Here is a 72089-nt window from a genome sequence, read left to right on the forward strand (position 1 = left end):
AAGAGAAGTGTTGAGAGGTGCCTGGGTGGCTCAGTTGGTTGAGCATTCAACTCTTGGTTTCAGCTCAGGTCATGAACCCAGGGTTGTGGGATCAAGCCCCACATTGGGCTCTGTACTGACCATGGAGCCTGCTTAAGATTCTTTCTCATGCCCTCTGCCCCTCTCCCCTACTTTCTCTCTCTGTCTCTCCCTCTCTCTCTCTCAAATAATAGTAATAATAATAATAATAATAATAGTAATAAAAGAGATCTTGGGGATGGGAACAGCTACTCCACATTAGTAAGGGAAGCAAGAAATGGGAGAATACAGGTACACGTATGTTAGAAATTGCTGAAAAAAATACCATTTGAACCTGTATCTGTCTCTCTTGCTTTCTTTCAATCCCATATGATACAACGTGTCACACACTCCAAATAACTCCCAGTCATGACCAATATTAAAGGTGGTGACCTGGGAACCTACAGTCCCCAGGATATGATGATATTAGGAGGTCTACACTGGGATCTCTTGAGAACAGTGATAAATGGAGTCACCTTGAAGTGTGTCCCAAATGGCTTTATGGGGGCTGCCGGTGTGTCTGGGAAGTCCTTTAAAACATTGCCTCCTTTTAATGTGGGCTGTCTTTGATGCTGGATATGTTGCTAGAGTTATTCTACCAAACACAGACTTTTCGATCGATTTTTCTTTTTAGGTATAGCTGATTAAGAAACTGCTTTTAGGTCTATATGGGTAACCTGAATGTTGCAGATGCCCCTGACAAGGAGGCTCCTGAATTATCACATAATTATCTGGAAAACCCTCTTTTGGCCTTGCTGGTGCTTCCTTCTTGTAATCACCCCGGAAAAGCCTAACACTTCAGATTTCGGGCTCTGGCTTTACAGAGTCTTGGGCTCAAATCCCAACACCCCACTTACTTGCTCCTGTAAAAGTTAATTTTAATCTTTCTAAAACTCAATTTGCTTACCCAGAAAATGAATTGTTGTGAGAATTTAATGAGATGATGCCTTTAAAGATCTTGGAAAATAGGAAACACTCAAGAGATGTTAACTGTTGTCAATAATAGCAGAATCAACAACTTGAGTTTAACCTAGCATCTTTTCTAACCCTAGCTGTCATTATATCTGAGATCTACTGAATCCAAAATCTGAGAATTGCTCATGCCTCACATGTCCCTCCCAAGACCAGTTTAGACACATGGGTGTCAGGAAAAGGATACTCTGTCTTTCTGAGCCTCTGTCAGTCTGCACACTCTGATCTCTCGCTTGACCCTGCCTCAGCATTTTGCTAGTGAGTTATTCCAGTGTCTTCTCTTACTATGTCACTTTATATTAGCTTTGCCTAAACATATTCTTGGTTGCCTCATTTTTCATCTGTCCAGTATCCCACTGTCATATATTCTTACTGGTTTCTATTGAGGCTCCTGGAAGGCAGAGGAGAATGAGATCCAATAAGTGATGCTGTTCCCCATTTCAAATGAGACTACTGTTCTTAGTATGTCCAGCCAGTCCTCCTAGGGGGCCTCTTTGCCATTTTCTCAAAAACTCATTTTCCTCCATGGTCCTGCTCAAGGGCTTGTGCATGAGATCCTGTCACCCCACATCACCAAAGGTATGATTGGAATTTAAAAGCAGATTGAGCTTTCTCTTGTCCCACCCCTCCAACCTTACCTGAACCTTGAATCCTCTTCTGCCTGCCCATCTCATCAATAGCCCCTCCCTGTGTCCTAAACCCACTACAACTTTCTATGGCTTGTTAAGCATTTCCCAGCCCTGGTTCCTTTGTGCTAAAGGAGTTGGGATCCATGGCATTAGCAGAAAGAGTTGCTGAGTCCTGTGAGCCTGACCCACTGCCAAATACAGCTGTCTGACCCTTTATGCATCTTCTGTTTCTCTGAGACCCTTTCCATACTGGTGTTTCAGATGTCTTCCTTTCTGCTCCACCTCAGTCCCTCCTTGCAAGGTGGCAGATTTCCTAACTCTTTTAAGCAAACTCAAGGATTATCTGATTGCATGTGAGCTCACAGTTCCTGCTTCTCTGTATCTCAGAACATCATACCCTCTCATCTTGATTCAGACTCAGAGATAGGTGTCATCCCTCTTCTCTGCCTTACTTTGGATCCCCTCCCCCATCCCTTCAGGGAGATCCATCTCAGTCATGCCACCTCTCCTTCATCTTCAGTCTTCCTGTCCCCCTTGTCTGATTCTTCTCTACATTCAGATCTTCACAGCACTCCTTCCAAAAAATTGGAAAACCAGAAATACCTACCCTCACCAAAAAACCCCAAAGTCCTTGGAGGACCTTTCTGCCTATATAGACTTCCTTTGGAAATCATCTCCCTCCCCACCCCCCCGAAATATGCTCTGGCTCTTTATTTTAACCTAATTTTACCTCGGTGGAAAAAAAAAAAGCAAGGGTGCACAGTACTCTCCTTGGGCCTGCAACCTTAGCTGCCACAGTCAATCTCTAAGTCCAATTGATTCTTTCTCTTCCTAGCCCTTATATCTGTCTTTGCTATTTCTGTTCCTTCCCCGCCCCCCGCCCAGTTCAAGTCTCTATCATCTCAAACCTGGGATATTGCCTGAGCTTTCTAATCAGTTTCTTCAATCCGAGGCCACACTACAACTAGATGGCAGGTAAATCTTTGTAAAACAGCACTTTGTCCATGCCATATCTCTGCCAACAAAATGATAGCTCGCTACCACCCACAGGACAAAGTCCAAACTCTGGGCCTTCCACAGGGAGAACCACCAACAAACCCTTTTTTCCAACTTCTTTTCTTTTAAAGACCCACATCTACTCCAACTAATGGTCACTGACACCCGACACGTACATCCTAGTGTTCCTGCAATTAGTCTTGTTTCCTTTTTGAAATGAATTTTCCTTCTTGTTTACTTACTGAAAGTGCACGTCCTTCTAGACCTGTCTCTGGCAATACTTTTTCAAGCTCTTTACTGACCTGACCATCTAGCCCTAACCTTTCTCTCCTATCATTATATTTTGTGTCTCTAGAGCTATCCTCCTCCTCTAAGGAAGAAGGGAAGTTTTATTCACTTTATCAGGGAATTTTAGGTAAAATATATTTGGGCTAAAAATTCACTAGTTTACTAGGCGCATCTAGATTCAGAGCATTTTCTCTCCATCTATTACCTTAAATATTTTTTTGAGTACAAAAATACTATTCATTAGAAGAGATCCTAGAAATACAGGTTGGTAAACACAAAAAATCTTGCAATACAGAGATGACAATTGTTAATATTTTGGTGTATAACTTTCCAGTCTTTTTTCCTGACACACATTCTTACTCATTTATCGAATATTACTAACCATCCATATGCTGATCACTAGTGATAAAATGACAGATCAGACAGACATGAAATCTGCCAGGGTGCGCTGATATTCTAGCGTATATAGTATATAAAATATGTATAAAATTTATAAATGTAAAATACACACATATACGCATATGTATACAAATACATAAGATTACATATACATGCATATATACATATATATGGTCCCCAAAGTGGGACCAAAATGCATTTTCTATTTTATAACTTTAATTTTGCAATAATTTATCATTAACATCTCAGTAAGTATATATATGTATCACCCTTTTTTCTCACTGTCTTAACCATTTAAGTGTGCAGTACAGTAGTAGTAATTATATGCACTTTGTTGTGCAACAGATTTCTAGAACTTTTTCATCTTGCAGAACTGAAACCCTGTACTCATTGAAAAGCATATCACCCTTTTCCCCTCCCTAAGCCCCTGACAACCACCATTCTACTTTCTTTTTCTAAGAGTTTGGCTGTTTTAGACACCTCATTTAAGGGAGATGATGAAATCATTGTTTTTTCATGACTGGTTTATTTCACTTAGCATAATATTTTCAAGATTCATCCAAGTTGTAGCCTCTTTTATACAGGCTGAATAATATTCCATTGTATGTATATCCCACATTTTCTTTATTTAACTGTCTATGGAAATTTAGATTACTTCCACTTCTTGGGTATTGTGATTAGTGCTTCAATGAACATGGATACACAGATATCTCTTTAAGATCCTGGTTTAAGTTCTTTTGGATATATACAAGCTTTGGGATTGCTGGATCATATGGTAATTCTATTTTTAATTTTTTGAGTAAACTCCATAGTGTTTTCCATAGTGGCTGCACCATTTTACATTCCCATCAACAGTGCACAAGGGTTCTAGTTTCTCTGCTTTCTTGGCAACACTTGTTATTTTCTGGGTTTTGTTTTGTTTTGTTCTGTTTTGTTTGATAGTGGCCATACCCTAGTGGGTATGAAGTGATATCTCACCATGGTTTTGATCTGCATTTTCCTGATGATTAGAGATGTTGAGCATCTTTTCATATGCTTGTTGGCCACTTGTATATCTTCTTGGAGAAATGCTATTTAAATATGATTTGTGTTTTGTTGTTGAATTGTAGGAGTTCTTGATATAGTCTCAATATTAACCTTTTATCAGATACATAGTTTGGAAATATTTCCTCCCATTCCCTAGATTTTCTTTACCTTCTCTTGATTGTTTCCCCTCTGCACAGATGTTTGTAAGTTTGATGTAGTTTCATTTGTCTATTCTTGCTTTTATTGCCTTTGCTTTTGGCAAGTTTTGTGGTTTTTGAAATATAAATCTTTTGCCTCTTTGGTTAAGTTTATTTGTAAGTTTTTTATTCCTTTTAGTACTACTGTAAATAGGACTCTTTTCTTCATTTCTGTTTCAGATTGTTCATTTTTAGTATGCAGAAATACAAATGATTTTTTTGTGTATTGATGTTGAAAGCTGCAACTTTGCTGGATTCATTTTTTTAGTTCTAATATTTATTTTTGTGGAATCTTTAGGGTTTTCTGCATATAAGATCATGTCATTTGTGAACATTGATAATTTTACTTATTCTTTCCAATTTGGATGCCTTTTATTTCTTTTTATTGCTTAATTGCTCTAAGACTTCCAATTTTATGGTGAATGGAAGTGGCAATATTGGGTATCCTTTCTTTCTTAGAGGGAAAACTTTCTGTTTTTCACCATTGAGTATGATATTAGCTGTGGGATTTTTATATATGGCCTTTATTATGGTGAGGTAATTTTCTTATATTCCTAGTTTGTTGGGATTTTTATAATCACAAATGCTTTTTCTGCATCAAATGAGATGATCATGTGGATTTTTTCCTTCATTCTGTTAATGTACTGTTTTACATTTATTGATTTGTACATGTTAAACTATTCTTGCATCCCAGGGATAAATTCCTTTTAGTATGCCATTAAAGTCAGTTTTGCTAATATTTTGTTGAGGTTTTTTGCATATATGTACATCAGGGTTCTTGGCATGCAATTTTATTTTCTTTTGTTGTCCTTACCCAGTTTTGGTATTAGGGTAATGCTGGTCTTGTAAAATGAGTTCAGGAGTATTCTATGCTCCTCAATTTTTTAGGAAGAGTTTGAGAGGATTGGTATTAATTCTTTAAATGTTTGTAGAATTCATAAGTGAAGCCATTAAGTCCTGAGCTTTTATATACTGGAGGATTTTTAATTATTGACTCAATCTCCTTACTAGTTACTGTTCAGTTCAGATTTTCTATTTCTTCATAATTCAGTCTTAAAAGTTTGTATGTTTCTAAGAACTTACCCATTTCTTTTAGCTTGTCCACAGTAGTCTCATAATTCTTTTTTTCTGCGGCATCATTTAAAATTCCTCCTCTTTCATTTCTGCCTTTTGTTATTTGAGTGTCCCTCCTTTTTATTCTTAGGTAGTTTCAATTTTGTTTAGCTTTTTAAAAAAAACAACTCTTAGGTTTGTTGAGTTTTTCCTATTGTTTTTCTAGTTTCTATTTCACTTGTTTCTGCTCTAATTTTTATTATTTCCTTCCATCTGCTAACTTTGGGTTTAGTTTTTCTTCTTTTGATAGTTCCTTTAGGTATAAATACACCATCTTTTTATTTTTCTTTTTTCTTTTTTTTAAATGAAGCAGAAAAATTTTCAGAAAACTAGGAACCAAAGGAAACATTAAAAATGTTTACTAATATTGCACACTCAGATCTTGGTGCAAACAGAATCATGAGAAAGGTAACATATTTTTATTGTTTGGTTTTCTTTTTTTCTTATTTTCTTTTTCTTTTTTTTTTTTTAGTATGAAATTTATTGTCAAATTGGTTTCCATACAACACCCAGTGCTCATCCCAACAGGTGCCCTCCTCAATACCCATCACCCTCCCTCCTCTCACTCCCACCCCCCATCAACCCTCAGTTTGTTCTCAGTTTTTAAGAGTCTCTTATGGTTTGTCTTCCTCCCTCTCTAACTTTTTTTTTTCCTTCCCCTACCCCATGGGTTTCTGTTAAGTTTCTCAGGATCCACATAAGAGTGAAAACATATGGTATCTGTCTTTCTCTGTATGACTTATTTCATTTAGCATAACACTCTCCAGTTCCATCCACGTTGCTCAAAAGGCCATATTTCATTCTTTCTCATTGCCACGTAGTATTCCATTGTGTATATGAACCACAATTTCTTTATCCATTCATCAGTTGATGGACGTTTAGGCTCTTTCCATAATTTGGCTATTGTTGAAAGTGCTGCTATAAACATTGGGGTACAAGTGCCCTTATGCATCAGTACTTCTGTATCCCTTGGGTAAATTCCTAGCAGTGCTATTGCTGGGTCATAGGGTAGATTTATTTTTAATTTTTTGAGGAATCTCTACACTGTTTTCCAGAGCAGCTGCACCAGTTTGCATTGCCACCAACAGTGCAAGAGGGTTCCCGTTTCTCCACATCCTCTCCAGCATCTATAATCTCCTGATTTGTTCATTTTAGCCACTCTGACTGGCATGAGGTGGTATCTGAGTGTGGTTTTAATTTGTATTTCCCTGATGAGGAGTGACGTTGAGCATCTTTTCATGTGCCTGTTGGCCATCTGGATGTCTTCTGTAGAGAAGTGTCTATTTATGTTTTCTGCCCATTTCTTCACTGGATTATTTGTTTTTCGGGTGTGGAGTTTGGTGAGCTCTTTACACATTTTGGATACTAGCCCTTTGTCCGATATGTCATTTGCAAATATCTGTTCCCATTCCGTTGGTTGCCTTTTAGTTTTGTTGGTTGTTTCCTTTGCTGTGCAGAAGCTTTTTATCTTGAGGAGGTCCCGATAGTTCATTTTTGTTTTTAATTCCTTTGCCTTTGGAGATGTGTCAGGTAAGAAATTGCTGCGGCTGAGGTCAGAGAGGTTTTTTCCTGCTTTCTCCTCTAGGGTTTGGATGGTTTCCTGTCTCACATTCAGGTCCTTTATCCATTTTGAGTTTATTTTTGTGAATGGTGTAAGAAAGTGGTCTAATTTCAACCTTCTGGATGTTGCTGTCCAGTTCTCCCAGCACCATTTGTTAAAGAGACTGTCTTTTTTCCATTGGATATTCTTTCCTGGTTTGTCAAAGATTAGTTGACCATACTTTTGTGGATCCAATTCTGGAGTCTCTATTCTATTCCATTGGTCTATGTGTCTGTTTTTGTACCAGTACCATGCTGTCTTGATGATTACAGCTTTGTAGTAGAGGCTAAAGTCTGGGATTGTGATGCTTCCCGCTTTGGTCTTCTTCAAAATTACTTTGGCTATTCGGGGTCTTTTGTGGTTCCATACAAATTTTAAGATTGCTTGTTCTAGCTTCGAGAAGAATGCTGGTGCAATTTTGATTGGGGTTGCATTGAATGTGTAGATAGCTTTGGGTAGTATTGACATTTTAACAATATTTATTCTTCCAATCCATGAGTATGGAATGTTTTTCCATTTCTTTATATCTTCTTCAATTTCCTTCATAACCTTTCTATAGTTTTCAGCATACAGATCTTTTACATCTTTGGTTAGTTCTGGTGTCAGCAATCAGACAACAAAAGGAAATCAAAGGCATCACCATTAGCAAAGATGAAGTCAAGCTTTCACTTTTTGCAGATGACATGATATTATACATGGAAAACCTGATAGACTCCACCAAAAGTCTGCTAGAACTGATACATGAATTTAGCAAAGTCGCAGGATACAAAATCAATGTACAGAAATCAGTTGCATTCTTATACACTAATAATGAAGCAACAGAAAGACAAATAAAGAAACTGACCCCTTTACAATTGCACCAAGAATCATAAAATACCTAGGAATAATACACCATCTTTTCAAATGAGAGAATATTCGATTATGGGGATATACTATAATTTATCAAATTTTCTATTGATTTGGAACATTTATTTAAATGCAAAAATATGGACAAGAGGCCTTCAGATATGACTTTCTTCAACAACTAAAATAAATTTTATTTTCCTAACTGAACATGTTGAGACCTGTGCTCCAGAGGAAGGCCTGGTTCTGATTGGGGTCTTGAGGTTGCCTTTTAGATACCTAGATATCTGTGATAGAGTAAAACAGAAGCCCAGTCACTCAAAATGCTTCCTGTATGCCCCCTAAAAGGCAACACTGAATTACACGGCAGGAAGGACCTGCTATTTTAAGTGGAAAAAGTAGTTATAACTAACATGGAATTTACAGGGTTTTCTTTTCTTTTTTTCTTTTTTGGAGTAGTGAGCAATAGCTGTTACTCCCCTCACTTCTTCACAAACAAGGATCTGCCCTCAAGCAAGTGAGGTATCAATGTGGCTTCATGCCTATGAAGACTGGCCCACTTTAGTCATCATATATTGAGCACCCACTACATGTCAGGCATGATACTGGATACTGCAAAGGACACACAGGTAAACGAGACATGAGCCTAACTCTCCAAGAGCTTGTGACCTAGTAAGGAAGTTGATTTGGATAAAAAGATACAAAATGTTGAATAGACCACCAGTACCATACTGGAAGGTACAACAAAACCATGGAAATCAGAAGGGGAGAATTGCCTTCCTACAGAATGGATCAGGGACAACATAATGGAGGAGGTCAGAATTAAGCTGGTTTTGATGGATTTGTATTGATATGTACACGGAGGAAAATATACTCTACATAAATGGAATAGTAAAATCAAAGACACACGAGTGGGAAAGTTGCAGGTGGTGGATATGGTATATTTGGAATGTGAAGAAGAATCTAAGGTGTCAGGTCAGTAGATAACATTTTTGAGTGTGTGGCAGAGACAGCTAGCTATGCATCTAAACTTTTCTGGTCACCTGCTCCCTTTTTACAATATGAAACTGCTTCTGTGAAGTAGCTGGGAAATCTAAGACTACAAATCCTAATCCCCCTGCCACTCCCCTACCCATCTAGGTGGGCCATATGAATAGTTCTCAAGTATAGAGTCTGAGTAAAAGTAATGCATGTATCACTTTCAGGTTGAGATATTTAAGAATTGAGAATGTGTCTTACCCATTCTGTTTCTTTCTGTGTGCTAACTGGATGTCAGTGCCATTCAGCTTGGAAACTACATTATGAAAACAGCAGAGCCACTGGCCACTTGGATCTCTGAAAGATTGCATAGAGCACAGCACCCACCCATTACGTCCTCTTCCTACCTGGACCCTCATTGGATGATTACATGATCAAGAAATAAGTTTCTGCAGAATCAATGCACTGAAACTTTGGAATTTATATGTCCCAAATGTTGATCTGCCTTACATAATACAGGACATATAAAGAAGTAATGGGAGTGGGAGCATGGGTGAGGTATATAGTTTGGAGCTAGTTTGGTGCTTTCCATCAGATTGTCTTCATTACTGTAAGAACTACAGAGACGAGGAGAAAGGGTTTCTATCCTTTGGTTAATACTAAGCATGTACAATGATAAACAGATATCTTGATGACTCTCTCTAAACTGATTTTACAGCCAGAGCTAGAAGGTAAAGTTGGAGCTGTTTTTGATTAATTTCTCCTCTTCATGGAAGTAAGTGTTAATGTTAGGACTTTTCATTTCACATAACATTTTCCTATGCATGACTTTCTTTCATCTTCTGTACAGTCCTGTGAGGTGACGATATTTGCATCTTATTGATTTGGGGCTCAGAGAGATTTAGTGAATTGCCCAAGGCCACATAGCTCCAAGATTCAAACACAGGTTTTTGGGATCCTAGGCTTGTGGCATCTGGTGTATATCTGTAAACTTTCTCTTTCCATAAGGAAAAAGCAAACTAAAGAACCCTATCCCAGCCAGTGTCTCCTTTGCGAAGATGAAAGAAAGGCTGAAGGCATTCTTGGCTCAGGCCAAACTGATCAATGGAAGCCTTTAGAGTAGGTCAGAGCCTCAATTCATACTTTTAGGAATAAAAGAAAATGTCTACTTCTTAATTTTCCTGAACTCAAATGAAATCAGACTCAGAACTTCCATCTTGATAGGCTGCTGGGAAATTCAGCATTAATCATTTTTGGATCTCTCTACTCTGTAAGTAACCTAGGAGGCTATGTGGTATGTGGGTCTTTTATGTCAGTTCATCCTCATTGCCACTAAAACCCTCAGTGGGAAAGCCATAATGTCAGATGGCTCTCTGCTTTGCTGCCACATTTGGGGTATCCATCTTTGTGGTTTTACCTCATTAAATGTACCTTCAAGACCACTGAGGTATTGCTACCTTCCTTGGATGCTCTTCCACAGGGTGTGGGCCTCTGTTCTCCCCTCCTAGCAGTTTTTCTCAGGAGAAATCTCCCTCTCTCTTCTTTGTTTACCCTGAAAGTCTCAGTGCATTATCACTCTAATGAGTTGAGGATTTTTCCCATAAAAGGAAAGAGCCATTGTCTTCCTGCATTTTGGCATTTTGCAAAAGTCCCTGAGGCAAGGATTGCTAAAAAGCAGGCAGATTCTGTGGAACAGGGGAACCTGAATATATAGGTTAAGCATAGTTAAATTGGTTTAATACAAAATTTGACTCTGTCCAAGGGATCTATCATTGCATTGGATCCAATCATTCAATAAATACTGAACATCTTCCCTTTGTCAGTCTCTGATCCAGGCAGTGGAGAGATTATGGTGGCATGGAACTGGTAGTCTAGTAGGATAACCTCTGATAATGATTAGTGCTATAAAGGATAGAAAACAAAATAATAAAGGGGAAGTGGAGGGTTGTGGAACAGAGAGATGTCTCTGAAGGGATGATGTTTGAGCTGAGACCTGAATTATGAAACCTTCATGATGATCATGAGACCAGGCCACACAAATGTCTGTGGGTAATGTATTCGAGGCTGTGGCCACAAGGGTACTAAGACCTTCAGGCTATGGAAAGAAATCTGGATTTTATTCCTGTTCTTTGAGAAGCATTGGGAGGTAAAAGGGAAATGGACTAAAGGCTATGCTTAGAGCATCACCTTCCTGTATCAGTCTCTACCTTTCAATATTTAGGATTTAGCCAGAGAGGCAAAACCTATACACAGTAATAATACAGTTAGGTTTGCCTTAGAGTTTTTGATGAGCTTTCTTTCCTATCATATTTGAATCTCAAAACAACCTTGTGAACTGAGCAGGACAGATAAGGAAACTATAAATTATTTATACAAGTCAGTCCTTGATTCTTGTCTTCTTCTTCCTACATGACTGCCTTGGGTACTCCTATTGATCCATGAGGAAGCTGATCCTGTCTGGCCCCTGCTCCAGGTTGTGATATTCCCCAGTCCTACCTCAGGATGCCTCTCTGCCTTGCATATACTTTTATTACTGCATGCATTTTGCATCTGTTTGATGATGTGAGTTCTTATAATAGTGAACACATTGTGGTCACAGACTATGCTTTTGTCTTTTCCTATGCCCTAGGTGAATAAAATGAGCTTTGAAATCTTTGTGTGTTAAATGAGTGAATGTCAGCTGTAGGGTGCTGGCTTGTGGAAGGAAGGCATGATGAGCATTGGCTAGCAAGGTGTAGGAGAGCCTCATGGACAAAGGGACTGGGGTTTCTGCCTGGAGATGGGAGGAGAGCACTACAAGATGGAGGCCCAGATAAAGAGAGGTGCTTCTGGGCTCCTGCACCCACTGAGCATAGTGTATGTGAGCAGGGCAGATGAAAGGCAGTGGGGAAGAGTGTGCCGCAGGGGACAGTTCATGCCCAGAAACTGGGGTACTTTGGCTAGAGAGGGAGCTGAGCCCACATGGTGGAGGGCTATGAATGCCAGGCTCTATAGTGAGAATTTTTTATTGGGTAGATAGGGGAGCCAATCAGGGTTTCTGGGTTGGGGCTATCACATGATGAAGCTGGTGTTTTAGGGAGCTTAAGCTGACCCTGGAGGGCCTCAAGAACAAAAGAAAGAAGTCAGCATGCATGATAGAAGCCAGGAGGGATTTTTCACAATTTGGGCTTCAGGTAGTACATTCTTGGGAGAAGGTGGTGGAAATGGGAAATGGGGGCACAGAGAAGTGATAGAGCATTGGGTGGGCTCCCATGCCAAAGGATGACTTTACTACCCCTGAGGAAGTTGGTTTGATTTTCCTGTGGATTCAGATCCTGGTTCTGTCACTTATTGGGCTGTTTTGAGGGTTGAGAGAAAGAACTTATTTAAAGTGTCTGAATGAAGTGTGTCAAGCAAGTGGCATCTATTGACTATCACCAGGAGTAGAAGTCTGAGCACTTCTGGCCTTTGCATCTTGGTATCAGAGTTGCCAAGGAAAACACAATGCATTCGAGCACTGGATGGAACAACACTTTACTCAGGGAAGAGACAGCAAGTTTGGCTTCAGTGTGTGTGTTGGTGTCTGATGGTGAGCAGGTCCCTTCTGGTAGCCAGCACAGGGCCAATGGCCTGCATGAACTTCCAGTGTGGTTGCAGCAGAAGGACTCTATCCCCTTCCTGCAGGAGGCAGATATAGTAGTAGTGGGGTGGCCAGGTGTTATTATGCTTAAGCAGAATAAATAACATACATTGAGTTTAAACAGGGAAAGGTGTTTCCACACTGGTGATAAGTCCAGCACAGGCTGTGAGGTTTCCTTATCTCTTGGTAAGAAATGTTCCAGGCCCGGGAAAGACTGCATGCATAACACTGCCTTTCCCAACAAAGTGAACCATCAATACACATCTAGAGATAGGTTGGAGTGGTGGTTAAGAGCATGGTCTTTGAAGTCAGACCTGGGATTGACTCTCATTTGTTAAGCTTCACAAGAATAAAAGCTGTGTCTCCTAGTTCATTATTACTCTCCAAGAAGTTCTGCCCCAGTGCCTGGTTGGTGATGCATAATTAACCCTAGCTACATTACTTATTAACTTCATGCCTTTGGGGCAAATTACTTAATCTCAGTCCTCATCTTTAAAATGGGGAGAATAAAGCAGCTAAGATAGGTTTTGGTGAGGATTACATGAGTTAATAAATGTAAAGCATTTAGCAAAGTGCCTTGTACACAGTAAGCCTTAATCAATGTTAGCACCTGTGTTACTATTAATGTTATTTTATTAATCTGGAACAAGCTTTGGGGTTTATGGGAAAGAGCAAAGAAGGTAGCTAAATCAGTTTTGCTAAGGAAGGTTCAGGCTCCACTGAAATAGAATGTTCTGAACACTGTAATGACCAGTGACTCACTGAGTCCTGCTTGTCTTCAACTTTTTGGGATTCACATGTACACTCAGTTTCACTTGCAAATAATGGATCATTTGTGGATGATCTAGTCAGAGTTATAAAGGGTCATTCTGGTTTTTCACACTGTTGGTAACTTGCTAGCTGCAAATAATAGATTTTTGTGACAGATCTTTTGGCAATGACTTGACATGTTTTTGTTAGCTAATTCAAGTAGTCATCACACTTCCCTGGGCATGTTGAAAGCTTTCAACTTCATAATTACCTCCTCATTTCAACCACTAGTGCTTCAACAATCAACCATGATGGTAACTACTTCCAGGGAATGTTAAAAAGAGGGAGCACAGTATCTCAGTTCCTCTAGGTGTTTTGTGAAAAACAAAAAAATGGCTAATGATAGTCATTTTGGGGAAATGTATAAAATATAGCAATTCAATATTACAAAATTATCTTTGCAGATTCTGAGGAAATGAGGCTTTATGGATAACATATATTATACTCTTGGTTTTGACATACTACCTGATTCTGAAGTACACACAGAATGTACTTATAATGTATTTATAATGTGCTAATAATCTTTTGATCTTTCACTGTGCAATTTTCCTTAACAAGGGGACCTGTTGGGAATTTATTGATGAACTTTATCTACATAAATATCCTAGAATTAAATATGCTTAATAAATGTGTTATAACTATAGACTTAATATATTAAAAGTGACTTTCATGGCAATTTGAATATGACAGAACAGTTTGTGAACTAATGTAGTGTAGTTTTCTGGTTATTCCAACTACTACTGATAGTGAATCTGGTCAGCTCCATCCCATCTAGGTGGTGGAACCATCACTTGAATGAACTAATGAAGTAGGTATCAGAATCAGACAGAAATGGGTTTATACCCTGGCTCTACCACTTAGCTTTGTGGTCTTGTGCAATTATCTCATCTTCTTAAGACTTGTTTTCTGTTCTTTAATACAGGGATGATACCATCTATATTATAGGTTTGTTATAGATAAATGAGATCAAGTTTGTAAAAAATGCTAAGCACAGAGAGCATGGAATATAGTAAATGCTCGGGAAAGAGAAGCGAGTATTATATGATTTTTTTTTCATGAAATTTATTGTCAAATTGGTTTCCATACAACACCCAGTGCTCACCCCAAAAGGTGCCCTCCTCAATACCCATCACCCACCCTCCCCTCCCTCCCACCCCCCATCAACCCTCAGTTTGTTCTCAGTTTTTAAGAGTCTCTTATGCTTTGGCTCTCTCCCACTCTAACCTCTTTTTTTTTTTTTCCTTCCCCTCCCCCATGGGTGTCTGTTACGTTTCTCAGGATCCACATAAGAGTGAAAACATATGGTATCTGTCTTTCTCTGTATGGCTTATTTCACTTAGCATAACACTCTCCAGTTCCATCCACGTTGCTACAAAAGGCCATATTTCATTTTTTCTCATTGCCACGTAGTATTCCATTGTGTATATAAACCACAATTTCTTTATCCATTCATCAGTTGATGGACATTTAGGCTCTTTCCATAATTTGGCTGTTGTTGAGAGTGCTGCTATAAACATTGGGGTTCAAGTGCCCCTATGCATCAGTACTCCTGTATCCCTTGGATAAATTCCTAGCAGTGCTATTGCTGGGTCATAGGGTAGGTCTATTTTTAATTTTCTGAGGAACCTCCACACTGCTTTCCAGAGCGACTGCACCAGTTTGCATCCCCACCAACAGTGCAAGAGGGTTCCCGTTTCTCCACATCCTCTCCAGCATCTATAGTCTCCTTATTTGTTCATTTTGGCCACTCTGACTGGCGTGAGGTGATATCTGAGTGTGGTTTTGATTTGTATTTCCCTGATAAGGAGCGACGTTGAACATCTTTTCATGTGCCTGTTGGCCATCCGGATGTCTTCTTTAGAGAAGTGTCTATTCATGTTTTCTGCCCATTTCTTCACTGGATTATTTGTTTTTCGGGTGTGGAGTTTGGTGAGCTCTTTATAGATTTTGGATACTAGCCCTTTGTCCGATATGTCATTTGCAAATATCTTTTCCCATTCCGTTGGTTGCCTATTATATGATTTTTCAATACCAGAGACAAAGAAGTACATCGTTCCTGTTACAAAAGTGTGAGTAGATCAAAGAATAGCAGGGAGTTTGTAAAGTGAAGGTAATTCTACCACTTGCCTAAATAGAAACTCAGTGTATAAAACTGACCATGGGCTCTTGTGGTAGAGTCCTAGGGAAATGGACTGTCCAAATCTTTTTATTATGCCAGAATGATTGCCATTATACAGTCTATGTCATCTTAACAACAGAGCAACTTACTAATAGTGTAAAAAGTTGGCTAATCAAAAAGCTTTTGAATGGATGCTTTGACTGCCAAAATATATGATGCCAAACCATTGGTTTGGCAACATTTTTTACTTCATTGACTGATTTTTGTGGGTTAAATTGGCTGCTATTACATAGATGTAGCCATCAGCCTGGATATATATGTATTGTGTATTTAAACTTATGGTAGAGAGACAAATAAGGAATTGTAGCAAAACAGTAGTTATTAAATTCATGCCAAAGTCTTATCAAATAATAGGGCATTGATATTGGGGAGAAAAAAGAAAAGGAAATGCATTAATAAGTAAGATAGGTTTCTACCATTCCAACTATCAGTCTATTGGATTTATATAGATTTTTGATTCCCATAAATCTATTTATTCACCAATTGCTTTTGCTATAAACAATTGAAAATATTAATCGATTGGTAAGACAATTTATGTTCAAAGTTTTCCTGGACAAAAAAAGCAAACATGTACTGGATAATTTCTGCTTTTTATTCAAGGTCTCATGTTTCTTTATTACCTTTATTCAGTATAGAAAAAAATGTGACATAATTTTTAGAAATACAGCAGGCTCGGGTCTACGTACAAAAATAAATTACTGCTTAAGGGGCCAAAAGACGAGGTGATATTATGTGTTTAATTTGCTCAGTTATGAAAGAAACTCCAGGGTATTGGGTTATGAAAAACAATGGTTATTTTGAGAGAAAATGGAGCCAAATTGGGTGGATTTTAAACACTTTCAAGTGTGTTTAGTATTGGATGTGATTTCCGGGTTAGGGTGGGGGTGGGAGGCTCTGTTTCATTGTTTGCTTTATCCACTTTGGGGAAATGCTCTTTCATCTGACTCTGTTCTGAACATGGGCATTTCTCTAGATTGCTTTCTTGGAAATGGCAACAGAAAATGGTAGCAATAATAGGTTTTAAGGTGCTTGGCGGTGAATCATGCCATTTTATAAATTCATCTCCTTACACTTTATTTCCTTGCTGTGAGATAATTTAGACAAATGTCAGTGAGGGAAAAAGAAAGTGATTGGTGATTCCACCTCCCCCAATAAAGCAAATTCCTAATTTTCTGTCTTTTATCTTTTGCCATTCTTTTGTGCTCCTCTTTGGCCTTGTCAAAACATATCGTTCAGTTAGAGACTAAAAATATTTTCCCATCGATTGGGGTTATTGATTTTTTTTAATCTGTACTTTGGCTTGAAGAGCGCGGGTGAAGGGTGAAAGTTCACCAGCTTAGTCTGCCGTTTTATCTGGACAGCAGAAGAATGTATTGGCAGCAGATTTGATTTACCTTGTTGGGCAGTTGTAGACACTTCAGCCACTGAAGACAACCCCCTAGCATGTCCTGCTGTTGCTGTCATCTTTTTTTTTTTTTTTTGTACCCAGGAACTCTTGAAAGATCCACTTTCCTATTCATTTTTATCTGTTTCCAAGGTGGAATTTTTTAATTTTTTTATTTTTAGGATTCCAGACTAGGCCTTTTGGAGGTGTCATAATGCTTTCTGGACTCACAGTAAATAAAACAGTATTGCATGCATCTACAGGAGTTTGGCCACTCTACCCAGTTGGCTTACAGTCTTGGATCATGTCCATCTGTGATTTCACAGCAGAATCTGATGTGACTAGATCAAATTTGCTGAAATCTCTATGTTTCTCTATCACAGCTGGTCAGACACATGTGCTCAGGGCAGTGTATGACTCCTATTTTCAGTCCCAAGGTGGCACTTTAAACTTCCTGATGAACACCAGGAACATGGAGGTTGGCACCATAGGTTGGCCATTCTCTAAAGAACAGTGTAGTGACTGAGTATGGCTTCTTTATAGATTAGAATCTGAGCTTTAGCACTTTCTAGCTGTGTGACTCTGGACAAGTTGCCTAAAATGTTGGTACTTTAGCTCTTTGTTCTGTAAAATGGGGATAGAAATTATATCTATTTCATCAAGTGGTTGTAGGTTCATGTGAATAAATACGTATAAAAGTCCTAGAACAGGACCTGGTACACTGGAAGTTCTCAGTAAATGTTAGCTATTGCTGTGATTATGGACAAGGAAGCTGAGACTGGTGATGGGGTCTGGGAGTGTTAAGTAACAAGAGAAGTTCACACAGAGGAAGAAAGAAAAAACTCAGTCTCAGGATCAGGATTTGGGGTTCAGTACCACAGCTAGCCTCCTAACTGCTAACACACTTCAGGCCACAGGTCCTCAACCCCTTTGTTGGTTCTTTGTTGTATTAGGTGTGGAGGCTCTAGAGTGAAACCTAAGGTTGCTGACAGATGGGGCTGCTGGACTCACTGTGCTCTGTGGAGAATCAGTTGGGATTTTCTGGCCCTGCTTTCATGGAGCTTTTCACCACCACTGTGGGTTCAGCCCCAACTAGAACCTACAGTCATCATTCAATCTGAGGCACATGTATTTAATGCCCAGAGGACAGGCTTCTCTTAGAGAGGAAGCACTATGGTAGGTACAGTGGTTCTAGAATTTGAGTGTATATAGAATCTCCTACAGAGAACCTCATTCAGGAGTGTTGGGCCTTTATTTTTATTTTTATTTATTTACTTTTTCAATATATGAAGTTTATTGTCAAATTGGTTTCCATACAACACACAGTGCTCATCCCAAAAGGTGCCCTCCTCAATACCCATCACCCATCCTCTCCTCCCTCCCACCCCCCATCAATCCTCAGTTTGTTCTCAGTTCGGGCCTTTATTTTTAACAAGCATCTCAGGTGACTTGGATGAAGGTGGTTTCAACTCCCACTTCGAGTAACATTGATAAAGTAGAAGGAGAAGCTTGGGCTCTTGACATGGATAGACTTGGATTTGAATTTGCTTATCAGTTATGTTTATGTGGGCCATTTAATCTCTCTGAGCCTCAAGTATAAAATAGACCTGTGAAATAATAATATATTGAAAGTGTTTAGCATGGTGCCTGACACCTAGCATGTGCTTCATAAATGCTGAAGTTCTCATTCCCTGATTCTATTTGGTATCTTGGACTCCAGAGAATTTTACACTCTCTTGGAATTAATTTGTCTGAACTTCTTTTTTCTCACTCATGCTTTTTGTTGATCTCCTGTCTGAATGCACCTGCTTTTACTATTCCCTTGGAAATATTTTCTTGTTTAGATAAGGTTGACCATATTCCTATAAGTCTTTGCTCTTTCCTTTAGTTATCTGCCCTCAATGACATGGTGGTGGTGGCATTCCCACAGCCGGATGAGGTCTGTGTGCAGTGTTGTGGACTAGAGTTCCTCTTACCTTTTCTTGGCCATTGGGACTCTGGGTGTAGAAATGCTAGAAGCCATGTCTTGCCTCTGTCTGCAGTACAGCTGAGGCATCTCTCTCCTCAGTCCGTTTAGTTCCCAGTGTTGGCATTTCTTGTCTGTTCTATCCACTGCTCAGTAACACAGCCAGGTACTCCTATGATTTGACTGATAGAGGACAAATCAGCTAACCAACCTGAGTTAGCAGATGTATTGGCGTGTCAGGAGCCAATGGCATTTTTTTTTACCCTTAATATTCAAACCTGGTTAGGGTCAAGGCTGTGTTTTATGTGGAGCTGAAGTCACTTAATGTCAAAAAGTTCAGTTTGGTCTCTTCACTCAAACACACAGTCATTTGTACATGTAGGGGGATGGCCTGTCATCTCTTTGGTTAATTTAGTCCAAATGGTAGTTTTCTATAAACATGGTCTTTAGCTTTAATAGACCTAAAGACCTATTTGGCAAAGAAAAGTAAGAGGAATGGTGGTCATTTAAGCAGATTCCCATGTGAAAGTGCCAGGGAGGAGAACGAAAGACATAAAGAAAAGTTTTGTAAGAATAATGTCAATATTGCTAAAACAGGAATGAACTGTCAACTTGCAAAAATCTAATGAGGAACTAAAAAAATATCCTGGTAATATGTTTATTATAAGGCATGGATAGAGGGATATGCTCTTACTTTGTATTAGCAAGGGAGAGAATAATCTTAATAGATCATTGGATTTAGGGACTATCCTAAATGTAAGATGATTTCATCTCATGATCTTTAATTATATTTTCAAAAATCCTGTTTTCCAATAAGGTCACATTCTGATGTTCTGAGTGGATATGAATTTTGTGGGGACACCATTCAACCCATTACATCACACAGGGCCAGTAGGCATGATACAGCTCCATATGATGAAAATCCAGAATCTGGGTAGTATGAAGCTATCTCTTCCTGGCCTCTCTTGCATTCTTTTGTGAGAGTCTTAGGAATAGGAGTTTGTATAAAGAGGCTTGCATGGCAGAAGCTCAGTAAGTATTTTCTAAAAGAGTAAACTAGGAGTGGCAAGTCAGGACCAACGAAAAGAGCCTGAAGATGAACCTATCTCATAAATAGCCATTTCTACCTTTTCCACAGCCATTTTAATGTGCTATAAATACTCAAAAGTGTGGCCAAGTGGACTATTTGAATCACAAATATTTAATCTACTACGAAAATAATTTCTCTGATGGAGGTGGATAAAAACAGAATTGCATTCATTGCGATGGCTTTCTGGGAAGAGGGAACATCCAAATGTACCTTAGTGAAAACATGCACTGATATAGTATTGATATATTAAAAAGGATGAGTTGTATTACTGAACAGGGAGAAAACCAGTATGATTTGTCAAATTTATAACAAATTTGGTTGACTGGTGGTAGTTAGAAAGATGGCTCAAAATGAATAAATTCATTTACTGGTTTTTAACCCTTTAAAAACAAGATAGATTCACCCATCTTGAGTGGTTTAAGACTATAGTCACAAAGTGACAAACAGGTGCATAAAGACAGAGCATTCAGTCCATTTGGGTATGGACCCTCTTACTAGTTCCAGAAAATTGACCTATTTTATTGCATCCTTTTTACAACCAATTCCAGCTGGCTGAATTGAGTATATTTTTCATTCTGACTTGTTGACTTCTGGCCCATTAAGGCAGCCAATCCAATTAGGCAGGCTTTCTGTTGCTTTGCCTCCTGACAGAGCATCTGATTGGCTCACAGTTCTTGCTAAGTGACAGTCCTTCTGCAACTGTGGGTTATTGTTCTTAAAGGGATCTTATCTCCGGGTCTCTTTAAAAATGCCTGTATTTTTCTGGTCATGCTTAGGCTTGGGTGTTAGGGTATTTCTCATTCAAGTACTTGAGTTTGAGTCTTTGAAGTTAGGACCTAGGCTGAGTGATGAGTCAACTGGGTTGCTAGGGTTCACATTTTGACACACTTCTTGGATTACCAACTGTGGCAGGCTAAATAATGCTCCCCCAAAAGATATCCGTATCTTAATCTCTGAAACCTATGAGTGTTATCTTATATGACAAAGAAAGAATTTTGAACATGTGATTAACCAAAGGATTTTGAGATGGGGAGTATCCTGAATTGTCCAGGTGGGCCATAAGTGCAATCACATGTTTCCTTATAAAAGGGAGATTTGACACAGACACACAAAAGAGGGAAGCCATATAGAGAAACCACAGGGAAGAGAAAGAAGAGAAAGAAGATGTTAATGTTACTGGCTTTGAAAATAGAGGAAGGTGTCATGAACCAAGGAATGCAGTTCTAGAAGCTAGAAAAGGCAAAGAAGCGGATTCTTCCTGAGAGCCTCTAGAGGGAGCATGGCTCTGGCAACACCATGGTTTGGACCCAGTGAAAATGATTTGGACTTCTGGCCTCCAAAACTGTGAGAGAATAAATTCTGTTGTATCAAATTTGAGGTAATTTATTAAAGCAGAAACAGGAAACTTATATACCAAACAGGACCATCTCTGCCAGGACTAAAACCCTACTTCTGAGAAACATATTTTGCAGGGGGATTGACGACAGCTATGCTATTCTTTATGTATTTGTCTATGCTTGCTTTTCAAAGATAATTTTTAATGTTGTTTTGACCTTCAACCCTCATCTGAGATATTGTCTTAAAATACTTGGTGAGATTTGCTGGATTAAAATGAGAGGTACTTCATAAACCTCCCATGTAGCAATCCAGTTTCTTTGGTCTCTTAAAACTTTATATATCAAGGTTACCCCACCCTGAGCTTACTTATGAACTTCTTTTTCATTTAACTATATGAACTCTGAGCACATCACTTACCTGTTCCTTTTTGAAATTCTCTTTTTCCTTGGAATTTTGTCCTTTGTATTAATTAGTCAAGGCTCTCCAGAAAAACAGAATTTATAAGATATCTATCTATCTCTCTAGCTAGCTAGCTATTTATATAATTTAGTCATATAAATATGATAAGATATACATTTATTGTAAGAAATTGACTCACATGATTATGAAGGCTGACAAATCCCAAGATCTGCAGCTCGCCAACTGCAGACACAGGAAAGCAGGCGGTAATAGTTCAATTCTGAATGTTTTGGCTCACGACCCAGAAAGAACTTATATTTCAGTTCTCATCTAAAGGCAGGAAAAAACAGATGTCCCAGCTCAAGGAAGTCAGGCAGGAGGAGTTCCCTCTTTGTAAATTTTTATTTATTTATTTATTTATTTATTTATGTATAAATTTTTTTATGTTTTATTTTTTATATGTAAGAGAGAGAGAGAGAGAGAGAGAGAGAGAGCAGGGGAGGGGCAGAGAGACAGAGACAGAATTTGAAGCAGGCTTCTGGCTCTGAGCTGTCAGCCTGATGTGGGGCTCAGAGTCGTGCACTGCTAGATTGTCACATGAGCCGAAGTGGGCCCTTAACCAACTGAGCCACCCAGGTGCCCCAGGAGGAGTTCCTTCTTGCTTGCTTAGTATCAGTCTTTCTTTTTCTCTGCAAGCCTTCAATTAACTGGATGATGGCCATTGGCATTAGGAAGGGCAATCTGCTTTACTTATTCTACTGATTCAGATATTAGTCTCATCCAGAAACATCCCCATAGACCCATGTAGAATATGATTGACCAAATATCTGGGTACCTTGTGGCCTACTCAAGCTGACACATAAAATTACCCTTCACATTTGGTCTTATCTACTTTTCTCTATTTTCCCCTACAACTTTACTTTTATTTTTATTTGTAAATGTGGATTTCCTTCAGAGCCAAGGCCACCCACCTCCATTGCTCCTCTCTAAATATTCCTTGACACTCTCTTTTCCTAAGACATCCTCAGCTCCATCCCCATCCCTAACTTCACATGGAGCAAGTAAAACCTGACGCTATGAAAATCAAATATTTCAAAGTTGAATCAGTTTTTTTTTTTTTTTTTGCTTTAGATGTCCATTATTCTTGTAATGGTGTCACTATTATTCTAGGTACCTGGGCTAAAAACCATGGAGGCATCATTGAATCTATCCATCTTCTTTTCTTTTCATAGAAAAAAAACTCAACTCTTATTGATTCTTCTTTAAAAGTTTTTCTTACATCCCTCCTTTCCTCCCCATTCTTCTGGTTGCATGATAATACAGTCCACAGCACATGGCTTTTGCTGCTGTTCTTGATCAGATTTCTTTTAATAAGCACTTCCTCTGTGCTAGGTGCTGTATTAAGCACTTTAGACATATTATCTCATTTATTTGTCCTCCCAAATCCTTTAAAGCAGGTATTACTATCCCATACTTTGCAGTTGAGCCATTGAGGGTAAGTGATCTGTACAAGCTTTCCTAGCTGGTAAGTAGCAGAGTGAGAATTAAAACTCAGGCCTGAGTCCACAGCATGCATTCTCAACACCCCTTTTATAATGCCCTTTTCTTCCAACTCACATTTCTAAACCATTCCCAGTTCTAATCTTGTCTGTAACTACTGACAGTAAAATCTGGAAACATGACATTTGTCAGTATCTTTTCCTGTTCAGACACCTTCAGTGGCTCCCCACTGCACAGGGGACTTAATTCCAGTTACAGCTGCCTTGCAGACATTTCTCCTCATCCATTCTGCTTCACTGCCCACTCCTGCTGGACTTGCTCAGTTGTCTGGATGTACTTTTATTCCTTGGTGCATATTCTGCCTTCCTTCTGTTGTAGTTGTCCTTTCTATCCCAGCTGATACATCTCAGTGCATCCTTCCATGTCCAGTACATATGTCTTCAACCTGGAAAAGCAGTCCAGAAGCTCCATACTTTTATTTTCCCACCAGAACTAAACCTTCATCCCATAATTTTGATGAGCATGTGACTCATTGTATTATTTAGTTAACAGCCTGTCTTCCCAATGTAGTAAATTTTTAATTCTGACTTTTTGACAAGTGTGAGTTTGACAGGGATGGGGTGGCATTCTGCTCATCCCTGAGTTGCCCTTCCAGATCCCCTCTGCCCTTGAGGATTAAATCAGTCACTCCTGCCTTTGCCAGGGGGGAGGGTGGGGTGCGGGGCATTGTGGCTGATAGCTCTCAGCCAGTCCCACTTCTTGAATTGCCTCTAGCAAAGAGAACAGCCCATATCTAGTGATTGGTCAATGTGGGAGTACAAAGGTCTGGCCTTCAATATGGGGCTTGCTTCAATATGGGGCAACTCACAAGAGCCATTCCAGCTCCACAGCTCCCTCCCAGTGAGATTGATAAAGTCCTTTGTTGCTACTGTATTGCTCTTTAACTTCCTCTTCTGCCCAGTCATGCTTCCTGTCCTCCTCCACAGGTGTTGATCTTGAGGGCACTTCCAATACACTGTATGCACACAAATCTTCCCTTCAGCATTTCTTTCCCAGAGAGCCTGACCTATGACAGGGAGGTCTAAACATGGCTGCCAGTGGTATCTCAGTTGAATGGCAGAAAGAGGCTGGGGGATTACCATTTAGGATGTAGGCTTTTTCTTATTTTCCTGTTTTTACTACAGTGCTCTTACCTGCCTCTTTGTCACAGTTTGGATTTTCTTTGGTTCATTTTCTCTATAGAACAAATCTCTTGGTGGGATAAGAGACAGTGGTTGCCTAGTGGCTTGGGAGGAAGCCTGGGAATCAAAATGCCTTATGCTGACATTCATCTGCCTGTCCTATTTTCAGGACCACCTTCCCTTTCTTGCATGGCATCAGGAATCTCTACTTCCTTAGCCTTCCCAGGAGGCTGTGGGGGCAGTTGGCTTATTTCTTATTCTTCTTTGCAGGTATTTAGTTGTCAAATTTTTCACTTCTGTTAATTCCTCCAGCTACTTCCTGACTCCTGAGACTTTTTGCCATCACTTGGTTTTGTTTCCTCATTTTCTTTACATTGGAAAGTTTATAATTTTTGCATTTTTTCACTCATTTTAGTGGAGCTTCTAGAGGAAGCAGGGTTTAGCACAGGTATAAAATATGCCCTGTTGAACCAGCAGAATGGGAGTTCATGGTTTGTTGCCAACTTTGGAACATCTTGATTTTACTGAAAAGAAAGTCAGTGGCTTCTTAAGATACATACATGTGGCATTTTATTTGAAAATATATTTTTATTTATTAAGGGAAAATTTGTGGAGTACTGGGTTAAAATGAGCATATTTTCATTCACCAGAACAGTGGCAAGAGCATCATCAGCCTCTGTCTCACCCAAGCACATGCAACATGAGGACCCCTGGCCAAGACTAACACTCCCCTTCCATATGCCTAAGCATCTGGAGAGAATTGAAACCTTTCCCCAGTCACCCAGATGTTTTGTCTGCATGTCAAGAACCATCCGGAAGTGCCTAAGTATTTGAATGTTTGATGCTCTGTAGACAACATATCTGTGTGCCTGCCTGAATTTCTCTCACCCAGTTTTGATGTTTGGCTTCATGGAGATGCAGCCAAAGGTTGACTACCTGGATCATCACTGGATGTGTCAATTATAGTGGGATCTGAGGGTTGTAACTTAAAGATCATGCTTTTTTTTTTTTTTTTTTTTTTCCTTTTTTTCCTTCAGGCTGTGTTTGATGCCTGCAGGCACATTTTGGTTCATGTTTAGTCTATGTTTTGGGAACACAAGAGTGTTTATGAAAAAGTAAGGGCTAATTTCTGGAGAGTGGGCATGTGTACTAGAGGTGGTCTGCTGTGCTGCAGACTGCCAATCAAAATGTGCCAGCAATGTCATTCAAGGTCAGAGACCCAGTGAACCGCCAATCAAAGTCACAGGGCTGTTCATGTTCACTTGTCAGTGTTAGAAAGAGGTCACTCTCTCTGTTGTGTGGCTAGTGTGTGAACAATGAGAGTATTTCAGTGGTCAGAAGCACATTTTGCTGCCTACCCCCTGGCGATTTCAGGATGCTTGCCAAGGTTTTTCCTATCTACAGGAATATAAGGCAGAATGGTAGGAAAAGCCAAGGGTATTTTTAAAAACTGAGTTGTAGATTCTGATTTCTGAAAGCAAGCATGGTAGCTGATTTAGTGTGTAGCTTTGTTTAAAGATATTTGCTTAAAATCTCTGTCGATGAGAAAAGATAACAAAGAAAAATCAGAAATATAATTTTAAATATCTAAAAACAGACATCTCCTTTAAACATTTTGTGCTTGGTATTCAGTTTGCTTTCTTACCTTACCTCAGTTAATCATTACCTTGTTGATTTTCGTCATGCAAAGATAAATTTTGCATTTATGGAAAAAATGGCAATTTTAAAGATGTGCTTACATCACAGAATAAAGCTTGAAAAATTTCAGTTTCAGGGTCTGGAAGACAAAATGATAGACGCATTAAGTTTTATATTTCAGTAGGGTCTTGATGGGTTTTCAAAACAGACCTCTCAGAGGGCAAAGGAACAATTCATCATAATCAAGAATATTTGCCATCGAAAGTTATTTCAGTAGCAGCAAATGCTGTGGTGGGCAGATGTTCAAAGTTCAATCAGTGTGCCTCCCTGTTGGCAAAACGTCCAGATGAGTCATGTTCTGAATGTTTTGCCTCCCCATTATAAAATATACATATAAACTTATGTAATTTCACATGCTTAGCCTTATAGACACAGAATATTTGGCTAAAATGTTCAGAATTCATCTGGATGTCATGTAGATGCAAGTAAAAGCAACTGCTGTACTCATATTCTTATTTAGGTAAAAAAAAATTCACAATAGCATTTTGAAAGTTCAGAAATAAAACACTTAAATTGAGGCAAAAGATATGCGTACTAGGTATAAACACTAGGTAGAGATTTTTCGAATTTATAGACTAGTCCATGGGAAACACATGCAGATTGGAGCTGTCGAGCATGAGGCTTTAGGGTTAGAAAGGTCTTTGGGGTTCAAACTTCTCATTTTGCAGGGAGTGGAATCTGAGGCTCTTGTGGAGGAGGCACAGATTGCGGCAGAGACAACTCCTGAATCCACCTTTGAGTCCTGGGCTCCTTCTCCTTTGCCAGGCTTGTGGGAGCCCAGTCTGTTTTCTAATCTACCTGGAAAAGCTTGTGGTGGAGGTGAGTTTTCTGAAGCTGCTCAAGAGCTGAAGGAAAATGGCTTTAGGAACTGGAAGCAGAGTGGATGCAGTGGGAAAATGCTCAGCAGTGGCCTGGGACATTTGGAAGGGAGCACTGGGTAGTTTTCATGAGACAACCAGGGTCCTGGGGTTGTAGAAAGCAGGGGAAGAAAAGAGGATGCTCAGAATCATCCAGTGAGCAAAAATTTTCTTTCAAATAGGCTTTTTTGCTCTCAACTTTGGATTAGAAATATTCTTGGTTAGCAGCCGCAACAACTTTTTATTGGTCAGTCGATGTTTTGAGAGTGACAGAATCTAGGCATAGAAAATACCTGATTCCAGTGTTCAGCCTTGGCTGACATGTTTAATAGTAGAATATGGGAGTGAGATGTGTGGGCAAGGGGATACAGATCATATTTTCCTTCCCTTACTCTGATATCCTGATAAACACCCCTAGGCTTGGAGGAGAGATTAAAATCCACGAAGACAAAAGAAGAGTGATTCAAGCGTGACCGGTTTCTTTCACAGATGTGAAGGGGGCTGACCAAGAGGCACAAGGCAGCCAATTTTCAGCTCTGACAGCTGCCGAGGTCATCAGCTTCCTAACGGCACCCCTTAATTCCTCTGAGGCCGGGGTGTCCTTTGAACTCAGTGGTTGTCACACTTCGAAAGCTGAACTGAGAAGGGGAGAAACCTGCAAATTTTGCTGGCCACCGAGTACACAATTACCAGGCTATTAAAACCTTAGGCTAAGGACTTAGGGTTCTCCTGTCTTCTCTGACCTACAAACCAGTAGTTGCTCCTAGATGACTTATACACACACTCACACACGCACACACACGCACACACAAACACACACACAGCACGTGTGTGTGTTTGTGTGTGCATGTGTGTGTTGGGGTTTATTCATGATATAGAAAAAAGGAATGGTATTTATATGCTAAGAGCTTCAAGGATGGCAGCAGTACTTTTCTGAGAAAGCCTAATGCTCTAGTTCAAAGTATGCTTGCAGTGGGAGAGAAGACGGTAGAGCTGAGAAAGATTTTCTGTGAGGGACTTTTGTCATGGCTGGATCTAAGGGCTTGGTGAGAGCAAGGAGCCTGAGAAATGCAGGTGGTCTTTCATTCTCCTTTTGAAGGGGTTTCGTATCCTGGGGAGTCACTGGTCCAGCACGTGTGGAGCTTCACCTCCAGTGGGTGAGAGAGGAGCGGTGCTGTCTTCACTGCTCTAGACCCAAACCACGTGATATGAGGTAATGATAGGGCAGATTCAGACCTGAGAAGTCTGCATCAGTAGGAAACCACCAATAAAAGCAACATGGTGGTTAAGAATGGCACTTGGAAAACTTCAGTGTAGTAGGATAGGGCATAGTCCATTATTCGAAAATTATATGTAAAAAACTATATTACATCAGCAATAAACTATGAGCAACATGTGAATGGTGTTTAGGATTGTCATTAGGTAAAGCCTGAAACATTTAAACTAACATGAATTAGAATTTTCAAAATCCTTAATCTGTAGAGAGTCATTTAGTTTAAGTGGTTGGCAATTCCTGTTAAGAGATATAAAATAGTATCGTTCAACCAAACTTTTAACTTTTTTTTCTTTTCATTGCTAGTTCATTGTTATCTATATTTAGCTATGATACCAGATGCAATTTAATACTTATTCTATATACAAGATACACCCTAGAGTCACTCATAACTAATGAGAGGCAAGAGGTCCTACCTGGACTGCAACAGCTGGATTCCTAGTACCTTTGCCCTCATGGTTCAGGAGTGCTGAGCTCCCTTCTATTCTCTGTCCACTTTGTGACTGCTGCAGTCACAGAATGGAGTATGGAGTATGGAAGATAGCACATCACAAAAGCCACCAATGTCACACTCTGCCTAATACAGCATGAGAGTGCCCTATACAGAGAGGCTGCTGCTCACTTGTCCATGTATTCATTTGTTCAGTCTGAGACTGTGGCCCTGCTGTCCAGCACAGACAGAGGCCTGGTAGGAAACTTACTAGAGAACTTGCTCTTGGATCAGGAAGTAGCAGGGGATATAGCAGGTATTGGTGGTCATGTCAGGCAAAACTCGAGGCAGGGAGTTAGCCTGGAGCCAGTGAGTACAAGCTAGTTAAATCAGAGCAGGAACTGCAGAATGGCCAATGCCAGGAAGGTCAAGTGAGCAGAAGCACTTGATACAGAGGTGGGGGTACTGTCAGAGGCCAAAGCTTAAGTCAGGCTGAGGTGGCAGAGCAGACATGGTCTGGGCAGAGACCCCTTCTGGGTTAGGAACGGAGACAGACCAACCCGACCAATAACCTGGACAGCTCCCAAATGTGGGTCTCCTGACAGTTTCCTCTGCAGTGTTCCATCCTCCTAGTGTTTGTTTTGGAGTCTTTATACTAGACTTGTTAGTATAAGAGAAGGGCTTGTCTTTAGAGAATAACTGTCATTACTCTTAAGCTCCACGTTAGAATAGAGGCTTCATCTTCTGGCCTGGTAGGGGGCTCTCCAGTTTGCTCATTTATTTATTCATTTATATTCAGCAAAATTATGAAATCCCACTGTATGCTCTCCTGGCTGCCAAAGGTATAATGATGAATGAGACATAGCCTTTGAATAGGAGCTGGCAGTTATTGGGGGGGGGGGGTAGACACTTAAAAATAAATTAAGATTAACATGGGGAGAGCAGTGATAGAAATGTACATAGTAAATTATGGGAGCCCATGGGAATCACACATAATCCTGAACGATGATCATGCATAGTCTCCTGGAGGGGGTGATGTCCAAGTGGTGTGTCTTAATAAAGAGAGGAGTTATCTAGAGAAAGGAAGGAGAAGTAACAGGGAGATAAAACAAGGACATTGCAGACAGGGGAGCCAGCTTAAGCATTGGCCATCAAGCATAAACATCTTGGAGTGAATGAAAGGTTTTTGGAGCAAGACTTATAAGACGTAGAGGGTTAAGTGAGTTCATTTCGGCAGAAGGGAAGATCTGTTTTTATCATTAATGGTGTGTGTGTTCATCCTCTCTCTTGGATCATGCTCAGCCTGAGACCAGTACACCAACATCTCATTAAGGACATGCAATAGTGTTTTACAGTCCTCATGAGTTGGTGAGACATGGGTGTCTCTCATTTGCCCCAGCATCAAAAATGAACAGAAAACTCTTCACGTACATCTGGGAGCAATTCCTGTTAAAGGTATCTATCAACTGCTATAACCACAGCCAGGCTCCTGGAAACCCCACTGCCCTGTACTTGGTGTGAAAAGGAAGGAATAGAACTTCAGCTAGATTTTGGAGGGTAGATATGGTTTTTGACTGGAGATGAGAAAAAACAAGGTCATTAAGGAAAATATATGGATAAAGCAAAAATATAGAGAAAATACGGTATAAAGATAGGAGTTTATTTGGCTGGAGTGGAAGGAAAGCTTATCCTCTGTTTTAGGAATAGAGAAAACCAGAAAGGTGGGGTGGGACCAGATTACTTTGAGCACAAATGTGAGACAGTGTTGAAACCATTAATAAAAACCAATTGCTTCTGCTGTCTAACATAGCCACTTAATTTGTGGTATTATTGCTACTTGTGATGTTTCTTTACTTCTTCCCCGTCACACTGCCCCAGGATCATTTATTTACTCATTAATTTACTCATCTATTCATTTATTTAGGCTTCTGTAAAGAACTATTTGATGTACATCAGAGAAAACTCTTGAAAGGGAGATAACTTGAATTGCTGTTGTGTCCACCCATTTTCTTTTTTTCTAAAAAACCAATTTTCTTCTTTTTATTATTTATTTTTGTACAAAAGGCTGTAGGGCTTTAAATTGCCTGTGTATCTTATCATTAGTGCAGGTCAGATTTGGAATCCTGGGCTAGGCACAGCTGCAGGATTTTCTACATGTAGCTTTTCCCTTAGCTTCATTCCAACCCCTGAGCTGGTCACCTGTCTAGACAGGCATGTAGTTAGTGCTCAAGTACAAGGACCCCAGAAGTAGACAATTCAGGGTCTAAATTCTATCTTTGCCCCTTATTGGCTTTGTGAGCTTGGACATCACTACCTTATCATATCTGACCTATCCTAATCTGACCGTATGATGTCTATATAAGACTTAAATGAAATAATGTATGTTAAGTCTTTACCTCGTTCACTCAGCCTATAGTAAATGCTCAATAAACAGAGTCTAGCTATATCATCACAAATGGGCCATTGACTACAACCCTAGAATAGAATCTAGAGAAACATTTGAGATGACTGAGGTGGAGGCAGAACAATGTTTAGAAACTATAAACCAAGTCTGCTGTCTCCCAGTTGGGAGCTTTCTCTAATCTACACCATCCCATAACCTCATCCATGGCAAAATTCAATACTACTGCTAATGATGTGGGGAATCCTCCTCTGTCATATAGTCCCCTATTCTAGAGCAAATGAGTATTTACCTGAGCAAAAGACACATAATTAGCTCAGTCCTCCGAATGAAAGAGGAAGTATGAATAAAAGGGAACTATTATAAAGATCCCACAATAAACTTTCATTGAAAAGCTCCCAAATTACACTAGTGATTCCACAGTTGTCACAGGAGATGGAAGAACACTTGAAAATCATTGCTTCTTAGTCAGAGAAGATAAGGAATATTTGCTGGTCTTTCCTTATATGCCTTCTCTCTGGGTTTCCCTTTGTCTCTCTCATATCCACCTATCCATCTATCTGTCTAACTGTGTATCTACTCAGTCCCAAGTTTTGAACAAGGGCCACAAATCCTAAAGCTGAGGCTGTCCTACTTTTGAGATGTAGGACATAATCCTTGATGGAAATGACCGCTCTTTTCCCCCTGATCCTAGAGCTCAAGTTATCATCCCTCACTTAACATTGACTGCCTGGCCTGGTGGATTTCCCTAAGATATTCATGTCTTCACAGCTAGATTCTATGCTTTCTAAGAGCTCAGTGACCTACCTTCTTTATCTCACCAGCACTGCCTAGCCCAATGTCTTGTGTGTATCAGGGCTCCCTACCTTGAGGTTTGGCTTAGATCGGGGTACTTAGTCATCCTTGCCACAGAGACAGGACCAAGGCACCTCAAGGCAGAGTCATGATGGTGTCACTAGCCATCCTTGGAGTAATTCTTTCTCAATGGAACAGAAGTGTGTATCCCCCCTGTGCAGGGAAACAGTTATGTGCATTGAGGAGCGTGCTCTTGTAACCTCCTTGTTATCCATCTTTGCTTATCCTAAGAAATAAGAAGATACCTTATTTCTAACAAGGTACACTGATAGATAAAATTCCTTATGTACTCCTTCCTCCTTTAAGATACTCACATTAAATTTTTTTTTTCCAGTTTTATCGAGACATAATGGAAATACATCCCTGTATAAGTTTAAGGTGCATAAGATGATGGTTTGATTTACATATATTGTGAAATGGTTACCACTATAGGTTGAGTTAACATCTCTCATCTCTTATGGATACAATAAAAAGAAAAGAAAAACAACCTCATTGTGATAACAACTCAGGATTTACTCTTTTAACACCATTCCAATATGTCATACAGTGGTGTTAACTGTAGTCATCATATTGTACATTATATCCCTAGTACTTATTTATCTTATCACTGGAAGTTTGTACCTTTTGGCCACCTTCCTCCAGGATGTTCACATTTTAACTGGTGAAAAAGTCCCTGTTGAGTTCAGGCAAATAGGTGGAGTGATAATTATGGAAATTGCAGGTATCAGCAATGCTTTTCTTTTGGGGTGGCAGTATGTAGGTGTAATATGGGAGTGACAGCTGTAAGATGGCCAGGGAAGTGAATCTTTATGCAATTTCTGAATTGATACCTGTGAGTGACCAGTTTTTCTGATAAGACACCCAGAGGGGTTTCCTTTTTGAGTCATGTTTTGACTTTTTTTAATGGTATTCTCATCCTTGGCAGTTAAAGTTTCTTGACCTTTTGCTGGATTAGTAAGGGATTGAGTGGGAAATATAAGGTGTAGTTTTTCTAGTATCTGTGATTATTTTTTCTGTTCTAGGATACTAAAGAAAGACTCCCTTCTTTGTTTCCCCTTTAATCCCCTTCCTTAGCTAGGCATCTTCAGCTTTTGGCTGACTTCTCCTTTCTAGGATTATGATGTTTCCTGGCACAGGTCGAAGAGCACTTGATTAGGTCTAAGATAGCAGCTGGCAAAGCACCCTGAGTATAGTCAGTTTATTTTAGAGTTTGAGTTATTTTGTTACCCACTCTGAGCTCTGTCTTCTTCTGGAGGGAGTTCACGATCTCTATTCGCTGACGTGACATTTCCCTGCCCTTTCCTTCATTCCAAGCCCTTCTTTCTGTCATTCATAACTCTGATTCAAGAGTGACCTACTTGTGTTTGGATTTTTATTCCTCTGCATTTTACAGTGACATCTTTTACTTTGATATATACAATCATCCATCTTTAAAGAATTTCCCTGGTGTTCCTGTCTCTTCTGTGGAATATAATTCCACATTCCACTTCCTCCTCTCTCTCCATGTTTTCTTCTCATAAAGTCTCTTTCATGACCCTGTCAGGAATGCTTTGCATTTTCCTGGCTGGTGACTACATTTTCACCTTACTACCTGATCCTACTCATCCCTCCTCTTTCAGTGGGAACCAGTGCTACTGCCTTTCTGAATTATTTGACGTTCCCTGGAAACACCATACCCTTTCATGACTCTGAACAGGTTGTCTGTCTGCCTGGAATTTCTTTTAGGTCCTTGTTTTCGTTTTTGTTTTTGTTTTTGTTTTTCTGCAGCTATAACTTCCCTCCTCACTTGATTCCACTGGGGCATTCCCTATCTTTGTGAACCTCCAAGTCTTACATGGTTGTCTCCTTTGAGATTTTTTTTTCAACCCTCTCCTTAATGTCATATTATTTCCTTAACCCTTAGTCCCTGATAGAATATATCTCTACTAGCACTTATCCTAGGATATTTTAATAACATATGTACCTGTCTGTTTATAGAGCAAAGACCTTTCCTTCTTCATCTCTACACTGAGAAAGCTAGTCCACTCAAGTCCATGAATGAATAAGTGAATGAATTAAGGTGACCCACCAGTGAAATCTGACTGTCTTGTTGGCTTCTTAGTGATGGGGTGAGAATTATAAGGGAGAAGGAAGCTTTGAGTCCTGGTTCAACTCCCATTACTTCCATATAAGTTTTTCTCTAGGGCTAGAAGTAAAGTCTCTGGATTTCCAGAAGCAGACAATTTGGTAAAAATAAATTAGTTGAAAACACATTGGACAAAGTAACAAGTTGGTCAAAATTGACCACATGGCCAAAAATTCCTAAAATTTTCAGTTCTTTGGAGTTTTATATATTGACAAATTTTTGTACATCATGTGGTTAATATTGTGATGTTATACATACTTTTAAACATTATTATCCATATTTAGGAATCTTCAGGGGTATAGGTCAGTTTGTGAAGTTTGAGAATTCTTATAACTTTGTATTCAGGTTTAACATTTTTCTTGGGTGCAGTAAAATTATCTTTATATGATTCAGTGGTTATAAACATTGGAATTATTCTTTTGCCCTATTCCTGTTAAAAAATTAAATTTTAGCCATAGATAAGAGTCACATAATTAAAACATTTCTGAATAAATAGAGATATATTTGATTGAAAGTGACTTAGAAATTTTTAAATGTCCAACTTTGAGAAAGGAACAAGTGTTAAAAATGGTTGGGAAAGGCAAGGGACTGGGCCCCCTTACTCTTACTCCTGAGGTGGACCTTATGACATGCTTGTGGAACCTAAGGGAAGCCTAGTTTAAAAACCAGTGACTATGCATTTTTGCATTTGCATTTTGCAGCTGCAGAAGCTAATATCCAAAGAAGGCAAGTGAGCCACAGCTCAAATTTAGGTTTTCTTTCTCCTATAAGGAGGAAACCTGCCTTGACTCCAGACTTAGTTTTTCTGAGAGGGGAAAATGTGTATTTTTACTGCACTGGATGTGAATACAGTGGAATTATGTTTGTCCAGAGAATGTTCTTCAGGCCCCTATACAATTTTTTGAGTAAGTGGTCACTCTGTATTGGATGCATGCCATCTTGGAAGCAGGGATGTGCCCCAGTCATGGATAAAGTACATCCTTGGGAGTTCACACACATGACTTTTCAAGTTTGTTTATTGTTTTCGAGTTTATTCTTAGGACAACCCTGTAGACTAAATTCATGTGAATCATGTCAACTGTCTGGGCCTTAGTCTCTTCCTTTTAAAATAAAATTCTTCAATGTTAGGGGATATGAGACACCTCCATTGGCTGAGTACTCTCTTTATAAAGTATCTTATTCCATTTCCCTAGCACAGAGGGATACATAACGAATCTTCCCAGTTCAAGTTGTTTTACATGAAGGGGCAAAAATTCATTTTGTTATAAAGAAAATTAAGAAAAATTGATTTGTAAAGGAACATGGATTTCATCTTTTCATATTAGGCTGGCTGTGGAATTCTCTGGAATGTCAATGGTGCTTCCATTCATTCTATGTGTATAATGAGTGGATACACATTGTGCCAGGGACTAGAGTTAAAGAGATGAATAAGACTCAATCCCTGACCTCAAGGTCAGGTATCTCCCACATTCTTGTGGGAGAGAGATGCTTATAAACAAATGTAATCTTTAGAATCAGGATAGAACATTCATAGGACAGTGATAAAAATAACTAACTACTTTACATGCATTCTTTCTTCAAGTCCTTTCAACTATTATACCCATTTAATAGATGAGATAGATAAGGAAGTTAGAGAAGTTAGAGACTTTCCTAAGGGTATTACCACTATTAAGAATGAATTATATGGGATAGACTTTAGGCACTGGGATCCTAGTAAGGAAATTGTTGCAAAGATTTGTGGTGACGGTGTGGGTTTGAATTTAGCAGAGGCTGTGAGCATGATGGGTGGGACAAGCCTCAATATGCTGCCTTGCCTGTATTTCCCTTTTAAAAGGTTCTTTCTAAAACCCTCTTCCTCATAAGTCACCATGTGGATACAGACTATTATTTATTGGATCAAGAATGGATGCTTAACATTTGTGACAACATGGATGAACATGGAAGCTAAGTGAGATAGGCCAGACACAGAAGGACAAATACTACATGGTGCTGCCTATAAGAGACATCTAAAATAGTCAAATTGAGAGAAGTAAAGGGTAGAATGGTGGTTTCCAGGGGGTTTGAGAAGGGGACAATGGGAGACACTGGTCAATGGTACAAAGTTTCAGTTATACAAGATTAAAAAGTTCTAAAGATACTGATATTATAGTGTCTATAATTAATAATACTGTATTATATACTTAAAAATTTGTTTAGGGAGATTTCATGTTGTTCTTATTACATAATAATAACAACAACAACAACAACAACAACAACAGTAATAGTAAAGAGAGCAAGAGAACACCTTTGGAAGTGATGGGTATGTTTATGTCATGGATTGTAGTAATGGTTTCATGGATGTATATGTATCTCCAAACTTACCAAGTTGCATACATTACATATATACAGGTTTTTATATGTCAATAACACCTCAATAAAATGGTTTAAAAATAATGAGTGCTTAATTTAAGAATAGCCCAACTATAGACTTGACTAATGGCCAGTAAGAGTCCTGCAAAATAGCCTGAAAAAGTCATGGCAAAAAAGCCATTGCCAGTGGATGTGGTTGAACAATTAGATCTTGTGACTTAAGGTATTATTTGTCCTTGAGACATGGAGAAAGAGTTAAATATTCAGAAGCCGAAGTGAAAGTTGTGTGACTATAGAGTCAAGCAGAGTCACTACGTGGTAGACCAGTGGGCTGTGATCAATAAACTCCTGATGGCAAGACACATTGGTCACTAGAGGCATATTGGATCCTGAACGAACTTCAAGTTCCCTAAACAAGTTCTGATCACCACAAGCCTGGCTTTGTGGCCAAATCTCATGGTCAGGATTCTCATCGTCTTTTATCCCTACATGTTATCCCCAAATCCTCTTCACTTGAAGTAAACCAAAACAGTTAATCTAATATTGGTTGAGAATAGGAACCAAATTTGGAAAATTTTCAATTTTTATCATTATTGGTTATTTTCAAAAGCTAGAACTATTGGAAGAGAGAAAACCACTACATTTTGTAATAAACCACACAAAACCAAATCTGACACATGTGGTTTCAAACCATTCAGAGTTTGAATTTCCAGCAAAATGAAGGAGACAATAGACAAAAGAAATACCAGAGAATATAACAACCAGAAGCAGCATAAAATGGAAAATGCATCGCAAGAAATTAAAATAACTAGTATGGTTTGAGGAAACCACAATTGAACTCTGTAGGAACTGTTTTTGTTTCTCTCCCTTAACATGTATTTGCTACTGCAGATTAATAGCCTCCATTTGGGGAAGAAATGGCCCTGAATCATTGTTCCATTTTAGGAACCACAGGTGTTGTTGTACACATTCTGTTTATAACCTTACGGGTGAATGAAAAAACAAAACCTATCCCCCTACCCCCCCCAAAAGGCAGCAACCACGGACCAGAATGAGCTTTGCCAACATTTCCTTCTTGATCATTCCTACACATCAGACACACAATGGCATGATAATAAGCACAAAGTTCCAGTGCTATGTGGAATGCCAATTTTAAATAAGAGTGAGGACATGCGTGTGTGTATGCATGTATATGGGAAAAAATTAAAAAATTAATGTGACTAATCTACTCATGTCTTGCATATTAAGTAACTTTCAGAATTCACCTCATGGAAGGGGCCACTAGTTCTGAAGAATGTAGATTAATAAGCCTCCTTGCTTAAAAAATGAGCTTCAATATTTGTGCGAATCATAGAGTCAAAAGAAAAAATCGATGGGCTATTGACTACTGGGGATGATCACATTCATTTTGCCCTTTGTGGTTGGTGAAATCCATGCTGCAATTACAGAGACAGGCTGGCAGCAAAGAGCCTCAGTCGGGCTTTCAGCTCCACATTAATCCAAAACTCCCCATTTTAATGCAGATATAGATTGCTGCGAGTCAATAGCTGACTGCTTGAATTGTGAAGTAGCAGTTCCATGAGGATCTGGCAGGCCAGAGCTTACAGTATTTGGGAATTTCAAAGCTTTGCTCTGTGAACTAGTGTAGCTAAGCCTTGAGGGGAGCTGCAGTGTGCTGATGTTGTTGAAAAGATCTGTCTTTGGGATCTAAAACACAGATTATAGCAAATTCAAGGTGGGTGGGTCATAGAATCATAAGATTGTAGAGCTGGGAAGGACCTCAGAGGTCGCCTGGTCCAGCTCTTTCCTTAAAGATGAGGAAATTGAGGTCCTTAGAGGTTAACTAACTTGCATGTGGTTACACAGCTAGTCTGCAGAGGACCCTGTACTAGAAAAAGAGATGTATCCTCCTGGGCTTCCTGCTACTCTACATAGGCTATGAAAAAATAAAAACTCATTTTATTTACTAGATCACACACATGTGCATATGCAATAGATGCTTGACTGAATAGATTTCATTTAATCCATTTTTAATATTCAACAATCCATTAAATAAGGTACTGAGGAAATCCTTTTTATCGCTAGGAGTATGTAGGTAGCTATGCCAACATAAAAAATAATCTGTAACATGTTACAACTGAGGAAAAGGTTTGAAGGAAAAGGTGTTTTAAGTATTAAAAGGGACAAAATTTTTTAAAAGATGTTTTGTAAGTGGTAAGGCACTATATTTATGTTAGAGTAAAGGGCTATTTTATTTTTATTTTTTTATTTTTATTTTTTTCAATATATGAAATTTATTGTCAAATTGGTTTCCATACAACACCCAGTGCTCATCCCAAAAGGTGCCCTCCTCAATACCCATCACTCACCCTCGCCTCCCTCCCACCCCCCATCAACCCTCAGTTTTTTCTCAGTTTTTAAGAGTCTCTTATGCTTTGGCTCTCTCCCACTCTAACCTCTTTTTTTTTTTTCCTTCCCCTCCCCCATGGGTTTCTGTTAAGTTTCTCAGGATCCACATAAGAGTGAAAACATATGGTATCTGTCTTTCTCTGTATGGCTTATTTCACTTAGCATCACACTCTCCAGTTCCATCCACATTGCTACAAAGGGCCCTATTTCATTCTTTCTCATTGCCCTGTAGTACTCCATTGTGTATATAAACCACAATTTCTTTATCCATTCATCAGTTGTTGGACATTTAGGCTCTTTCCATAATTTGGCTATTGTTGAGAGTGCTGCTATGAACATTGGGGTACAAGTGCCCTAAAGGGCTATTTTAAAGCACACTTTTTTGGGGGCAGATTTCCATTTCAGGCAGTGTTAGTACTTACATCAAACTAGACTGAATCTACTGAGAGAGATGAATAGTATCTTTCATCTTTCCATCATCAGCAAATAGCATAGTGCTTGGCATGTAGTAGATGCTTAGTAAATATTTGCTGAATATTGAATGTTGTATATCAAAATCCATATTATAAGCCCTTGCACTCAAAGTGTGGTCTGTGGTCCAGCAGCATTGACATTGTCTGGGAGATTTTAGAAATGCAGAATCTCGGGCCCCATGCCAGACTCAATGAGCGGAACCTGCATTTAACAAGGTGCTTATTAGCAGGCTCATTAAAATCTGAGATACCTTGCAATAAGGTATGCTGAACCACTTTTCCAATTGCTCAAACCTTTATTATAATGAGTTTAGGTGTAAAGTCTGCATATTAAATGAAAATTGTGAGTGGCCAAAAGTATCCCTAAATGAATGGCCCTAAAATCATCCACACACAAGGAAAGGACAGTGTGTGTGTGTGTGTGTGTGTGTGTGTGTGTGTGTGTGTGTGTGTTGTCCCTTAGTTAACTGATGGAACAGTGAATGGGTTTACATTTCCCATCTCATTCCTAATAGGAGTATGTTTTCAAGCAGAATGGCACCATTTAAATAATGATTTCTCTCTCTTCCTAACTCATATAATTTGAGTTTAACTCACTTATGATAAAGACTCCACTGTCCATGGAAAATATTTCTTGTAAGTCCAGTGGTGTATTTCTTAGTATTATGGCCAGAATACATTTCTTTGCCTGGTTAACCAAGTTCAGTTATAACAACTAGTCACATTGAAATCCAAGATTTTCACCCAGTTATGCTGCACTTTTACTGGACAGTTATACACATCTTTCAAGTGGAATTTTGAAACAGAGTGATAAGGGCATGAATCATCACTCTCTCTCTCACAACACCTTTAATACCAGTGGGCTTTGTGGGTTATTTATGGCCTGAGTAGCTCCCTGGATGCCACACATATCTCAAAAATGGCAGAGAATGGCCTTGGATCAGGGAGCTCTGACTCTGAATCCTGTGCTCCTTTCTTAAGTATCTATAGAAACTGAGCTGATACCTGAGTGACGACCTGGGCTCCAGCAAAGAGCTTTATCATAGGTTTTTCTGTCTTCTTTCATGATCCCACAACAGAAAATCTCATTTGAGCTGAGGCTGAGATAAGGGCCACATAGGGTGAGAGGATCCCCCTGCCCTGTTCCTGTCCTGAGTCATCTTCTACTCTGTTGTTGCTGGCTTTGTGACCTGTACTGAAATACTTTGAGAAGGCAGGCATATAGTTGATGGAGTGGGGTCACCTGTCTTAGCAATGGGATGGTTAGTTTTCAGCCACTTAAAAGGGATGTCCTAGCAGCAATCAGCTTACTTTTACTAGCTTTAAAATGAACTCCAGGACTCTCTGGGCTTCTATGGAGAGCAATGAATTTGCCCTGCAGAGAAAGTACTGGAAGGATTGATCAGGAATAAAAGGGGTTCTTCAAGGGCATGTCTGATCTCTGTGGCTGCTGCCCCTATGTTTTATCCCCATCCTAGTCTTCCATCTCTGACCTGCTCTTTGTGCCTTTTTATTTTTCAGGCTCAGTCACTTTGTAAAGTCTCCCTCTTGTCTTCCCTTCTCATGCCTACTTCTTTAATTCTCTAATAAAAGATTTATGCAGTCCGGGCTGAGCGTACTCAGTAGTGGCAAGCAAGTTGTGTTTATAAGGGGATAGCTACAGTAGTAACTCTCTATGGTGTTTCTTTTGTTTACATGAGAATAATTCACCAGATCAGCAAACAGATCAGCTAGAAATCTCTTGCTTTATGACAGAACAGATCAGTTCAAACTGTACAGTTTACTGGAACATACTGCTGGGAAGCCTAGCTCGGCTTCGAAGAAAGCCGCTTTGGTTCCCACTGGTGCTGACCAGTTCATTTCAACAACTTGCTTTTAGACACAAGCATATAGCCTGAAAAAAGGATCAAAATTGGAGTTAGCCTATACTGTTCTGGATTTTAGCCAACCATGACTCTGTGAATGCATAGCTTGCTTTAGGGAAATGATTTGCCCCAAGCAGATTTGGACCTTTATTTTCAATTGAAGCAAAGGCAATGCTACATAATGACATAGCCACAATCAACATTTTTTTGGCTGTCTATAAACAAGATCAATATCAATGCCATTATTTGTCTCCTTTTCCACATACCACTTCTGTAAAATTATAATTAAATAATACACTATTTAAGATGGAGATAAGAGTCTGTTATTTAACTCCTCCAAATCTCAGTTTCCGTGGAAATGGTTGAGGGAATCTAAAAATGATGGTGTGTGTGCAATACTAACATTGAAAGTAAGGGAGAGGTTGGAAACTTTAAGGAGTTTTTTTCAAGCAGTACTGGTATTACTGGATTGAGAGGAAAGATAATTAATCTGTAATTGACCTGGAAAACAACTGGAAGGAAGCCTTCAGTAGATGCCACTGGAATATATATCTGAGAGTAGCAAGGGCTGCAGGTGAAGGCAGGCCTTGAAACAGTTGTTAGGGATCTTGATTTTAAGAGTATCTTGGGGAAAAACATGCTGTTCTGTTCAAACATAGTGGAGATCCTTTGGACTGGACAATGTACATTCAGTCTACTTGGCACTGCTGTGCTGGGAAGCAAGCAGAGGTACTTCCTGAGGGCCCCTATGAAGGTGGACATACCAGTGGAGAGTGGGCCCTGTTTTAACCACATTCAAGTTGCCTCGACAACACAGAGAAGACTCTTTGAGCTAGTGGTGGAGTATAGCTCTCTGTCTCCTTTCTACTAACAAATGGACTACTGGCCTAGCAAAGTAAAATTGCAAGCTTTCTAAATTTTCCCATTTTCTTCATCTGGGCCTGAAACATGCACATAGAAGTCAGCAGCATCTCTGTCAGATTCCATTTCAACTCCCAAGACAAGCATATATTCTTATGTTTTAGAAATGAACAAATTGAGGTAATTATTATATACATGAAAAGAGCCAGTAATAAATAGCTAACTTATTACACACTCTGTGCCAAGCCGTTGACATAAATTGCCTCTTTTAATCCTTACAACAGCCCTAAAATCTGAGAATTATACATACATCAAATTTAAGTAAACAGAGTTCCTATTGAGGTTAAAGAACGTAAGTAAGTAACAGAACAGAGATATGAGCCCATTTTAAACTTCTAAGCCAATACATGGTTAGGAACAGAGCAATTATTCCTTCAATAAACAGAGGGTACAGAAAAAAAAATAAGAGAAAACTTAGGAAAATCTATATTTTGTATTATCAGTGAAATTTAACAATGATATTTTCAAAAGTAATAGAGAAGATTACTTTAAGATAGTAATTAAAAAAACCATAAATGACCAAATGAAAATACAAAGGGAGATGTGAATTGCAGATTGGTTATAGTAAAAACAAAATACATAATCAGTGAAGATAAGGATAAGCCCAAGAAAATTTCCAAGAATTTGATGAAAGGATATAATTAAATAGGAACAAAGAATCAACACATGAAGAATGAATTGCGAAGTTTCTATGTATGTGTAATAAGGATTCTAGAAAAGTGGAACAGAACAGAGGGAGGAAATGCAATGAAAAATAATCGAAGAAAATTTATCGGTGCTGAAAGAAGATATATGTTTGGATTAAGTGTATTTCCCAAATACCAGGCAAAATTCATGGCATATATATATCATATATCATATATCATATCATATCATATCATATCTATGATAGATATATATGATATATATGATATATATATATAATAAATATATATATGTGTGATATATATCATGATATATATGTGTGAGATATATATGTATATTATGAGATATATATATTATGAGATATATATTATGAGATATATATGAGATATATGTATATACATATATATATATATATATATATATATATATATAAAATGATATATATCCTGAAAAAGTTTTTTAATTTAAAGGAAAGAAAATATTTCTGTAAGAACCTATATATTAAAAACAGGCTATCTAATGAAGAAAGTCTGCTATTGGATTTTCCCAAAGAAATGGGAATGTCTCCTAAGTTTTGAGTGAAAAAGACATTAATCACAGAATTCTGTGTCCAGCCACACTCTCATTCACATGTGAAGGCCATGGAAAGACATTTCAGACACTCATCTTCTCAGATGTATGGGGACCTTGCAACCTTTTTTGATACCATCCCATAAAGAAGCACTTGAACTGAATGAGATAAAAAAAAAAAATCAAGATCAGGGAAGATGTGATATACAAAAATATATCTTAATTAGTGAAATCTCTAAAATTTGGCACTGTTCACATAAGTTTTATTCATGTTAATAAAAATTTGTGGAAACACCAGAAATAATTCTCCCAAAGCTCCCAGTAGAGCTTTCTGAGATAAATGATTTCTGCACTGTTTGACAGCATAACTATCAACATGTCTGATGATTGAACACTTAAAATGTAGCTACTATGACTTGGGAATTGACTTTTTAATGGTATTTCACTTTAGTTTATTTAAATTCAAAAAGTTTTAATGTTTATTTTTGAGAAAGAGAGAGAGAGAGAGAGAGAGAGAGCATGAATGGGGGAGGCACAGAAAGTGAGAAGGGGACACACAGATTTCAAAGCAGGCTCCAGGCTCTGAGCTGTCAGCACAAAGCCCGATGCAGGGCCTTGCATTCACAAATGGTGTGATCATGACCTGAGCCGAAGTTGGATGCTTAACCAACTTAGCCACCCAGGCGCCTCAAGTTTATTTAAATTTAAATACCCACATGTGGCTAGTGGCTACTCTACTAGACAGTGTAGCTCTAAAGCAGATATATAGTATAAAAATTGAGGATGGCAAGTACGAGTGTAGTGGATAGATCTACCTACCAAAAATAGCAACTGTAACTGTCATTTACAGAGTTCTTTACTCTGTATTGAGGCTTCTGCTAAATGCTTTCTGTATATTCTACTGCAGTGGGTGCTCTCTCAGAGATTATATTTGTCTTTATGTGAAAATATACATGTTAATTTTTGATTGTGAAGTTTTCTGATTGTTGGAATAATCACAAGCAAAAATGACCTTAATGTAGCTCTTCTGTGTTCTGAGAAGACTACAGAGCAGATAAGGCCTCATTGTGATAGAAGAAGGGTATAACAGACTTTTGGTGGTTTGAGTGCCTTAACAGCAATCTCTTTTATCCCTATATATGAGCAGATTTCTAAAATTTATATGGAAATACAGGATATCTAGAATAGCTCAAACAAACATGAAAAAGAAGGATGAATTTGTAGAGCATTAACTTCCCCCTTTCAAAACTTATTACAAAGCTATAGTAATCAAGGCAGTGTGGTACTAGGTTAAGGATAGATATTGATCCAGGGAGCAGACTGTGATTCTAGAAACAAATCTTTATAGTCAATATTTTCTTATAAAAGTGCCAAGGTAATTCATTGGAGAAAAGGTAGTCAGGTGCTGGGATAATGGAACATCTGTATATGAAAAGTTGGATTTAGACCCTCAGCTTATACCATACACAAAAATTAACTCAAAATGGGTCATAGACTCAAAAGTAAAAGCTGAAAATGAAATGTTTAGAAGAAAACATAGAATACAGTCTTTGAGAACTTGAAGTAAGCAAAGATTTCTTAGATATGACTCCAAAAACATTGCTCATGAAAGAAAACATTGATAAAGTGGGCCTCACTAAATTAGAAATATTTGTTTCCAAAAGACAACATTAAAAAACGAAAGGACAAACAATAGGTGAGGGAAAATATTTACAAAACACATATCTAATGTAGGACTTATATACAGAATTTACAAAGAGCTCTTAGAACTCAATAGTAAGAAGACAAACTACCCAAACAAAAATGGACAAAAGAGACTCAGAGGTTGGAAGATGGTGGCAGAGTAGGGCCCTCGGCTCACTTTGTCTCATGTATATAACTAGATAACTATCAAACTATTCTAAATACCCCAGGAATTGACCTGAAGACTGGCAGAACAAATTCCACAACTGAAGGTAGAGAGGAGGCTACATTGAAGAAGGTAGGAAGCATGGAGATGTGGTTTTGGAGAGAAATGGATTGTGGACACTGTGATGGGGAGAGAGCTGTGATTGTGGAGAAAAGCAAGAGATGAACAAGCACACAAGGGTAGTGCATGGAGAAAACAATCTCCATTGCAACTGGCTTGGAAACAGAGAGGGGCTGAATTTTGTGAGTTCTGTCAACCAGTGGGGCTTAAAGCCTTGAGTTTTAAAGTTCAGCAGGCTTGGCTGGGATAGAGCCCCAAAGGCACTGAGCTACTCTTGGAGAAAAGGTAGACAAGCAACCTGTGGACATACAACATGGAAACATCAATCTAAAGAGCACCTGGGGCACACAGTAGGGAGGTTTTTTGCTTATCTTGGAGCTTGTCCTAGGGATGCAGCATTCATGGAGAGACTCCAATGGTAACAAAGGAACTAACTGGTGCCATTTCTCTCCCCTGGCCCTGCAGAAGCACAGAGCTACCTGTGGGAACCAGTGCAACATTGACAGTCACTATGTAACTTGCTTATAACAAGCCTTCCCCCCACTGACATACTTCAGTGGAACTGCCCTTCCCAGTCTCACTTGCCTCAGTCTCACTTGCCTCAGTCCCATGGTGGGATTCCTCCCCTAGAAGACTGGCCCAAACCCATGCTCACACCATGTCTCCCAACTTGGGAGTTTTGCAGAGCCTCAGTTCTGGTGGAGGTGGTAACAGGTCTCATTTCACAGGCAGACCAGAGCACACCTAGTTAAAATAAGCCACATTCAGGCTAGGGACCAAACACTGCCTACCAGAAGCAAAGAGAGCCTCTGTGGACGACTGGCCTGAAGGATAAAGGGGCCAAGACAAAACAGAGCACACACAGCACACATTGGAGACATTCCTGGAAGCACCAGGCCCCAGGGAACAGGGGACACCACACATTAGGGCACTAAAAGTCCATTACCCCCAAGAATAGGAGACCTAGGTGCCATCCCTAACACAGGAAAACAAGCACAGAGACTTAGACTAAATGAGAAGACAGAGGAATTTATCTCAAATGAAAATACAGGACAAGACCATGGCCAGAGATATAAGAGAAACAGATTTAAATGACATGCCTGATGGAGTATTTAAAACAGTGTTCATAAGGGTACTCACTGGACTTGAGAAAAGAGTGGAAGACATGTGTGAGATCCTTAACACAGAGATGAGGAATAACATCGCAGAGATAGAGGTCTCAATAAACGAAATGAGAAACACACTTGATGGAATGAACAGCAGGCTGGAAGAAGCAGAGGCATGAATTAATGGCCCAGAAGACAGAGTAATGGAAAGTAATCCAGCTGAACAAAGAAAAAAGAACTAATGAAAAACAAGAATAGACTTAGGGAACTCTGTGACTCTAGCAAATATAGCAACATTTGCATTATAGGAGTCCCAGAAGAAGATAGAGAAAAGGGGGAGGAGAATTTATTTGACAAAACAATAGCTAAAAACTTCCCTAATTTGGGGAAAGAAACAGATATCCAGATCCAGGAGGCACAGAGAACCCCCAACAAAATCAACAAAAGCAGACTCACACCAAGACATATTGTAATTAAATTTCAAAAAAAAAAAAAAAAGCTATAAAGAGAAGAATTTTAAAGCAGCAAGACAGATAGTGGGATAGTAACATACAAGGGAAAATCCATAAGGCTATCAAGGGATTTTTCAGCAGAAATGTTCCAAGCCAGAAAGGAGTGGCATGATATATTCAAAGTGCTGAATGGGAAAAATCTGCAGCCAAGAATACTCTATCCAGCAAGGCTATCATTCAGAACAGCAGGAGAGATAAAGAGTTTCCCAAACAAAAACTAAAGGAGCTCATGACCATTAGCCAGCCCTGCAAGAAACATTATAAAGGGAATTCTTTTGGGAGGGAGGGGAGGGTGGGTGATGGGTATTGAGGAGGGCACCTTTTGGGATGAGCACTGGGTGTTGTATGGAAACCAATTTGACAATAAACTTCATATATTGAAAAAAAAAGTAAAAACAAAACAAAACAAAACAAAAAATAAAGGGAATTCTTTGAGTGGAAAGCAGAGACCAAAAGTGACAGTATGAGGGTATGAAACACAAAAGCATTGACAATGAATATTTCTGTAAAAAATCAGTCAAGGAACTCACAAAATAGAAGGATGTAAAATATTACATCATACACTGAAAACATGGGGAGGAGAGGAGTAAAGAATGGGTTCCAACTTAAATGGCCATTCACTTAATATAGACTGCTATATACAGAAGAGGTTATATACAAACCTAATGGTAACCATATATAAAAAACACTAATAAATATGCAAAGAATAAAGGGAAAGAAATTAAATATATCACTAAAGAAAATCAAACCATAAAAGAGAAAAAGACAAGAAAGGATCATAGGAAATCTTCAGAAATAGCCACAAAACAAATAATAAAATGGCAATAAATACATATATATCAATAATTACTTTGAGTGTAAATGGACTAAACCCTCCAATCAAAGGACAATGGGTAACAGAATGGATTAAAAAAATAAGACCCCTCTCTATGCTGCATAGAAAAGACTCACTAAAAAAAATTTTTTTTACTGTTTATTTCTGAGACAGAGAGAGAGAGAGTGAGCAGGGGAAGAGGCAGAGAGAAAGGGAGACACAGAATCTGAAGCAGGCTCCAGGCTCTGAGCTATCAGCACAGAGCCCAATGTGGGGCTCAAAACCACAAACTGTGAGATCATGACCTGAGCCAAAGTCAGACGCTTAACTGACTGAGCTACCCAGTTTCTCCTAGAAGAGACCCATTTTAGACTTTAAGACACCTGCAGATTGAAAGTGAGGGGAAGGAGAAATATCTGTTATGCAAATGGTTATCAAAAGAAAGCTGGAGTAGCAACTGGAGCAGATGGTTCTAACATCTTTCATGATAAAGACCCTCAACAAAGTAGGTTTAGAGGGAATATATCTTAACATAATAAAGGCTATCTATGAAAAACCCATCATCCTCAAGGGTGAAAAACTGAGATCAGGAACAAGACAAGGATGTCCATTCTCACCACTTTTATTCAACACAGTGCTGCAAGTCCTAGCCACAACCATCAGACAACAAAAAGAAATGAAAGGCATCCACATTGTTAGGGAAGAAGTAAAACTTCCAGTATCTGCAGATGACATGATACTATATAGACAAAACCAAAAAAGACTCCACCAAATAACTGCAAGAACTTATAAAAAAATTCAGTGAAGTCTCAGGATGCAAAATCAACGTACATAAATCTATTGCATTTCTATATACCAATAATGAAGCAGAAGAAAGGAAATTAAGAAAACAATGCCATTTACAATTGCACCAAAAATAATAAGATACCTAGAAATAAACCTGACCAAAGAGGTGAAAGACCTGTACTCTGAAAAGTGTAATACACTGATGGATGAAATTGAAGATGAAACAAAGAAATGGAAAGACATTCTATGCTCACGGATTAGAAGAAGAAATATTGTTAAAATGTTTATAGTACCCAAAGCAATCTGCACATTTAATGCAGTCTCTATCAAAATATCAACAGCCTCTTTCACAGAACTAGAACAAACAATCCTAAAATTTGTATGGAGCCACAAAAGATCCCAAATAACCAAAGCAATCTTGAAAAAGGAAAGCAAAGCTAGAGGCATCACAACTCCAGACTTCAAATTATATTACAAAGCTGTAGTAATAAAAACAGTATGGTGATGGCACAAAAAAAGACACATAGATCAGTGGAACACAATAGGTATCCCAGAAATAAACCCACAACTATAAGGTCAGTTAATCCTCAACAAAGCAAGAAAGAATATCCAATGGGAAAAAGTCTCTTCAACAAATGTTATTGGGAAAACTGGACAGCTACATGCAAAAGAATGAAACTAGACCACTTTCTTACACTATACACAAAAATAAACTCAAAGTGGATTAAGGCATAATTAAAGACCTGAAACTATAAAAATCCTAGAAGGGAACACAGGCAGTAACATCTTTAACATAGGCCATAGCAACTTCTTTGTAGATATCTCTCCTCAAGAAAAACAGAAGCAAAAATAGACTATTGGGACTACATCAAAATTAAAAAAAAACAAACCCCAAAAAACCCGCAAAAAACTTCTGCATGGTGAAGGAAGCAATCAGCTAAACTAAAAGGCAACCTATGGAATGGGAAAAGATATTTACAAATGACATATCCAATAAAATGTTAGTATCCAAAATCTATAAAGATCTTATACAACTCAACATTTAAAAATAAATAACCCAATTAAAAATGGGTAGAGGACATGAACAGACATTTCTCTAAAGAAGACATACAGATGGCCAACAGATACATGAAAAGATGCTCACTACCACTTACCATCAGGGAAATGCAAATCAAAACTACAATGAGATATCACCTCACACCTGTCAGAGTGGCTAAAATCAGCAGCTATCCAGGAAACAATGGGTGTTGACAAGGATGTGGAGAAAGGCACACTGCATTCTTGCACTATTGGTGGGAATGCAAACTGGTGCAGCCACTGTGGAAAACAGTATGGGAGTCCCTCAAAAAATTAGAAATATAACCATCCTATGACCCAGCAATTGTACTCCTGGGTATTTACCCAAAGAATAGAAAAACACTAATTCAAAGGCATATATGCACCCCTATGTTTATAGCAGCATTATTTACAGTAGCCAAGATAGGGAAACAACCCAAGGGTCTATTCATTGATTGATGAATGGATAAAGAACATGTGAGATATATATATTGGACTATTACTAAGCATTAAAAAAAGAATGAAATCTTGCCATTTGCAATGACATGGATAGAGCTAGAGAGTATTATGCTAAGCAAAGTAAGTCAGTCAGAGAAAGACAAATACCAGATGATTTTACTCATATGTATAACTTAAGAAACAAATGAGCAAAGGGGGAAAAAAAGAGAGACAGTGACAAATCAAGAAATAGTGTCTTAATTATAGAGAACAAACTGCTGGTTACTAGAGGGGTGGTAGGAGTGGGACAGGTTATATAGATGATGGGGATTAAAGAGTGTACTTGTGATGAGCACTGGGTGATGTATGGAAGTGCTGAATCATTATATTGAACATCTGAAACTAAGAAAATCCTGTATGTTATCTAACTGGAATTAAAAAACTTAAAAATATGGGCAAAAGGTATGAACAGCCATTTCACTAAAGAAGATGTATAAATGCGTAATAAGTACATGAAAAGATGTGCTTATCATTACTCATTAGGGAAATGATTCACACCCACTAGAATGCCTATCGTAAATAAGAAGAGAATAACAAATATTGGTGAAGATGTAGAGAAATAGGAACCCTCATAAACCCTTAATGGGAATGTAAAATGGTGCAGACACCATAATAACAGTTTGGCATTTTCTTAAAAAGTTAAATGTAAAACTACCATATGGCCCAGAAGTCCTAGTCTGAGGTATATCCTCAAGAGAAATGAAAACATATGTCCACATAAAGACTTGAACAAAAATGTTCATAGCAGCATTATTAGATAAGAACCCAACATTGAAAACAACCTAAATTTTCACCACATGTTGAATGGATAAACAAAATGTTGAATACCCATACAATGTAATACTATTTATCAATAAAAAGAATAAACTAATGATAAATGCTATATCGTGGATTAAAATCGAAATTATTATGGTAAGTGAAAGAAGTCAGATGCAAGAGACCATGTATTCTATGTTTCTATTTAGATGAAATGCTCAGAAAATGCAAATGTGTAGAGACAGAAAATAGATTAGTGGTTGTTTGGGTCTGGGGGTGGTAATGAGAATTAGCCGTAAATGGGCATGAGGGATTTTTTTAAAGTTTATTTATTTATTTTGAGAGACAGAGAAAGTGAGAGTGGGGGAGGGACAGAGAGAGGGAGAGAGAATCCCAAGCAGGCTCTGCCCTGATCTCATGAGTTCCGCTTGAACTCACGAACCGTGAGATCATGACCTGACAGAAAGAGGACACTTAACCAACAGAGCCACCCAGGCACCCCAGGCATGAGGGATTTTATTAGTGGGATGGAAATGTTCTAAAACTGATTTATGGTGATAGTTGCTTCACTCAAGAGTTACTAAAAATCATTGAATTCTCCAGCTGAAGGGAATGAATTTTATGATATTTAAAATGTACCTCAATTAAAAAAAATAGATTGCTTTACTATAGGTAGATGGATAGAGAATGTGACATGTGGTTCTGGTCTGGGAGGCGGTAGACTTTGGAACTACCCTGGGAAGTGACTGCTTCTGTAAGAGGAAGGGACAGATTACAGAAATCCAACATTGATAGACTCTTTGGTTTAAAATAACCCTTCTCCATGGGGGACCTGCGTGGCTCAGTTGGTTAAGCATCGAACTTCAGCCCATGTCATGGTCTTGCGGTTTGTGAGTTCGAGCCCCGTGTTGGGCTCTGTGCTGACAGCTCAGAGCCTGGAGCTTGCTTCGGATTCTGTCTCTCCGTCTCTGTCTGCCCTTCCCCTGCTCGCACTCTGCCTCTCTCTGTCAAAAAATAAGTAAACGTTAAAAAAATTAAATAAAAAAATAACCCTACTCCTTGATAAAATCCTATCAAATAAGTGCATCCAAAACCTTAGAAGTGACAAAATGATGGTAAAACTGAGAAACGAGTTTTGAATCTGTTTAAAGTTTGGAACCAAGATTAAACAACTCTGAAAACTGTGATTACTGAATAGGATGTCAATGTTATAAACCATGGACAGTGGAAAATTATAATGAGCACAAATCAGAGAGTTGGACAGATGGAGAAAGTTAGGTTATTTTCTGACCTTTCACAGCAAGAAGTTAATAATTACTATGAAAAGTTGAAATGTGATTAGAAAAACAAACAAACTTATGGCTCTAAACCCCTAACCTGTAGAAGGTTCTTTAGAAGGTAATAAAGAAACATTTATCCAAAGTCCAACAATTTCCTCAATTTCATTTCATGTAATTTTTCTTTAATTAAAATCAAGCATAGTTTATGCATATATTTACCTATCTGTTTAAATATTAATGGTAATAACTTTCATTCAAGGTAAATAGATATTTCCTAGTGGTGAGATTTTAGAAGATTTTTAAATTTTAAAATATTTTTCAATATGGCTTGATTTTTTGAAAAATAATAAGCAGGTATCATTTTTTAAAAGGTCATTGCTTAAAAATACACATACAAAATGAAACAAGATAACTTTTAAGGTTTTGAAAGGATTGTTATCCTTTTTATTTAATCCTCAGGATTTGGTTATATGTCTGTTATGAGATCCTTTCCAAGTTGCTTCATACCGCATTTGGTATTTATAAAGTGAAATTTCTATTTTTAGATCTTGAGCTCTTTGAGAAGGAGCTACATCTTATTTATAGGTCAGAGGAGGTTCTAACTCATGCAAATGGTAGGTACACTTCTTGGGTTGATTACTCCTGTGCGTTGACGATTATGGACAACACATTAGACATCACGTTTAACTGACAGCCTCTTTTGGAAATTAAGCTAATTTTTCAATAACCCTCAAGGTCAGCAATATTGTTAGTATTGCTCAACTGTATAGAACTCATAATTTAGGGTTTACAATTTATTTTTAGAGTATACAAGCAATATTTATTTTAGTTCTGCCACAATAGCTAGGTATATTTGGGTAAATTATTTAACCAAAGCCTCAGTCTCTCCATTTGTAAAAAGGGGGACAATAACAGATCCTAAGTCTTATTATTGTGAGGATTAAGTGTGTGGATCTCCAGGGACACCTGGGTGGCTCAGTTGTTTAAGTGTCCAACTTCGGCTTAGGTCATAATCTCACGGTGCATGGGTTTGAGCCCCACATTGGGCTCTGTGCTGACAGCTTGGAGCCTGGAGCCTGCTTCAGATTCTGTGTCTCCTCCTCTCTCTCTGCTCCTCCCCCTCTCACACTCTGTCTCTCTCTCTCTCAAAAATAAATAAACATTAAAAAAAAGTGTGTGCATCTCTGGAAAGCCTTGGAGTAGTTGTTGCTGCATAATATGTCCTCAGAAACCGTTAGTTGTTTTTCTTTGTGGAAGAGGAGCTGGAGTGTAGTATAAAGAACATTAGTCTGGAGGTCTGGGTACTAGACTCAGCTCTGGCAGTCAGTATTTGGGCAACCTTGGGGAAACCATTTCTCCTTCCTGGATTATAGTTTCATCTTCTAAATTGAAAAGAATGGAGTAAATGATCCCAAAAGGCTGTCCTAAATCAGCCACCCTGTGAATTTGTAATCAGGATATTTAGTATAGTTAGCTGATTAAAAGAAATTCAGTTTGAAAAATGATTGATTTAAATGATCTCGATTGTGTTTATTACCCACAATAATGGATGCCCCAGAATAATTGTTCTCCCGTATTTTTTTAATAGCTTAAATTTGGCCTAAAAAATATGTATTTTTTCCTCTGTTCCTTTTATCCTTCCTTCACTGATATCAGATTTTTCTGATTTGTTCATTTCCTGTTGTAATCTTCTGAATTAGTATGAAATTTTGTTGCTCTAAACTTGCCTCTTTCCAATATGATTTACAACAGAATCCACCACTTTGAACAATCCCCGATTGGAATAAGAAGATCCTTATAAACTCTGTCTTACAGTGTGTACATGGGCCCCATTCTGTAGATTTTCATTACTCCTTGTGATTTTTTTTTTATTATTAGTTTTTAACAAAACAGAAGGAGGGAAAGAAAATTGTTATCATCCCCTCAGGCATTTCTTAGTTATGGGAATAGAAGTTTAACTATTGGTGGAGAATCCATGGGAATTTGAAATAGTTTTACTGTTTATTCAAACTATCTCCTGTTGAAAACAGTAACCTTTGCCACTGATTTAATAGCACTTGTTCAGCTCAATTATGTAAACACTTGGCACTTTTGATTCTTCTGGAGTATTATTGAATTTTAAAAATGCCATTTAGCATACTAAAGACACAATTTATTCTGCCTGCCTATTTAGAAGCAATAATGTAATATGAAAGTTTCCCAGAGATATGTAAGCAATCCATTTTTTATCTTCACTTATCAGTTGCATGTATTGTGTAAAATAATGAATTTAGCCAAAGTCAAGTCTGCTAAGCTATTGCATACTTTGGTGATAGCACCTGATATTAGTAAAATTTGCTATATGTTTACTCCACAGGAATAAATTAAATACTCACTGTGGTTACCTGCCATGAAGTGAATTTGTGTGTGGCATCTTTTCTTGGATAAAAGATACTGATATTTTTTTAGCCTAGATAAGGAGCAGGAAGGCAAGATACATTTTCCATTCATCTGTATTTTTTCTACAAAAAAATTTTATTTTTTTAAATTTTTAAATTTTTTAAAAGCTTATTATTTATTTTCAGAGACATAGAGACAACACGAGTTGGGGGGAGACAGGGAGAGAGAGAGAGAGAGAGAGAGAGAGAGAGAGAGAGAGAGAGAGAGGGAGAATCCCAAGCAGGTTCCACACTATCAGTGGAGAGCCTGATGTGGGGCTCAGACTCATGAGCCATGAGGTCATGACCTGAGCCGAAATCAAGAGTTAGATGCTTACCTGACTGAGTCACCCAGGCACCCCTACAAAAATTTTTTTAAATTGAAAGATATACACTTATAGGCTTAGAATGACTGTACAAACAAGAGTTCTGAAAATGCAGACTCCTTTGTGTAAATTTGCCTGATAATTTGCTCGTTATAAAAAGCCAAGATCATTTTAGGTAGTTTTCTTTCATTTCTGAGGAATGTCCTTCCAATTTGTTCACAGTGGCCAGGAATGTTCTCCATTCCTCCTCCTTGTTCTTGAGGACTAAAAGCTGTCTTAATTTGTCTTCAGTGAGTCTTGACATTAGGGCAGTCTTGGGGAAAAGAAATTAAGAGCAGTTTGTGTTATCTCTTTTTTTCAATGACTTTGAATTGCCCTTCTCAAAACATACCTGTCTTACCCTGGCTTGGCTTTTTCCTTTGCTGCCTGGATCTGAATTTTCCCACTCTTATTTTCTGGTGCCTGATTTCTGTTTTATAACCTGAATGCTTAAAGGGGCTTGGACATGATTATTATTATTGTTGGAATTTATAAAGTCACAATGTAGGTTTGCAGCCTGGCTGTGCAGTTTCTTTTTGTTGTTTTCATTTTTGTTTTTGATTTTTACTTTGCAGATATTCTAAGCCACTGAAGACATATGTTAAATTGTGAAATCCCCTTGGTTTAACTTTTAATTTTCTTTATTGTGACTTTTAAATTAGTGGTTTCCAGCAGGATTGCATGACAGAATTATGTATGCAGAGTTTCAAAAATACAAATAGCAAAACTTTCCCATAAATTTACTGAATCAGAAACTCATGAGACAAATGAGTTGGACTACTAAAGTTCTTGATCTTGGAAATGTGATTTAGAAAACACGGGTATTGAGGCAGAGCTACCACAAATACTATTGAAATAGGAGTTGGACCTTACATGAGTATGAGAGGAACTGGGAAATTGAAGTCTGGAAAGGGAAGTTGGAGAGTCAGAGAAACAGCCAGAGTTTACAGGAAATTAGAGAGAATAAGCATATCTGGCCATAGGAGAGGCTGTGCAGGGGAAGTTTGTGGAGAAGTCACTCTGGGGAAGCTGTGGATCCTCAGCCAAATTCCTGGTAATGGGACTTCTGTTGGTAAGCAGGACCAGTATTTGGGAAGATGAATTAGATGTGTTGCAAGAGAGATTGAAAACATGCTGGATCCCACCAGGCACCTCTGCCCAATGTCTGACTATGATGGATCTCCAAAGGTATTGGCTTCTACTTAACTTCTTCTTTCCAAATCTTATGCTTGTCCCTCCTTTGACCAACTCTAACTTGCACTCACACAGGAAAGGGGTTCTGAGAAATATAGTTCCTAGCAAAGTTGATATTATATAATGTATTACAGTGGTCACACACCAGAGTTGTGGAGGAGCGAGAACTATGAATATGGAGAGGAATTGTGCCAACGGAGAGAGGGGAATGAAGAAGCAGAGGACCATGTTCTCCTCAAAAAACCAGAAGAATGGCTGATCCTCAGAGCTACCTTGGTTCTCAATGGCTTATCAATTTCAGACCTGTATACTCTTAGAACTCTAGGTATTTCTGATTTTCTGAATATTTGAGTATATTATGTTGCAAAAAAAGAGAGTCTGTTTATCTAACACTTGTCACCAAAATAAAATTGGATAAGCAGTAAAGAGCATCCAATGAGCTGCTCAGAGATTTGCCCCAACTGACTAGAAAATATATTGTCAGGGTCTAAAACACAGCATATTTGGCATACTGTTAGGACTCAAAAAGTATTTGTAGAATGAATGAACAAATGATTGAATAAATGAATATAGACTATGGGCTATTCTGCCAATTTTTGTATATCACTCAATAAAACTGTGTATGAGAATCTAATGCTCTAGATTCTCCATCAAGCTAAGTGGATGCTGAGTTGATTTGTCAGGAATAGTAATTGACTTTGTTACATTTTCCTTGATATTCCTTGATCTTGAGTGTCATGTTTTAGATAAGAAGGCTGGTCAGTTAGGTGAGCTGTGTGGGGTCCCAGAATGTTCTGAAGACTGTGAGTAGATATAATATTTGAATCTAAGGCATTAGTTTCATTACCATATTACTTGGAATAGTTGGGCTAACCAATTCTAGAGGCTTTATTTGAATATTGTTAAGCTTGAAATGCCTTATCAAAGTTTTTGTTGAGATGGCCTTTTAACTCTAGTGTGATTAGTTTTCTTTTTTTTAATGTGAAATTTTATTGCTTAATTAGGGATGTAGAATGTGAACCTATGAGAGTAACATACCTACTTCTCGGTATGCATGTTACATATTCTTACAATTACCTTAAAGGATCAGACTTCGACCCTTTATATTTCATATCTTCCCCTTTGTTGTTTTGTTATATGAGAGGGTGAAAGGAGTGGAAAATGTCCCTGTCTGCAAACAGTATGGAGAAAGATCTAGATTCCATTTCTTCATCAAAGCCTTGGCAAAGGCTGGCTGGGCTTGTAGAGAAGTATGATCCCAAATATAAGGTTGAAATAAAAACAGATTCAATTCTTCAGTGTTAGTGCAAAACCAAAATTTGAGGTTATAAGGGTTCAGAGCAAGACCAACTTTTCTCTTTTCACTCAGCTCTTGGCCTGGGAGCACAATAATGAATGGTTTGTAAAAAATCACGGTACTCTATGTGTCAGGACTGATGAAGGGAATTTACTAAAAAAACCTCAGATTTTATTCTGCATGGTGTATATTATTTCCAGGGAAGGGTCTTACAGTGTCTTCTCCAATTTTCCCCTTGCATTTGGATGCCTCTTCATACAATTAAAAATGCTTAAAATTGTTTTCATAAATATTAATTTATTTGTCTATTACATAATTAAAATATAAAGAACATTTAACTACAATTATTTTTTTCCCAAATCAAGCAAACAAAAGTTTACACACATTTAATTGATCACAAAATTTTCTTATGAGTGCAATAAATTCACACAGTCATTTAATGTTCTCTTCATTTCTCCCCTGCTCCTATTCAGGGTTTGTTTCTTGTATCATAGTTGTATATTCCAAGATGAATGGAGGAAGGCTGGAAGGACAAGGGCAGGACTTAAGGATTCCAAGGGTAATGTGTCTGCAAAGATTCTTCTCAAGTGGAACAAGATTTGGGTTCCCTGGTATGCTGCTGGAATTGGAGGGATGGATATCCTAGGTTTCTTAGTTTCCTCTTATTTTATTTTTCCAGTGTCCTCTTTATTTCCAGTGTCCTCTTTCTCCTCCCGATTAACAATGGCTTGCTAATGTTTCTCCTAGGTTAACTTGTCCCATATGGGAGGCAATAGTCTAGATGTGACTTGAGGCAGAAACCAGAGGGATTATTAGCAACTTTGATATCTCTTTTGCAATTCTAAATATGAATCAGACATTGAAAATTTTTTCCATGCCAAGGTGATGGTTCAAGTTGCGCTTAAATAATTACCTTGGCTCTCAGAAAGGATATTTAAATCAGAGTATATATAAAGAGTGTACAAAGGCTTATGGGAGAAAGTCCATGTCATATGCCAGGAATACTACACTGATGGAAATGACCGTTCCTTTCAGCCTGTTATGGATTTGTTGAGTATATCTAATATGAATACTTGTTGAAAATATCTAAAATGTCTTCATTCATGTTACTCATAAAAATATTGATTACAGTAGGGCTGAGGACATGGTTCTAGGGCCCATGGCATATCATTAAAGATCCCTTTTCTAGTTGTGATTCTGATTAGCTTTTTGAGAAAAGATGTTTTTTCAGATATGTTTTCCTAACTACAATGTCAGAATCCCTAATTTCTTTGTTTTTATAACAGGATATATGAAAATCTATCATATATCATACCAAAATCAAGGTAATAATACTCTATACCTACCCTTTGGCCCAGCAATTCCACCCTTAGGTATTTATCTAAGAGAAATGAAAATATGTTTACTAAAAAACTGGTAGAAGAATGTTCATAGACATTTTATTCATAATAGCCCAAAACTGGAAATGACCCACATGTCCATTAATTACAGAATGGATAAACAAAACATGGTATGTGCATACAATGGAATACTACTCAACAAAAAAAGAATAAACTATTGATATGTGTAATATGGATGAATCTCAAAAGCATACTGAATGAAAGAAGTCTTATATAAAAGAGTAACTACTGTGTGATTTAATTTATGGGAGTTCTAAAACAGTTAAAACTAATCTTATGGTGCAAAACAATCAGAACAACGATTGCCTCTGGGAGTGGATAGGATCAGGTATTGACTGGTAAGGGGCACAAGTAACTTTCCAAGATGATGGTCATGTTCTATATCTTGGCAGCAGTTTTTAGGTAGGTATATGAGTAAACATATCAATGTAAATGGCACCCTGATCAGGAAATGAAATGTCACAGTGTACCTGATGCAGCTCCTTGTGCTTATTTCCAGTTACTGCCTCTCAAGGGAAACGGTGTCCGTCAATATTAAGACTTGCCTGTTTTTTAATTTCATAGTGCTGGGCAAGTGAAGAACGTTGAAATATTAGATCTTCTGGCTTTTTCTTCTAGTTACAAAAACTGAATAAGATACTGTAATACTTAATGTATCAACTGGTTTAATGAAGCAAATTCTGTCTACATGACCTCCATAAAAGGTGAACTGACCAACTCCATCTTGCACACATCTGGGTCTTGGAGCTATAGTTAAAGTAACTGTTTGCCTGATTGAAATGTCCACTCTTCATTCAGATATCTAGACTTTGGTTAGACACCCACTAAATGAGGCATGCGTGTGCAAAAGCATTCCAAACTGAGCAGATACAAAGAAATATTATCCTTTAGAACCCATTTGATCCTTTTTTTTTTAACCCAAGAAAACATAAATGCAACAATATATCAATTTGACTGTAAATATTATCTAAGTATGTCCTTTAAAGCCAATGGAATGTCAGATACAATTTATTTTCCACCAGTGCAAGCTGAGACATTAAGTGGCAATTCTACTTCCATTAGCTAAATCTGGCAAATATGCAACTGTTTAAAGGCATTGTCGATAGCCATTGCACAATTAAGTATTTGTACTGATGCCTTATTAAATTACCCTTTTCAAGTAGGCATAATAAACTAGGAGTTCAGTGTACAGATTTTCATGGTGAAAGTCAGATCAGTATGGGATTTATTTAGAGAGAATTTAGTGCACTGAGTAATGAAATAAATTTCATATGTCTTGCCAAAATAAATCTTAATTTCCTTAAAACTTCTTTTGTTTTTAGGGGCAAGAAACAGGAAAATAAATATCCCTGCAAATATAATTGTCATGATTTATAACATTAATGAAGCAACTTTATAATTCCAATTGTCTTTTTAATAACAAAATCTATTTTGTTTTTAACTGGGAGCATTGCTGTACACAGGGATTCCCAATCTTCCCATAAAAAGCTGGTACTTCTCCCCAACTTTAAGATACCTACAGGGGCTGAATGATAAATGTGTGAATGGGGAAGGGGATGACCGAGGGAGGTGATGGAGAAAGAATTAGAACAAGGAGGCCGTGGAGGAGCTTGTTGAGCAACAGCTGAAGATAGCTTTGAGATCTAGGGAGATACTAATCTTCTGGGTAGACCTTTCTGCATCTTGTCTGCAGAGCAGTGTTAACCAGAAGGGTCTTTATTTTTATTTTGTAATGCATGGGTCTCTTTTTTCTTTTGTTTTCTTTTTTTCTGAGTATTTCTTTTTTTTTTTAATGTTTATTTTGAGAGAGAGAGAGAGAGAGCGAGTGAGTGAGCGTGTGAGCAGGGGAGAGGGAGAGAGACAGGGAGACACAGAATCCAGAGTAGGCTCCAGGCTCTGAGCTGTCAGCACAGAGCCCGATGCTGGGTTTAAACTCACGAACCCTGAGATTATGACCTGAGCCAAAGTCAGTTGCTTAAAAGACGGAGCCACCCAAGTGCCCCATGGATCTCTTTTTCTTTAGTAGTTAGATATAGTTCTCATCACATAATTCCTAAGTGATGATTATGTTTTTCTGAGTCTGGTACTGCATTAGTTTCTATATAAAAATAATTGGACTTCCATTTTCCTCTTTCCCCATCTACTCACCAAAGTTAAAAATGTTTGGTTCCTGTTGACCTTCAATTACTGACTCTGCCAAATATCAAATTTTCTAGCACTGTGGTTTGTTACAAACAGAAAATACTTAGTGATTATTTCTAATTCAATCGGAATGAAATAAGTGAATTCTTGAATTCTTCTAAAATATTAGATAATGGTATAGCATATACCAACTAATTGGATACATGACTGAATTTTTGTAGTTTTCATCTGGCCATTTGATGTTATATGAGGACATAAGTTACTCTGTGCCTTTCTTATTGCTTAAATTGCCAAGACGAATGCTTTTGTTTTCCAGTTTGCCATAATGTAAAGCATAATTTTGGGGATAGTTCTTCTCAAGAAATATTTCTGTAAGATAAATTATGTTAGAGATATTTTAGGGGAGCTTCTTCAAGGCACTGTGATAAATCTTTTTGTATTGGAAAGAATCACTTCAATTTACCTCTCTGAATACCTTTCATTTTCATTTGCTAAAGATGAGAGTATGTTTGCATTTTGAATTTTTTTGCATGCTGATTATAATCTTTAATTGTTTTTACCACATTTATCTGGGTTGATGGCAGATAAGGAAAGCAAGGCACAGATGGAGTTGTTTTTTGATGACCTCTTACACAAGGTAAAATAAGATTAAATATCAAGATGGCATTGTCAGGCCACCAAACACACACCTTTAATTACTTCTGTGTTATATTTTCTAAAAAAAGCTGTGATTCTTTGAATCATGTAAAAATCTACTCAGCCTTTTATAGAATTTTCTAATTTTTCAGTACAACCTAATCTGTCTTTTTACATGCAAATACACAGATTTAACTATTCCTAACACCTATTGTCTTATTCAAAATAACTCAGAGAGGGAAGGTAGTATATAGTAGAGGTAAGAACTAGAACATGAGAGATATGTGTTCTAGTCTGAGATCCACCACTAACTTTGAAAGCTTGAGCAAATCACTTGCTTTCTCTGGCCTTAGTTTCCTCAAGGCACTTGAAGTAGGTAATGTGTCAAGCACAAGTAAGAGTTAAACATTTGTTTTGCTTTGTCTTTGCAGTGTATTCTGGGACGAGGAACAGACTTAGTTAGGGGCCAGTGCTAAAGTGGAAACTGGAAAAAAAACCCACAAAGCAGACTTTCTGCAAGTATGGTGGATGGACTATCTTTTAAGCAATACAAATCCCTGGGCCCTATAATTTCGAAGCAGAGTTTTCTAGGAGGGGGTGGAGATGAGGTGGGTCTGTAATTCTAACAAGTGCTTCAAATGATTCCAGTGCTCGTTGAAATTTAATAACCACTTCCATAGGAGAAATGTATGAGATAAACATTCTGTTCCCCTGAATACAGTCTTTTAAAAACTGTATTCAAAAATTAGTCTTTCGTATGGAAAACATGGGCATAATCCACAGCTCCTAAAGAGTGATGATGCCTAGTATAGACCTTGAGGGCAAGCTGGCCAGGATGACCAAGGACTCCAAAGACCTCTGAGACTTCTGAGGAGGGTTTCTAGAGGATTCGGATAAAAAAAAAAAAAAAAAAAATCAAGAGGCTAGAGCTTGCTTAGATGGTGACAGGACCAAGACCTGGCTCTGGGAGATGGTCTTTGAAGAGATAGTATAGTTTCTTAATAGAGTTAACAGGGAGAGTTAGGATGGGGACCAGTATCAAGTGGGAGGCTGAGGGAGACAGACCCTAGGTCAAGGTCATGGAAAACAGGAAGAACGATGCCAATGGCATTTCAGCTCTTTCCTGCAGTTAGAACTGGCATTTTGTGTCCTATAAGTAAGTCCTGATGGCCTCAGGGACCCTGTCACCAGCCAGCCAGCCAGCCAAGATGAGATACTGCCTATAGCTTGTATGGCTGGAACACTTAAAGTTCAGCACAAGGCTTCCTGTGTCTATGTTATGTGTAGTTTGGTCGCTCTTCTTCCCACGTTTATATTTATAGAATTGCCCCTAAGTACTGTTTTAGACTTCCCCAAATAATTATTTTTGTGTCATTTACAGAGTGAGAGATATTCTTCAGGTTGTGTAAATCAATAATCTCTGAACTAGGTAGTCCTCAAATTAAAAAAAAAAAAGGGTCACTACAAGAGTGTCCATATTGGGGCAACCTCACAGTTGTCCTCCTACTAGAAATTGTCCTTACATATCAACCTTCAGCCCTTTAAGACTTGAATCTATAAGAGGGGGCTGCACAGTAGTGATTGAGAGTGTAGGTTTAGAAGCAGTCATTTTGGGGTTCACTATGTCGCCCCAAACTAATGGGCTGAAGAACCCTGAATAGGTTCTCCATCTATGAAATGGAGATAAAGATATGACCAAACTTGTAGAGATGTTATAAAGATTAGAAGAGTAATATATATAAAGTGCTAGGAATGCTACTTGTCACAACACTGTGTGGTTAACCCTCCTTTGTTCTTAGTGAAAAAGACAACCGCCTGTGATATAGGACTTGAAAGGTACTCAAGCTTCAGTCCTACTGAGGAACAGTGGGGCCCAGAATTACTACTATTGATGTTCTAGGTTAAGAGAGCAGCGATTCTAGAATTGTAGAATATGATTCAGGAAGAGTGCATGTGAGGCCATTACACTGTGATTCACTTTGACTTCATCAGATGAGATAGTGTGGCCCAGAAGGAATTGCCTCAAATTAGCACAAGTGTAAGCAACTCAGAAAAGTTTCTGCAGGACATACTAGGCGGGGACCTTTGTGGGCAGCCCAATGGTGTATAAAGCTAGAGGTGAGAAGGGGAGCGTGCTTTTTATTTTGCCAGTCTTGCCTATGAGAGAAGTCAACATAATGACAGAGTGTTTTGACAGTTAACCAGAATCTAGATGGATTTGTGTCTCTGTTGAATACTCATAGTTTTCTTCCTTGGTTAAGGAAGCCTGTGTCCCTGTATCTTGATTAGCAGTTCTGTAAAGCACTAGGCTGAAGTCCTCTATTGATCTCCAGATAGCACAGCCAGGCTTCCAGCTGCCCTGACAGTCGCCTCCATTCAGAGTCCAGGAGCCGGCAAGCATTGCTGCCTTGGTATTCACTGGGAAGGCCTCTTGCTAACACAGACACTGTCCAATCCTATGCAATGTGGAGTGAAAAAAATGGCTCCTGAACAAGACCTTACAATTGTGAAAGGAGTGAATGGAGGGAGGAACAGCAGCCATCTTATCCAAGGGTAAATGAATTTAGGGTTTATTTGAACCACTTAGCCCATCTCTTGTCTACATGATCTCCTGTCACATTGGAAGAAATCGATGCTTATTAATTCTAAAAATGAACAGAATCCTGACTTTAAATCACAGAATCCATAGGACCTTTTTTCCTTCATTTATTTTTTTTTATTCTATTATTTCAGATAACATATTCTTGCCTATTCTAAGATCCATATCTATAACTTGGATATTCATACATTTAAAATTATACCTTGGTATATTTAGTTTATTTTACATGCAGCGTTTAAGTGGAATTCATTTCAATGACATACTATAATGCCTACCTAATATTCTTATTATTGATTTTAGTATTTCAAAAGTATTATTCATGGTGACACCTACTGGGAAGCAAATTTCAGTTATATCAATATATATTATTATAATATAGAAAACATTAATATTTGATGGTGACATAAGTGTGACACAAAGGCAATAAACTCATTAATAAACACCCACATGTCATTAATAAAACATTCCAAGATGACAACTATGAATTTTCAGTTCTTGTTCCTCAAGTTCACTGTTTATTTACCAAGTATATTTTGCATGTTGCCCATTTTTCAGAAAAGTTATTTTCAGTTAATGAAGCTGACCCTCCTTTAAAGTAACATAGGGCTTGAAAAATTTATAATGATAATATTGGTATGAAATCCATGAATTTTCTAAACAAAAAAAGAGGTTTATCAAAACATAACACTGCTTTCCTCTCTTTTCCTTTTCTTCCCGCCCCCTCTCTTTCTCTCTGTGTGTGTGTGTGTGTGTGTGTGTGTGTGTGTCTGTGTGTGTTGCTTGGCAACCAACATTGATCTGTCCAAAAAAAAAAAAAATCACATGACTTAGGAATTGCTACTGGCAATATTACTCTGTCATTTTTCTTTCTCATACTGAGCTGATGAAGATACTACTAACTGCAACAGCTATTAATTGTTTCTTCTTTCTTTGAAATTTAATTTTCTATGTATTTACCATACATTGAGAATGGTGCTGCTAAAGACTGGCCTGGAGGAGATGGCTTGAGGGAGAGAGATGAGTGGGAAAGACTTTGAGATAAAAGAGAACAGTAGGACATTCAATTGTTTTTCATGATTTACCAGGTCATTCTTGCCTTCCCAAAATACCAATCCTGGCAAAATCTAGTCAGGGAACCTCCATTTCCCCTCACTTGTATTTTGAAACCATAACTGGGAAAACTTGCTGATTGCCTCCATGAGACCAATGGGTATGTATGTGTTGTTATGCATTTATTAGAACCATCTTCCTGATCATTGTGCACCACATTGGATCTTCCCGTCAGTCTGGTGTGTGAGACTTCCACCTGTGCCATTCAGTTCCCTGCTTAATGTTACCCTCTCTTGAATGAATACTCTGTTCTCTGATAGAATCTTTGATTTGCAGCCTTTTTTGTTTCTCCCTAAAAACCATTGCTGATAAAGCATCCAACATTTTGGGGCCATCCTTATTGCTGCCAGAGTATTTTGATCAGAATTAAACAAAACTCAGGACATGGACAGTGGGAATTTCACTGAACTCCATAAATTATTATTTAAAAAATTTTTTTTTAACATTTATTCACCTTTGAGAGACAGAGAGTGAGCAGGGGAGGGGCAGAGAGAGAGACACACACACAGAATCAGAAGTACAGAGCCCCATGCAGGGCTCGAACCCATGAACCACAAGGCTGTGACCTGAGCCGAAGTTGGACACTTAACTGACTGAGCCACCCAGGCTCCTCCATAAATTATTTTTATAAAGTATTTTTTATTTAAAAGAATCAGTCTGGTAGAAACTACCTTGCTTGGAGGTATGGGGCAAGTAGCAACAATGACATGCCAATCAAATGGTCAGAAGTGTGTCACAAGTAAAGAGAAGATATTTTCTTTTCTAAATCCTCTTTTATCTACAGTTACTTATTTATTTTGAAAGGCCTTGAAACATATTCCCTATGTGAAGTATATCCAGTTTCATGTTGTCTCTGTATTATATTCTTATGTCTATGAGAATTGATGCTGTTTTCTCATATTGTTTTTGTGACTTTCCCTTTGTAAAACTAACAAGGCAGAAGCTTCAGAGACTCTTTACTGGCTAATACCTGACCCCTTGCTCTCACATTACAGCTCCGAGTGACCATTTTCAAGGCAAAAGGTCATCTGCATCCCCATCCCTTTGGAACCAATGTGCATCAACCTTCTAACCTTTGCCTTAGAGAGATGATGGCTGTTTGGGCTGCAATCCCTTCATTACAGATGGTCCATATTTTATATTTAGTATGGAAGGTCAAATTTAGGAAAGCAATTTCTCTTAAAGCTTAGAGTTCCAATAATCCAACATCTTCTATAGGCTTATGGGTGAGTGGGCAGTAATGGGTTTATGGGAAGCGCCCGCTGGTCTGTCTTTTCCAGGGAGGGGATTATTCCTGTCAATCTAAATTTTTAGAATTGGTGGGCTCCCATTGTTTATTATTCAGCACGCTTTTATTAGATTGTCTCTAAGCACAATGCAGCAAGTGGGGCATCCTTCTGAGCAGGCTAGCAGGCTGGATCAATATCTCCAGGCATTTAAAATCTTGGATAAAATAATGCTACATTTTCATCTTAGCTCCAGAAAAGAGTCCTGCATGTAGTTCTGTTGCAGAGAGAACATACAGAAAAATGCACAGTGGCATTAGTACAGACAGTAATTGTCTAACAATGATAGAATCTATGGGTAACATGGTAGATTTTTCAGGTGAACAGATGTTTAAGATATTTTACTCTTTTGTGACAGTTTAGCCTAAATCTACAAAGAAACATAGTATGACTAGGCTACACAAATGCATTTGTTGTGCTAACTTCAAATAAAATACCAGAAAAAGATGGCATTACTTTTAAAATTAACATTGTAAATGAATTTTTATCTATTAGTACACATGTGAATGGAGTGAGACAGGGACTAGATTAACTCACTTATGTGTAGCAGATGAATTAAATCAACCACAGTGACTTGAGACCTAAGAGAAGCCACATGACCTTGGAGCCTTTGGTTGTGCAAACCCCAGAAGATCAAACTACTCTATGGAAATATGGGTGGGGGCGATGGGTCACAACCTCCATGTCTAGATCAAGGTTCCTATCCTTAATGAACTCTAGAAATAAAGCAAAGCAAACACTCTAGTCTTTTGTGTTAAGATATGAGGCTTAAAAATTCTTCACCCTGATTTTCCAGTTTGCCTGAATAGAAACTAGGCTGGGAGTTGAACAGATTCTAGCAAGGAAACTCTCCTGAGAATTAGTGATGTTGAGATAACTGTGGCGCCCTCACTTACCTGCCCATTCCCTCCAGTAGGCAGAAAGACATGTGGGGGGACACATGTGTCATGGACAAGTTGAATCAGGCCATTAGTTTGTTGTGCCTTGAAGACATTTTAATAAAAAAAAATAGGTAATGATGGTGATAGTAGCTGCTAGTATTATTTTTATCATTGTTGAATATTTACTATGTCTTAGATGGTCCCATAATATTTTCTCAGAAGTTCCCTTGAGATAAAATATTATTATTATCTAGTTACTCTAATCAAGAAGCTGAAGGGGAGAAAGTGAGTGTTTATTGAATATCTTTCATGTGCCAGGCAGCATGATTGGAATTTTATATACATTTTAATTTTATATTTAAAACTCTTTTAGGTGCATACTAACTGCAATTATACAGGTGAAGAATCTGAGGCTCAGGAAGATTAAATAAGTTACTCATGGTTATAGAGCTAGTATGTGGTAGAGTTGGGTTGAAAGTAACTAGGTCTACTTTGTTCCTAAGTGTATGCTGTTTTCTCTTGACTATGTTGCCTATGATAAAGAGCAAATACCATCCACATTTAGGTCTTTTGTCTTGTCCTTCAGAGGTGTTTGTCTTACCACTGCCTCATGCACTCAGCTCTCAAGGTATTTGATCCTGAAGTTATTGGACAGACAGAAATGTGAGGATCCATGAGCTGAAGCCCATGTCATTACTCTCTGGCGCATAGAAAGCTAACATGTCTGGAATTCTCCAAGGAAGACTTAGTGGAACCAAGATGCTAGAATCAGGAGAGAGGAACAAGCGTAACTCAAGAAGTGGTTTAATCCCAAAGACATGTAAACTAATTCACTCCTTAAAGTTTGTGCTATTCGCTCACGTACCTAAAGCTGTCATTCAACACTGACTTAAATTCACTTTGTTTTTCAGAATGTTTCAGTGTTTGCATCAAAGTCCTGACTATAATCCTTTAATGGGGTTTAGGCAGTTGTAAAATCCAGCTAGGAGTTGAAAATGAGACTCTACCTTGAGGACACAAAAGAGGCCGATCTGACATCGCTGTGGACATTTGATTTCTTACTTCTCTTGCTTGAAAACCTGAGGAATCATCATTACCACAGCCCCTGTGCGTCCCTTTGTGCCTCATTTCCTCACATGCAAAATTAGATGATGACATGGCTGTCCCATGACCTTGTTGATTAAAGAAAAACCTGCAAACATAGCAGTGAGGAAAGGCCCAGGTGTCTGAAGGGAAATATTGTCCTCTTTGTTCAAATGCTCTTTAGAATGTTCAGGAAAAAAAAAATGACAAACAGTTAGTGAAAGCAGGAGGTAAAATGCTGAATCTAAAGCACTTGAACAACTATTGAACATGAACCTGTATCAGGTACTAATGCTTGTCAGGATGGAGAGGGAAAGAAACCCAAGCTCAAGAGAGTGCAAGTGGAGAATCTGACCTCAGAAACACGTTACTTTGTTTCTGCAATTTTTCTCCTCTCTGCTGTCTGTGAGAGACAATATAGGAGACACAAAGTTAAAACCGGTGATTAAATTCCAGAATGTCTTTCTTTGGAAGAGCATGAGAGAAATCTCTGATTCCTACATGTTTGAACCAAGTCTATGAAAATAGCAAAAGACAGTGACCTTGAGGGAAGTGAATAATTAATTAGCCAGTTAGCATCTTTCCCTCTCATTAGTCAAAGAAGTCAAAGGTAGTCAAAGAAGGAATCAGAATCTAGCCTCTTGGAAGGCTTTGGTTGGTAAAGTGTTCATATGAATACAGAGGCAGCCAAGGAGTGAGAGCCTCAGAGAGCAGCACTTACATCTAGAGAGTCATAGCAATGAGGAGGTGCCCCCCAGTGGCTATGGCATGGACCCTAGGGTCTGGAGACCTGGGCTGAAATCCTGGTTCTGCCACTTACCTGGCTGAATTATTTAAATTCTCTTAGTTTTCTCAGTCATAATTCCCACATTGTCAGGTTTGAGGATTAAATGAAGAACTGCATTTAGCGTAGCTCCTGCAGTTTATTAAAAACTCTCTGGAGGAGAGCTATAATAATTATTACTTAAACAGATTTGGGGAGAAAGGTAGGTTAAACTTGAACAAAAGTTGATAGTGGTCAGATTATTGAGGTGCCTAGGGTTGTCTTTTTTTTTTTTTTAAGCTATTGGAGAGTTTCTTCTGTGTTTGTAATGAGAAATTCATTATATTTTATGCTATTATATATAGGACAAAAACATTAAAAGGACATCAGCATCACTCACTTTTGCTTTCTTCATATTTCATAGTTTAGTAGGAAAGACCTGGGCAGTAAGATTATAAAGCAATATTTCCCAAAATCTATGTTCAAAACATGAGACCCTAGAGAAATCCTGAGATTCACAGTGCATGCTCTCATGTTAAAGGCTCTTTAAAGTTCCAGAGTAAATTAATTTGTCTAATTTTGTTAAACTAAGTGTTTTCCAAACCTATTTGACCATGGGATGTACATTCTACACTTTACCCGTTAACCCAAAACACTCTGGGGAAAGTTGATCTAAGATAGCACTTTCCTCCTGCTAGCATTGTAGGCAGAGAACCCAGGAGAAAATGCTGATGGTTTATAGATCTGGAACTAAAAACCCCAATCTTAAATTGCCATGAAAATCTTTTCTAATAACCCTGATGGAGTGCTGGGTCAGTTTTTTGCATTGAGCAGAAGTGGTCACTATCAGAGCATCATTTAGTGAGTACGTATGTATTAAATGTTCACACTTGTTGACCATGTCTGGGTGCTCAGAACTGATATTTGGCAGCGCCATAGAGCTACTTGCTACATAGGGAGGACTCATTTGCTGAGAGTGAATTGTTCTTCAGGAAGAAGTGAAAGGCAATGAAGAGTGGGCTAGTTAGATCAAGGGGAAAAGGGAAATAGCCCCGGCCAACAGCCTGCTGTGTTTTCCCTCTGCCTGGACATAAGATGTGCTTTTGAACAACAAGGAATCTGATTATTTTGTCATTTAAAAAAGGCAGAAAAGGCCTTACTTTTTTTTTTTTTAGGAGAATCTGATTTTTTTTTTTTTGTCTATGAAACAATGTTTTTAAAAACTGATTTGTTTCTAAAGTAGCCTACAAAAGCTTATTTCAGCTCTATTTTTTCTAAACTGTCAGGACCCCTTCATCTTAACTCTGGTAGTAGAAATGACAAATTTTACCATTTATCTAGTCTACAAATATTTCCTGACTTGCATTGTACTTGGATGCAAAGATAGAAAATATCTAGTCCTTACCTTCAAGCTGCTTACCTTAAGGTGATATAAGACATAAACGACAGTACACAAAGGAGTTTTGGATAAGTGAAATAGAAGTAAAGTACACTGGAAACAGTTCAGGTTGGTGATTAAAATTTGTGGAGGTACCATCCAACCTTAGTCTCACAGAATGGGTAGGAATTTAACAGGCAGAGAAAGAGGTGTGGGCACTTAAGACAGAATGCTTTGGAATCACCCCTTAAAAACAAGCCACTGGGAGCTGACAAATTAACTTCTGTCTCATGTTCCATTGTTTTCTTCATGCCAGGATCTGCAGAGATGAGATAATTTCTGAGAGTCTGACACAGCAGCTCTCTCCCTTAATAGGGCGTGCATAGTAGAACTGCAGTTAACAAGTCTTTGTGGTCCCAGAGAGAAATTGATGTTTGCTGATTGCACTGTGCTGAAGTAAAATTACAAGAGTGCATTAAAATCCTTTGTAAGGAAGGTTGAAGGCATTACAAAAATGCGTGGGCATCTTGGGCATTAATATTTGATTCAATATCTTTTAGTTGCATATGGCATATTTTGATGGAAGAGGCGTGTGTAGATATAAATACAAATTGGAGAACCACCAGGGCCAGTGCTAACTGTCAGTAAGACTCTGGCTGGCGGGATCCACTCAACCTCATCTCATACACAGATTTTTTAAGGCCTATCTTGAAGTAAAAATAATCTAGGGAAGCTTTTTTCTGTCTGTTCCATTGTCCGCGAAAGGAGGAACAGTAACTTCTTGCAACCAACAACCATAACACACCCACTAAGGATGGCTAGAGCACTTGCTGAGTCAAAGCATGGTGCTCAGGCACTGATATGAGTGGCAGAAAGATAAACACAGTTTCCATTTTTTAAGGATTTCAGAATCTAGTGGAGGGACACAGAATCTAGTGGAGTAGCCAGTGAACATGAAAACGGCAAAATAAGTGCTTGGGGAGGGAGGAGGGAAGGATGAGATCCTGTAAGTGTCTGTCGTATGACAAACTTATTGCATTTCATTGAAAAGGTTTTTCTCTATTTCCACTCATAGACTACCCATTTGGGACCTTGTGGGTCATTACGGACATATTTGCTTTTTGTCTGTATCACTCGTCCTGCTCAGCCCTGCTAGAGCAGCTGTCTCTGCTGGTGTTGAAGAGGCTTTCCTCACTGGCTTTCAGACAGACAGGGTTCAAATGCCATTCACAGAGCTTACTCAAGTTAGATTAAGCAGAGAAGGATTGGTTACAGGGTATCAGACAGCTTACAGATTTGGGGGGCAGTGAGAGAACCAAACTTGGT

This window comes from Panthera uncia (genome assembly GCF_023721935.1).
Source record: "Panthera uncia isolate 11264 chromosome B3 unlocalized genomic scaffold, Puncia_PCG_1.0 HiC_scaffold_1, whole genome shotgun sequence".
Lineage (NCBI taxonomy): Eukaryota > Metazoa > Chordata > Mammalia > Carnivora > Felidae > Panthera > Panthera uncia.